The sequence below is a fragment of the Balaenoptera physalus genome, assembly GCF_965194825.1.
Source record: "Balaenoptera physalus genome assembly, chromosome: 13".
Classification (NCBI taxonomy): Eukaryota; Metazoa; Chordata; class Mammalia; order Artiodactyla; family Balaenopteridae; genus Balaenoptera; species Balaenoptera physalus.
Window position 1 is genome coordinate 42,995,158 of NC_138892.1, and position 72,089 is coordinate 43,067,246.

A 72,089-nucleotide genomic window follows, 5' to 3' on the forward strand; every position below is an offset into this window, starting at 1 on the left:
CACTTAAGCCATTCTGTTTTCTGCTGTAATAATTTATGATACAATGAGCACTCTTCTTGATACAGTTTTGAGTACAGCTCTTATTATTTCCTTAGAATAAAGTCTCAGAAGGGAGATTTCTGGGTCACAGAATACACAGATTTTTAGGTTTTTAATAGCACTACAAATTATCCTCCAGAGAGTTGTGCCCATTTATGCGCTCACTGGGAGGGCATAGGTGTTTGCCCACATCCATTTTAACAACTGGGTACGAACATGTTAAAAACTTTTTACACATTGAAAGAATATTGATGAATGAATATTTCATATTGGTGAATATTGATGTCTTGATTTTTAGCATATGTTTGATTATTATTTGTGAGGTTAGATATGCTTTGCCTTATTGGCCATTTGTATTGCTTTCTAAAAAACACTTTTTAAAAATTTCATAGACTTTTAATGTGTGAAGGACAAAAAGAGGTAATAAGCCTTAAATTAGAAGAGAATATTCAACATAAATTTCTTGTGCCTTTTTTATGTAGAAAAAAAGAAAGGAAGGAAGGAAGTAAAGGAGGAAGGGAGGAAGGAAGGAAAACTGATGGCCCAAGAATTGTCCTTCCATTGCAAAACTTACATTTCTTTAAGGATTTCTGCTTCCTCCTGAAACCATACCCTGGCGTGTGTGTGTGTGTGTGTGTGTGTGTGTGTGTGTGTGTGTGTGTGTGTGTACACTAGTTCCCTGACCAGGGATCGAACCTGGGCCCCCTGCATTGGGAATACAGAGTCTTAGCCCCTGGACCACCAGGGAAGTCCCCCGTGATGGTGTTTTTTTATCTCCATTCTTAATGATGATGGTGGACTAAAGCCTTCAAAGGCAGGAGATGCTGGTTTTCCTTAGTCATCTTTTGGGTATAACTTTCTGAAGTAAGAATTAATTATTTCACAAAGGCATGATCTTTGCTTGTTTCTAAGACATGATCTTTGCTTCTAAACAGAAGGTTAGGACTCTATTAGTCTCTGTCTTCTCCAAATTAATAATGCAGAGGTTAAAAGCAATGACATCATTTCAACTCAATTTCCATTTTTATTATAGTAAAATTGTTTTATATACTTTCCAAAAGAATTTTAAAAACTGGAGTTCTACTGAAAGAAAAATAAATGTGAGAATAATTATAAGGTACTTCCTGATAAGTAAAAGGGACATTTATGCCTCTTATTTATTTTTGTTTTTTCTAATGAATTGATTATCAAATTATGTACAATGAAATATCAGCATATAATAGAATTGCTGACTAATGATCACAAAGTTTACTGGCAGGAACTTTTCTTATTAACTGGCCCATGAAGCCAGGACTATTGCCTGGCCAGGTTATGCCATCATTTATTTACCTTTTGTGGCTCTAGTCACAATTATTAATTAATTATTTGTGTTATTCTTTATATAATCTCTTTTTTCCCTATTCAACTGTGGGCTGCCTGAGGAAATTTCTGTCATGTTCACCACCATATTTTGCATCCCAGCTGTGAATATAGCCCCCAGTACATAATAGGCCTCATAAATACTTTATATATATATATATATATTTACATAAATATAAATAATCATATGTTGAGTAAACAAATAATAACACTAAGCACGTGAGGTAGGGTCATTGTGACAGTTCAGCAATGAATTTGGCCAAGTTTCTTGGCAATTAAGACCCAAGTCAAAACATATTGGGCTTTTGTTCTAACGGAAAATAACACGTACATGAAGAGACACTTTTCTTTGAACTGAACTCAGAGGCACCAAGTAACAGAAATGACCACATCTGTGGTTTTGCAGAATAACCAAATGCTATTCTAATGTATTATCTTGCGGATGCTCCCTAAACATTTACATTTTACTAATAAGAATATTTTTGTAGATAACAGATTACATGGCCCAGGTACATTGATACCAGTTAATCAAGGCAGAATATAGTTTGGTGTTTAATTGCTCAGACTTTGGAGTCAGAAGGATCTGGGTATGCACACTGGCTGTACCCCATACAAGCTGTGTGATCTGGGCAATATACTCCCTCTGAGCCTTGGTTTCCATATTATATTAAAAGGTAACACTAATCCCTACTCATAAATTTGTTGTGTGAATTAAATGAGATAACTTATGTAATCCTTCTGACAAAGAGTAAATGCTCAATAAACGAGAGCAAGTATTATTATTAGCTAACAATACTGAAGCAAAACTAGGGGAATCTAAAAAAATTAATAGCAATCATAATGATAAAAGTTTCTTCCAATCTCAGGGGCTTAAGTAAGTATTATGAAGTGCATATCACAATCAATTATTGAGTGAATTTTTCTAGTAAGTGTGGAAAATGGAGCTATTTTATGTGGATAGTTAAAGGGAGTCATCTTTTAGATACCAGGTAGTAGAGAGCAAATTTGTTCTGCTGAGATTGAAAAGATCCCAAGCCTGGTATTCTGACCCAGACAGAATTTCCACTCAGTTGATCAGAAGTACAGATGGGAAGGGTGCTTGTAAATATAATCAAGCTCTTTTGTCAAAAATTTAATGAAGTACTTGATTGAGGTTCCCAAGTTCTATACCACATAATAAGAAAGGGCAGCAGAACACTATGTCATCCTGGACTGCAGGATGAGTCACGTAAAAGTGGCACCTCCCATGCTGCTGAATGAATTGAGGTACCTCTGGTGTCTGCCTACGGGTTCTGTTAAAATGTTGCAAACTGCCGCATTTTTATAGGTATAACTCTTTGAGTTTGGGGGTAAAGGCCACCAAGACCTTTAACATCAACTAGCCAATCGGTCTGATCGATTCTTAGCACAACTTTTTCTGCATGAAACATAGGAATGTGAACAACACAGAGGAGTACTCGCCCTCCTGTTTTCTATAGCAGGAAAGCATTTATTCCAATCACCTATTAATCATCCGAATGAAATGGGTCTATGACATAGCTTTTATTCCTAGCTGTGTTCCCAATATGGTAGAGTAAAGCATTATAGTGATAATACAAGAATAAATGTTTCTGAAATTTGTAAACAGATGATGCAAGAAAGCTGACATAGTTCAAAACACTAACTGATCCACGATTTAGGGATGAGAACAGACTGCACCGTCATTCCATCTAGGCTATTCCTGTATGGCTCATTAGAGTAAATAGTTAAGCAATTTTATTTCCTATCCGGCATTTAGGACAGGAAATTTAAAAATTATAATGCCTAGAGATTTTTCTGGGGTGTTTTCTTCAGATGTAAGTAATTGATTAGATCATCTAGAGCAGCGGTCCCCAACCTTTTTGGCACCAGGGACCGGTTTCATGGAAGACAGTTTTTCCACGGCAAGGGCGCGCGTGGCTGGGTGTGCGGGAGAAGGGCTCAGGCAATAATGCGATTGATGGGGTGCAGCAAATGAAGCTTCACTCGCTCGCCTGCCGCTCACCTCCTGCTGTGTGGCCCAGTTCCTAACAGGCCAAGGACCGGTGGGGGACCCCAGAGCTCTAGAGCTCTGCTGTCTAATTCGGTAGTCACCAGCCACATGTGGCTATCTAAATTAAAATTAATTAAAATCAAATAAAATATCAGTTCCTCAATCACAGCAGCCACATTTCAGGTGCTCAAGAGCCGTAATGTGGCTAGTGGCTACCATATTAAACAGTGCAGATACTGACTGCTTCAATCATTGCAGAAAGTTTTATTGGACAGTTCTGTTCTAGAATGACTAAAATCACTGGCTGACAATTTGGGATGGTTCCTAGGACCTTACAAAATACCAAGATCATTCTAAGCTGAATTGAGGGAAGTAATTTGTCCAACTATCAGTGGAAATCTGTACTTTTGTAATTCCTCTTGTAAATGTCATGCCCTAAGTAATTCTGTCCTGACAGCTGAGAACAGTTTCTCATTCCTACAATAATGCTATGTTACCAGGTCTCTACTAAGCACAGTCTCATTAAATCTACACAATATTTCTATGAGGAAGGTATTGTTATTTTCAAAATGCAGATGAGGAAAGTAAAGCTCAGAGTGATACATTTACTTGTCCCAAATCATTCAGCTGGTAAAGGGACAATAGGAATTTAAACCCTATACTGTCTTAAGTCCAGAGCCCTATGTACTATTCACCACACTCTCCAGTCTCTCTATCAGAGAAAATTGTAATTCCTGTATATGAGCCCCTTTAGATCTTTAGATTCTTGAGTCAGATTCTCACACTTAATAGTTGTGTTACCTTGAGCAAACAATTTAACTACTCTGTGCCTCAGTTTCCTCATCTGGAAAATGGGAATGATAACAGTAGCTACTTCAGAGGGTTGTGAAAGTTACGTAGGCATATGTGAAGCATTTGGAACAGTGCTTGGCACTGGGAAGAGCTCAATAAGTGCTATTATTATCTCATTCAGTGTTTTCTTTTTAAAAGAGATTGAGAAAGAGCTTTTGGTACTTTCAAGTGCTAATTATTTATAGGTCTGAAAAACTCTTTTCAAACAGTATGTTTGGGCTTCCCTGGTGGCGCAGTGGTTGAGAATCTGCCTGCCAATGCAGGGGACACAGGTTTGAGCCCTGGTCTGGGAAGATCCCACATGCTGTGGAGCAATTAGGCCCGTGAGCCACAACAACTGAGCCTGCGCGTCTGGAGCCTGTGCTCCGCAACAAGAGAGGCCGAGATAGTGAGAGGCCCACGCACCATGATGAAGAGTGGCCCCCACTTGCCGCAACTAGAGAAAGCCCTCACACAGAAACGAAGACCCAACACAGCAAAAAAAATAAAAAAATAAATTAAAAAAAGGGGGGAGGTTTACAGGGCTAACGAAAAAAAAAAACAGTATGTTTTTCAAGATATCAAACAAAGAGATTGGAAGACATACTTTTCCTCATCTCCACCCCCAAAAGTTGGCTGATTTCGGCCAATCTACTAAGGTATCAAGAAAAAGAGAAGCTTCTCCAGAAAGCCTGAGCACTACAGCAGAAAATCCTCAGAGTCCAGAAGGTTTAACCAAAGCCTAAACAGAGTCTATTTTCACTCAACTTTTTTTTTTTTTTTTTTTTTTTTTTTGAGAATGTAAGAAAGGGACACAGGATTCGGAACTTTGGGTGGAAAGAATATTATCAGAAAGGGGCCATGTAAGGATTGCCATCAAATGCAAACCTTACTTAGGATCTTTCATTTTGCAGTTCTGCATCTAGAAGACTCTAGGAGAGCCTTTTTTACTGGCACCTGGGAGGTAGGATTCAGAGTTCATAAACATGGAAAACCTGATGGGTTTCTGGGGCAATATTTTTCATGAACTGGGGCAGAAAAACAGAATGTCAAAGCTGAGCAGCGCTTTACTATCTGGGACAGAAGTCTGTGTGTTTTATGCCTAGAAAGAAGGTTGGAAGAAACTATGCCTGCTAGCGTAAGGTTATAACAGCGATGGCCATCTACTCCACATACACAGGCAATAGCCGTGGCCCCAGCCTCAGGGAAGAGGGTTCTGAGCCATTTAACTAGAAATAGGAAACAAATCAAGTTCCAACAGCAGGAAAACAGACACCAAAAAACCCCAAAACACACACAACAAAATAAATATCCAGGCCTCTTCCTTTCCTTCTCCTTAGAAGTTGTGTGGTCGTAACCTTCTGGAGTCAATTACATTGTCCAACTCTTAGGATAATTCTAGGGAAAGGGGGTGGTGGTGGATTTCAGGCCCCTGTAGAAATGGAATAGCCCCTCACAGTAGGCCAGAGAAGGAGAAGGAGAATTTCAGAAAGTGGGAATCTTTTGGCAAATCTAAAGCAGCATTTCATTTTCAAGTAGGGTTAGTTCTCATCATGTCATCCCTTCTGCAGACTTAGGCATTGCAAGCAGGAAGACAGGAAGACGAGTCAAAAGCACCAGCCAAAGGAACCAAAACCACAGCCTCATTTAATGGATTGTCAGACACAATTTAGAAACAAAAAACAAATTAGAATACATTTCCTCCTTATTGCTTTTCCAGCTTTCTCCAAAACGCCCATTATTTTTAAAAATTAAGATCATTTCTACTTCTTTCTCCCTAAAACAGTCAGTATTTTATAAAAGAAAACAATAATAAGCTTCTAAACGCCTGATATGTGCCAGGCACTGTGCAAGCCACTGAAGCATGATTTCATCTCATCATCACAAACCTTGAGCAGGATTGCTAGAAAGTGGCAGAACCAGGATCATGAACCCACACCTCTGCACCCTTTAACCAGGACACTGTTCTGTCCTATGTAGAATGTAGGACACCTCACAAATACATTAGCGAAGAGTGCATCTGCCACCCTGCCTTCCCCACCCCATTACCAGCCACATGGGGCCCTCGATTCTAAAGAATAGAAAGTTTGCTTTTGAAGGTTTCCCTTTTGAACTGTTTGTCAGCGTGGGGTCCCTCCCTATCATTTTCAGTTCAAAGGGGACTCACACCACTGTCTCACACACACACACACTTTGATGTTGGTCTCCACCTAAAATTCCTTGAAAGGGTACAGCTGCTCCTACATAAATGCCGGCAGAAGGACGAATGGGGGTGTGGGTGGGGCTGGTCTCACATTCTCTATTTTCCTCACTTTATTTTCCCCTACATCCCACTGAAGCCTATAGAGTTGTTTCAGGCTTTCCCTAAAGCTGGGGTTACTAAAAGAAATGATAGGGTTCACAGGAAAATAATTTTAAACTGAATGCTAAATATCACTTCTCCCATAGTCTAGACCAGAGGTTAGCACACTTTTCCTGTAAATGGTCATACAGTAAATAGTTCAGACTTTGAATAGTTTGTCTCTTTTGCAGCAGTTCAACTCTGCCATTATAGGGAAAACAGCCATAGACAATATGCAAACAAATATACTTGGCTGTGTTCCAACAAAATTTTATTTACAAAAATAGGCATTGGGTATGGCCAATGGGTTAAAGTTTTCTGACCCCTGGTCTAATCCAGTGATGTCAAAAGATATGTAATGCAAGTCACAAATGTGATTTAAAAAATTTTTATAGCCACATTTTAAAGAAGTAAAAAACAATGGGTGAAATTGATTTTAGTGATATATTTTATTTAACCCAATATATCCAAAATATTATCATTTCAACATGTAATTAATATTAAAAATCATTAGTGGGACTTCCCTGGTGGTCCAGTGGTTAAGAATCCGCCTTCCAATGCAAGGGACACGGGTTTGATCCCTGGTCGGGGAACTAAGATCCCACATGCCGCGGGGCAACTAAGACCGCGCGCTGCAACTAAAGAGCCTGCGCGCCTCAGTGAAAGATCCCGCACGCGGCAATGAAGATCCTGCATGCTGCAACTAAGACCAGACACAGCCAAATAAATAAATAAATAAATATTTTAAAAAATCATTAATGAAATATCTTAAATTCTTTCTTTGTTCTGTCTTTGGAATCTGATGTGTATTTTACGCTCAGAGCACATCTTAATTCAGACCAGCCACATTTCAGCACTCAATAGCTACACATGGGTAGTGACTATTGCATTGGGTGGGACCACTCTAGACTGTTTGCAGGTATCGCTAGTTCCTCATCTGGTTCCCCTCTTCTTAGGTTTACCTGTCTGCTTACTCATTCTCTACACACAGAACCTGTACCAGGATCCTCATTCTTTCATCTGAGTTTGAGTTGTTCAGCATAGAATAGCATTCTGGGATGCTGCCAGTGGTCACTCCAAGTCCCATAGCACAGTGTGTATGTCTCTGGAGTGGGGTTGGTGATGTCTTAGTTCATTCAGGCTGATATAACAAAAATACTATATACTGTGTGGATTAAACAGCAAACATTTATTTCTGACAGTTCTGGAGACTAAGGAGCCCAAGATAAGGGGTCAGAAGATTCAGTGTCTGGTGAGAAGCAGCTTCCTGATTCATGGATGGCCATCTTCTTGCTGTGTCCTCATGTGGCACAAGGGTTGAAGGAGCTCTCCAGGGTCTCCTTCATAAAGGCACCAATCCCATTCATGAGGGATCCACACTCATGACCTAATCACCTCACAAAGGCCCCACCTCCAAATACCATCACACTGGGGTTAGGTTTCAGCATATGAATTTTGGGGGGACATAAACATTCAGTCTATGGTGATGTCCCAGGAGAATCACCCAGCAATCCAAGTTCTGAAGGGCAGCCAAAATATGTATGCATACCCCTGTGGGATACCTTTTGAGGTTTGTCCACCAGAATGAGTTTTAGACCCTCCTCTTTATTTTTTTGTCCCATTATCCAGAGAGTAACTACTGGATCTGGAATCTCTCTGACTCTCCTGTCCCTCTCTCTGTCTCTCTCTATTTCTCTCTGTCTATCCTGGTCTCACAGTATCTCTGCCTCTGTGTCTCTGTCTCTCTCTGTCTCACACACACACGTAAATACTGCTAGCTTCCACCTCACCCTACACACACACACGTGAAGGGAAAATATTAGTGCTTGAAGAATATACCATGTAGTAAATTTGCAAGGCAGAAGAGAAACACATTTTTTTCCCCTACGTGTCCCGTAATTAGCAATGCTGCCTCACTTACTTTGGACTCAATGCTTCACCATAGCTTAAAAGAGTAGTATTCATTCCTTTCCTTCATCTTTTTATCTCCAGGTTTCCAGTTTTATCTGTTTAGGGCTGCCAGAAATAAGAAGCCAACTCATCACTGAGCCACTTACTTCTTATGGCCATACTCCTAGTTACACTAAGACACATCTGAAAGATTTAAGCCCAGCTGAATCCTTCGACCACAGCTGTATTGGCTTGGATGAGACCAAACCACTATAACAGAGACACAACAGTACAGAAGCTTAAAGAGTATAGAGTCTATTTCTCTGTCATGTAATTATTATGAAGAGGGTGATCCAGATCAGAGGTAGGTGTTAGGCTTCTCCATCGCCTCCTGGGGCATGTCCTCATCTGCATTGCTGAAGACCCTTAGCCACCAAGCCAGTCTCTATAGCTAGAAAGTCAATGAGAATATGGAGAAGGCAAATCAAATGTCTTAAAATCCATGCCATTTCTGCTCATCTTCTATTGGCAAGAACTTGGTAACACAGTCATAACTCAATGTGCAGGGGGCTGAGGAACTTAGTCTAGGACAGTAGCCATGTACCCTGGAAGGAAACGAGACTGGATTTTCGTGGGTAAGGAAAAGTCTCCACTAGGGGTATTCTCCTCCCCAGGCTGCCTGGGCTGTGAGTGTGGAAATCATTCTTCTAATTTCAACTTCATTATTTTATATAATGATTATAACAGTCCTATGGGATCAGAATTATCTCCATTTTACAGATAAGGAAATTGAGACATTGGGTTATGTAACTTTCATAGAATTTTATTCCTTATTATAGTACATTTTCCTTTTATTATGTTTATTTGGGATATGTCCGCAACTAGATCATAAAGTCGTATACCCAGTGTTACAAAATTCAACGTCTAAATATAGCAATTGCTTAGTAGAACTTTGTTAATTGAATGACTGAATTAATGATTAACGTATATTTATGTGCTGATGCTTGAAACTAAGAGAAGCAGACTTCTTGCTACATAAGTAAATTATTTTGACATTTAAAAAATTTTTTAAATTTTTTTGGTGGAGCCACGCAGCATGCGGGATCTTAGTTCCCTGACCAGGAATCAAACCCTCACCCCAATCCCTAGTCGGGGAACTAAGGTCGCACAAGCTGTGCGGCACAGCCCAAAGAAAAAACAGACAGACAAAAAAACAAATGACAGATTAACAAGAAAAAAAAAGGACAGAATTTTTATTTTATTTACATGCACAGGAGTTTACAGAAAATAAGTGAAACTCAAAGAAGCAATTATACTCTGGACCTTTTATACTCTTCTTAACTAAGGAAAGAGAACTTGAGATTAAAGGGATGATAAATTGTGGGGAAGTGACTAAGTAATATATGGGGGAAACTAATAGAAGATAAGGGCTATTTTAGTAAATTCTGTTTATGCAAACTCATCTTGGTGCTGACTCTCCATCTTTGATGATAGGAGTCACTCTTCTCTCCCTGGATGCATAGGGGAGGCAACCTTCCTCAAAGGGAAATTTATATCCTGCTTTCAGGCAATGAGGGGAGGGCAGAGAGCTCTCCCTGCATCTGCTGACTTTCAGTTGCCTCAGCTCAAAATAATCCTTTTGCCAAAGTGGCATATTTTGGGTGGCATAGTGTTCTGATCCTCTTCAATGTTCAGAGAGATTAAATTACTTGTCCAGGTTTACTCGGGTAGTGAGTGGAGGATTCTGGGATTTAAATCCACCTCTGTCAGCCTCTAGAGCATCTGCTTTTATAATGTAAACATTCAGAAAAAGTCTGCTTTTCCAATTTTATTTAAGATTATTTAAATAATAGTTTTGTTGCAAATAATTTGTCTTTTTTACTGTAGCATGATGCTGGTTCAAAGTGCTTTTATGAAATATCTCATTTGATGGTCTAGACAGTAGGATGGCAGGACTTGCTAAACTAGTTTCACAGATCAAAAAACTAAGTAACAAAGAGTTTAGTGACTTGACCATGGCCAAGCAACCATTTGGGAACATTGTTGCAATCATGATCTAGGTCTTCTGAGTCTCATTACAGTGCCTTTTTTGGGCTATATCATTACTGCCTCTTCCCTAACTGCCCATGCAATGAATTTAAATGGGATTATTCCATTTAACCACAGACCTCTGGGGCATAGCCTTCAGGGTAGTATGAAGGTCAGTGTTCTAAAGTCCCACAACCTGGGACTGAGTCCAGGTTTAGTCATTTACTGTTCTGTGGGGATAATGGAACCCGCCTTGTGGGATGAGCTTGGAAGGAGATAAGCCAGTAGGGAGTATTACAAAGGGGCCTTCATTTCCCTGGCCTCCGGTTTCCTTGTAGAAGAAACTCCACCAGAGAAACCTGCTTTATTCTTTCTGACTGGATCATTTATCCCCAGGGCAGAAGGCGTGATGTACCTGATTGGGGAGTTTGGGAGAAGGAACTGGGCAAACAAAGCCCAGTCCCTTCTTGGGTTCCCTTTAATTAAGAATTAATTGTCCAGGTCTGTCTTCTGCCTTGCTGGGGGTACAGGAGGGCCTGTGCTTGCAGGGAGGCGGGGGGGCCTGTGTTAGAGGTGAGGTCTGAGGAAATCCACTGCAAGTACAAAGCCATGTTCTCCAATTTACCCTATCCGTGCTATCTTGATCTCCCTTTGCTTGCCTCCTGCATCTGTCTTTCAGTTGGTTCTAAACTCAGGCAGGGAAAATGGGTTTTATTTACTGGCTCCCTGGAACTCAATTTGCTTTTCTTGTTATATGAGCAGTTGTCCTAAATTCATTGGGAAAAAATGTGTCTGAGCAAAGTTATACATAATTTTTGATGTGTGAACCAAGTTTTAACTTGTAGGTGTGAAATGTTTTTATGTAATTATAAATCTAAATGGGTATTGCTTTTCCACTAAAATCACAGTTTTTATTATTGGTGGTTCTGGTGCTAAGTATTTCAGAACTTTCAATGTGTCATAAGAGCAAACTGGTTACTAGAAAAGAACACCTGAAGAAATGAAATAATAATTATAATACTAATAAAATATCACTAAAGTTGGAAAAATGGAAGTGAAGTCCTTCTACCTTTTAAGTTAGAGCCATCAAAGTGATTAGCAGTAGGAATGTTCTGGGATCCTCTTCTGGTGCTAATTTTGATACCAGAAAGTCATAGCCCACTTGGGCTTTAAATAATAATTCTTTGAACTTGTCATATTTCTTACTGAGGTCTGGGATCTCTTTCACCGAAGGGAGTCAGTACATCAACTCTGAACAAGATTAGGCTGGTAGATACTGTCTGATTCACCTTCCTCCTTCGGCATCGCAGGTTCCGCTCTCCTCTCCCTTTCCTCCTGCTCTAGGTCTTCCTTGCTGGCTCTTCCTCTTCTGCCAGCTGTTCAAATGCTGGGGTTCCTGGTCCTCTTATTTTCTTTTTACCTTGTCTATGGGCATCCTCATCTACACTCCTTGCGTTGAGGATTTCTAAATCTGTACTTCCCACTCAGGAGTTATTCTCCTGAACTGCGTGCACATTTTCAGATTTCTAACTGCTGGAGGCATCACAGCTGTCTGAAACACGGCATGTCCAGAACTGAACTCATTTTGTGCACTCCTTCTCCTAATATTGGATGATTTCATATAAAAGTCAGCTTCTCTTGAAAAATTGGAAAATCTTATAATACCGAGTCCATGTGGCTACAGCTGGCTGGAGCTGAGGGGTTGTTCACAATCCCTCCCCCTCCCTTTGTCCGATACCTGGCTGACTTCACACAATATGTTCTTGGCCTGGCAACTGTAGATGTTTGAGTTTGTGACCATGGTCTAGGCCATACTATACCATATGCTGAATTAAGAAATAAATCAAAGAACCAAATAGCATCACTCTTTTCTATTTAGGCTGGAATTACCTGATTTTATTAAATCCTGGTTCCCCCAGGTACTAAACTAATTGCATCTTTGCATAAGTTACTCAACCTCTCTGTACCTTGGTGACCTCATCTATAAAATAGTGATATTTATAGTAGCTACCTCACAGGGTTGTTGTGAGGGTTAAATGAGATAAAATATGTAGGTAACTTAGAACAATGCCCAACACATAGTAAGCCACAGTGTTTGCTTCTCAGCCCCTGTTCTTTGTTATCTTTTCTGGATTTCTGTGACATATTTTTCAAAACTATTTGTAAAATTGATGGTTTCATACGATTTCAGAAAATAGATTTAATTTGGTTCATGACCTGTAAAGACTCCAACCTTAACTGTGTGGAAATATGTAAATGCATTTTCTATTACTAAGAAATCACATTTCCGGAGTTAAGTAGAGATTCAGTTTGACAACTGAAAGTTGGCCCAAATGGAACTGACAAATACCTGAAATGAACATATTTCATGACTATATGAGAGTTTTTCTGTTTGTGAAATCCATGCCCGGCCAAAGGCAGAAGTTCTTGTTTGAGCAGTTTTGTATCCACACTGTATTTCCTGTATGACCTTGAACAACTAGACCCAAACTTCTTCCATATGGCTGTTCTCTTGCCAGGAGTGATGTCCTGCTTTCATCACACAGCAAGTACTTCCCCTTCAAGATTGTTTTCAGTGTCACTTCTGATACTCTTTTCTCTTTTCTCTTACACTGAGTCGCAACTACTTGTTTACATGTCTGTTTCTCTTAGAGTGAATTGCTTGAATTCTGAGACATCCTAACGTGCTTCACTAGAAAGGACATGATGACTGGCTCAGGCTTTGGTGCCAGGCTGCCTGGATTCAAATCCTGGCTCTGCCACTTATGGGCTTTGTAGCCCAGGGACAGGTCCTGGATCCCTATGAACCTCAATTTCCTCATCTACAGTAACTCACAGGGTTGTTGTGAGGATTAAATGAGTTAATATTTGTAAAACTCTATAGAACAGTATCTGGCACATGGAAGACATTTAATAAATGTTAGTGATTATTATTGTTGTTGCTGTCGACTTGATTTTTCTTTATTTCCATATTTTGTCTCTAGTTGCCTCCAATTGCTCAAATTTACTCTGCTACAACTGATACAAATCTAACTTTACTGCTCTTTGCTTCTTCTAGTTTAAGAAATAAGCTTTCAAAATATGAATCACAATTTGATCCTGCAGAGACAGAATATTGAGAAATGAAAAATATTGAATGTCTAGTTTTGGCAAAAGGTGCATAGCCACATTCCACTCCTTTAAAAAACAAAAAAGAAAAAACAAAAAAACTTATCCTGTAACTCCTCCCTGCTCCCTGGTAAGACCTTTCTAGATTAATAAATTGATTCATTTTTATTTCTGTACTACACTCTCCTTCCCTTCTACCCCCATTGTAATGTGTTTAATATATATCTGTTTGCATTTAATTAGTACAGTGTACTAATTAAATGGATGTACTAATTCCTGCCCCACCACATCAGGGAGTACTTGACAGTAACATGACTTATGACTGATGGTGTTAACCTTGATCTGAAACCTGGTGCTGTTTGCCAGTTCTCTCCACTATAAAGTTAACTTTTTTCCCTTTCCATACTCTTCTTTGGAAGTGAGTCATTAAGTCCAGTCCACAACCAAGGGAGGGGGTGCGGAGAGAATTAATCTTTACCTCCTGGAAGGAGGAGTATCTACATCTATTATTTGGAATTCTTCTATAAAGAAAAGTTGTCACTTCTCCAATATTTATTTATTTATTAAATAATTTTTGTATCATTATGGACTCATGGATATTTATTTTATTCTTTGGGTTATAATCCAATGCCATAATTATTTTCTTGCTGAAATTTTTTCAGCTTTGGACATTGGGAGCTCTTTCAGATTGGCTCCTGTGTCCTTTTGACATGCTTCCATCACTTTTATTTTATCTTTTTTCAGACTTCCTTCCTTTTTGGCATTATAAGATATTCCAGACTCATATTTTCCCTCCCCAGTCCTAGAGTCAGCCATTTCTCCTTTTCTAGGAAAATGGTATTTAGAAATCAAAATCAGGTTGCTGGGCATGCTTATTGCTGCTGGAATGTCACTGCTTCTAGGCCCTCTCAATGGACAGAGCTAGGAAGTATATGTATGTATAGTAACCTATGAATACACACATCTATCTATTATCTATCTATCTCTCTACCTATCTTCTATTTATCTATCTATCTATAAACATGAATTTCTACTGATGTCTCTGGCCCTAATCCAGCACCCCAGGGCTCATTTTAGCCTTCTCTTCTTGCTTATTTATGACATTTTCTCTAATAATGAGAGACCTGGCTCCCATTATCTACAATTATTTACTTATTTGTTTGAGTCTACTATTATGAGTTAAACTGTGTTCTCCCAAAGTTTATATGTTGACGTCCTAGCCCCCAGTACCTCATAATGTGACCTTATTTGGAGAGAGTCTTTACAGAGGTAAGAGGTAAGCAAGTTAAAATGAGATCATTAGGGTGGCCTCTAATCCAATATGACTAGTGTCCTTAAAAATAGGGGAAATTTGGACACAGACACATGCATAGAGGAAGAAAGATGAGAAGACAGGGAGAAGATGAACATCTACAAGCCAAAGAGAAAGGCCTGGACCAGATCCTTTCCTCACAGCCCTCAGCAGGGACCAACTCTGTCAACACCTAGATTTCAAACTGTGAGTAACCAGAACTGTGAGACAATACATTTCTGTTGCTTAAGCCACCCAAAAAATTTGGTACTTTGTTATGGTAGCCTTAGCAAACTAATATAGATTTTCTGGTGTACAGGTAAATTAGTTTTGAAATTCCTAATACTTAGCCCTATGAGAAACAGATTTACCAAACAGAGTACAAAGTTTATGTGTAGCTCTTTTTGCCTTTAGCCTTATAATATCTAATCAAAACACTGTTTTCCAAAGTCAGTTCCTTTTCTACCTACCCCTTCAATGAGGTTATATATTTATAATATAGTTAGATTAATTTGTCACAGCCTGCATTCCATCCCAGGATTCCTCATCATCTTGGTTGATTTTTTTTTAATTTGAATACAGCAAATGGATTTTGACAAATGCATCAAGTCTATAGGTATCCACTACCTGTAGAGTATAGAAGAGTTCCTACCCTAAAACATCCCCTCCCTCTGCAGTGCCTTTGGAGTCAACCCTTCACTCCTGAATCCCTGGCAACCACTGGTATGTTTTCCATACCTATAATTTTGCCTTTTCCGTATGTCATATAAATGGAATTACATAATATATAGCCTTTTGAATCTGGCTCCTTTCACTTTAGCAAAAATGCATTTGAGATTCATACATGTTGTTGAGTAAATTAGTAACTGCTTCCTTTTTATTTCTGAGTAGTATTCGATTGTACCACTATTTATCCGTTCACTTGTGGAAAAATATCTTTGTTGCTTCTGGTTTTTGGCAATTACAAATAAAATTGCTATAAATATTCCCCTCTAGGTTTGTGTGTGTTTCAATTCACTTGGGTAAATACCCAGATATGAGATAGCTGGTTCATTATGGTAAGTGTATATTTAACTTTATAAGAAACTGCTAAACTGACTTAGTGACTGACCATCCTGCATTCATACCAGCAATGAATGAAGGTTCCTATTGTTCCACATATACACCAGCATTTTGTACCATCAGTTATTTTTTTTTTTAATTTGAGCAGTTGTAATAGGTGTGTAATGATATCTAATTGTGGTTTTATTTATTTAATCTTATTTTATTTTATTTTTGGCCACGACATGCGGCTTGTGGGATTTTAGATCCCCAACCAGGGATTGAACCCAGGCCCTCGGCAGTGAGGGTGTGGAGTCCTAACCACTGGACCGCCAGGGAATTCCCTGATTGTGGTTTTATTTTGCCAGCACTACATTTTACAGATTCATCCCTGTTGCCATATTACATCCCATGTTCTGCTGCATAATTCTCTATGATGTGCATCTACCACATTTCACTATCAATTCTCCCAATAACAGACACTCCCACTGTCTCCAAATAATACCATGAAATTTATTTTCTTTATTCATTATGATCTCAGAGATTTCAGTATTTCTTTAGTTTCTTTTCATCATCAAGTTATTTCATACATGAGGGAAAATAATATCCAGTCAAACAATATCCAAACCATATCTAAAAATCTTCTTGCATAGACTAGATTCTCAAATTTTCTCACATAGACTCTATGATAAATATAGAATTGATACAATTATCTTCAAAAAAGGATTATTTAATAAAGCATTATGACTTCTGGTTTGTTTTCAATAACATTTCTTTCCTTTCTCCCTCCCTCTCTTGCTTTCCTCCTTGCTTCTTTCCTTTCATTTCATCCCTCAAAAAAATATTATTGAAGGCCTTTGCCTGTAGTAGTCATTGTTCAAGCCAGGGATATACACAAACAAGAACCCGACCCTGTAGTAGCTGACAATCTGGTGTAGTGTGTGTTGGGGGAGAAGGAAACATGGGAACATACATACAGACATACAGGAAAGAGTTGTTTAAAAACAGGCAAGAGAGTGCAGCCAGCTCTGCCCTGGTGGGATAGGGAAGGTTCCCCAGAGGAGATAAAGATTTGAACTAGTTGTTGAAGGATTAATAGAAGGGGAGAGGGACTTCCCTGGTGGCGCAGTGGTTAAGAATCTGCCTGCCAATGCAGGAGACACGGGTTCGAGCCCTGGTCCAGGAAGATCCCACATGCCATGGAGCAACTAAGCCCGAGCGCCACAACTACTGAGCCTGAGCTCTAGAGCCCACGAGCCACAACTACTGGAGCCCGCGTGCTGCAACTACTGAAGCCTGCATGCCTAGAGCCCGTGCTCCACAATGAAGAGTAGCCCCTGCTCGCCGCAACTAGAGAAAGCCCACGTGCAGCAACGAAGACCCAACGCAGCCAAAAAAAAGAAAAAGAAAAAAAAAAAAAAGGGGAGAGCAGAGGGCATAAAAACATTTGTCATGTTGAGGGTCTGGTGAGTAGTTCAAAAATTATAAAATATGGGGCCCATGAAAGTGGGTAGAGGGAAGTATGGCTAGAAAAATAGGATGGATTCTGATTGGGATGGGCTTTGCAAGTCTTATTTTGTCATGTAGACATCAAAGAGCCATTGAAGGTTTTATAACAAAGTAGAGTTTATTAGACTTGTATTTTAGAACCATAACTTTGGCAATGAGATTGGTAATAGGGAGACCAATTGCAAGTCTATTACAAATAGTTCAGATAAGAAATATTGAACATAGAAATGGCTTGTTTTCTCCCTAAGTCGTCTATTTGTGAGAAACAAGGATAAAAAGTAAAATCTGGGAAAGTAGAACTTCATTTGGCATGTAAGTTAGAAAAGAAAAAAAAAAACTAACCATCAAAGAGCAACATAAGGGATCCTTGCAGTGAAGGAACTGTTCTGTATCCTGCCTGACATGATACAGAAACTTACACGTGATAACATTGTAGAGAATTAAACACACAAACACACACAAGAGGACTGAAGTAAAGGGGAAATCTGAATAAGATTGTGGATTGTTGTTATCATCGTGGTAAACTGAGTAAAGTTTACGCGGATCTCTGCGTTATTTTATACAATTGTGTGTGAATCTACAATCATTTTAATAAAAATTTCAACTCAAAATGATAGCAAAATTAAGATATTTTCAAACCAAATATATATATATATATATATATATATATATATATATATATATATATATATTAATCTCCTTTTGGATGTAGAGGAAGAGATTTAAGGCAACTTTTCCACAATTCCTCACTGGAATTTTGATTGATTTTATGTTGCAATTATATAATAATTTGGAAAAAAAATGGAAAAAAAAAAGAAGGGGAGAGCAGAGGGCATAAAAACACTTGTCATGTTGAGGGCATAAAAACACTTGTCATGAGGGCATAAAAACACTTGTCATGTTTGCCAGATTCAAAACTAAGATAAGGTATTTAAATGTGTAGTTTTTTAGATGATAATTATGATTGGTGCCATATTTTACATATTGATTAATTGTGAGGGGAGAAAATAAACATTTATTGGGTACTTAAATGCAATCACTGCTCTGGGGGCTTACGTATATTTTTCTATTTCATGCTGCTGAAGAGGCAAATTTTATTAGAATTATTAATGCACTTTTCAGATGGGGAAGCCTAAGTGTCAGAATGTGTAAGTACTTTTGCAAGGTCACAGTGTTAGGACTAAGCTAAGCCTGTCTGACTTTCAAGCCTATGTACTTTCCTACCACTTAGGGACAGTTACAGACACAAGCATATTTAAGACAGCATCTCTGTCCCTGACTTCTCTGGTTGAGCTCTACAGTGTCTGTACCCAATATTGAGAAATGTGGAATATAGTCCTTTTGTGGTTATCAGTGTGGATTACTTCAGCTCAGGAAAATATGTTTTCAAATTTGTGACAAGGTAGCTTTGATAAAATATTTCGCAAAAAATAGAGTCAGATGTGATTAGACTTCAGGGCAGTCCCTTCAACCTTTAAACAAAACAAAAACAAAAACAAAACCTCAGTAAGAGGGTTATAACGTTTAACTATTATGGAGTGTTTACTATCTGTCAGGTGCCAGGTTAAGCAACTTACGTGCTGTTTAACATTGCACAATGAAATAGGGATGAAACTTGGGCTATTTGACTTCAAAGCCACACTGCTAAACCACTGGGCTATAATGCTGTAAGCACCTACCAAATGAAATTAATGGGGAATGAAGAAAAAAGGAACTCTAACGAAAAGTTTAGCATGATCCACGATCAGTGACCAGAGCCACCATTTATTGTAAATTAATTACATGAGTTAACTACATTGTGTGATTTGGGGGCCTAAAGGGGTCTAAGCCATGAGAAAATCTCAAGGGTATGCTCAGATCGGTCACCTTCTACCCCTTTATGTGATTTTATTTTCTCCACAGCTCTTTCACTAATACCTAAGATTATTTCATTACTTGTCTATCACTTGCCCCACATCACCAGAACACAAGTTCAATAAAATTAAGAACCATGTCTTTCTTGTTCAATGCTGTATTTCCAGTGTGTCAAGTTGTTCCTGACATATAAATATTTGTTGAATTAATGCATAAATGATTGCCCTTCCTGGGTCTTAAATGGTAGAGGTTTAGATTTACAAACAGTGGTTCAAAAGATCACATTAAAAGGCATGACTTATTAGCAATTTATTCGTGTTTCATTCCTTAGATTGGCTAGGATAATTGAAAGAAAGGGAGGAGGAAGCTGGAGGAAGGAGCTGGAGTAAAGGGGAAAGAGAGAATATAAACTGGTAATGATGAAGCCTTTAAATATGGCAGTGGGGGTTGAAGAAATTAGGAGCCTTGAATCAGTGCCTGAAATTGGTGGGGCTCCCTGGAGTGGGATGGAAACCATCATGAAGGCTAACTTCTCAATTTGGTCTCAGACGTTCAAACCACCAAAGTGTATGGAAAGGAGGAGAACGTTATTTACCTTTGATTAGGCTGCGGTGCTCTTGAGGACTCCATTGAAATTAGTGCCAAGAGTACTGACATTTTGGGCACTGGTCTACCTAGTTTGTGTATTGTAGATTCTTCATGAGGAGTCATTATTGATGTGATTGTAATCCTTATTAGCCTTACATCATTGTCAAGTAGGATGTATATGAAGACAGAAGGTTGAGAAAAACAAAATAATCACATAAGAAAAACCAAAATGAATGGATAAACTCAGTCATCTGTAGCATAGAGTGGGAAAGGCAACTAATTTCAATGAGGTTGGGGAGTGCCGAGGAAAAAAACCATATACTCTAAAATGGAATAGGGGTTGTTGCTAAACATGAGAATTACAATAGATAACTCTAAGCAGTTAGAAGTTTCAAGGAATACAAGAGAGAATAGTTCTCAAACTTTTTAATCTCAGGACCCCTTTACATTCTTAAAAATTGAGGACTCCAAGAACTTTTATGTGTATTATAGATACCTATATTATCATATTTGAAATTAAAATTAAGAAATTTTAGGAGTAGTTATTATTTCATTTTTTTTTAAAGCTTGATGGTATTCACATTGCTTAATTTGTGTCATGCTTTATTTATTTATTTTATTTCTTTATTTATGGCTGTGTTGGGTCATCGTTTCTGTGCGAGGGCTTTCTCTAGCTGTGGCAAGCGGGGGCCACTCTTCATCGCGGTGCGCGGGCCTCTCGCTGTCGTGGCCTCTCTTGTCGCGGAGCACAGGCTCCAGCCGCGCATGCTCAGTAATTGTGGCTCACGGGCCCAGCTGCTCCGCGGCACGTGGGATCCTCCCAGACCAGGGCTCGAACCCGTGTCCCCTGCATTGGCAGGCAGAGTCTCAACCACTGCGCCACCAGGGAAGCCCCGTTATTTCATTTTAAACATTCGTTATTTCATTTCGTTTTAACAGAAAATAACCTTTATATGAAAAGTACTTTTCAAAACAAAAAAAAATTGAGTAGAGTGGCATCGTTTCATGTTTTTGCAAATCTCTTTAACGTCTGGTTGAACAGCAGATGACTGGATTCTAATATTTGCTTCTGTTTTCAGTGTTTCCATATCACATGTCATGTAGCCTCTGTAAAACTCCACTCTACACTTAGGAGAGAATGAGAGTGCCAAGGCAAATAACATTTTAGTATTATTATGGAAATACTTTTGACTGCCCCCTTGAAAGAGTCTGGGGACCCTCGGACCACACTTCGAGAACCACTGTTTTAAGAGTTAACATTAGTCAATCCAGCTTCAACTGAAAAATAGCCATGAGGTTTCACAGGCCCTGAGGCTTTACATGGGATTTACTTTTTCAAAAAGATGAAACAACACTGTCCTCATTATAAAGCATCCAGACAATACACAAACATGCTATTTTCATCCATCGAAAGTCCTAAAGGATCGCAAGTCTAGTAAAAGGATGGAGAGGTAGCAATGAAGAGCATCCCCGGAAGCCAGGGAGACCCACTGAGTTAGGAGAAGCAAAACCAGCAGAAGACGCCGCCGAGGTGGTCAGAAGGAAAGAACTGTTGTTCTGAGGGGGAAAAATGGGCGGGGAGAGAAAATGGTTACCGGGGACCGGAGACTTGCAGGAATTAGGCCGTGACAGCGTCGGGAACTAAGGAGCGCTCGCCGTCAGGATGCAGCAAGCCGGGACCCGGTGGCTGGCCCCCTGCCCTCACCCTTCCCAGTACCACGCAAGGGGGACGAGGTGAGCGGGGGACGAGGTGAGCGGGGGGCGAGGCTGGCGGGCCTGGGCCCTTCCCGGGAACAGAAGGGGTTGCGAGTTCCTTTCCAGCGAAGCGGGTAGAAAAGAGACGGCTGGAGGCTTAGTAAGGGGCGGAGGCGGGAACCCGAGGAACCCAAGCTTGGCGCGGGAGGTTTGGAGGTCGCCGGGGGAAGACGGACGGTTCTGTTGCTAGGCAACCTGTCCTGGACCCGCCTCCCTCTCGCGTTGCTAGGAGACGGCGAGGCCAGGGGGAGGGCGGTGGAGGGGGCCCTACGTGCTGACGCTAATTGTATATGAGCGCGAGCGGCGGGCTCTCGGGTCTTTTTTAGCGCCATCTGCTCGCCGCGCCGCCTTCTGCTCCTCCCGCCGCCGCCCTGAGTCACTGCCTGCGCAGCTCCGGCCGCCTGGCTCCCCGTGCTAGCCACCGGTAATGGACGGGAACTCGAAGGGGAAGGGGGGACGTAGAGGCGGCCTGCGCGGAGGGAAGGGGTGAAGGGACGGGGAACCGCGAGCGGGGGCCTCTGGCCGCCCGGGCCTCCGGGGCCGTCCTGTGAGGCCAGAGCCCGAGCCATTTGCGGAGTCTCGACCCCGCAGCCGGAGAGGGCCCGCGGGATCGGCCGGCGCTTCTCTGGGGAACCGATCAGGACACGCGCGGGGGTCGGTGCGGCCCGCGTGCTGGTCTGCGCCGAGGTTCTGAGCTCCACCAGCTTCTCAGCGCGGACGGGAGCGAGGCCGCGGCGACGCCCGGGCGCCCGGAGGAGGCGGCGGCCGCGCCGCTAGGGACCGGCAGGCGCCTGGGGTGCGGCCCGGGCCCAGGTCTGTAGCCCACCGCCGCCTCGACGCCCCCGCTCACTCAAAAATAATACTCGGAGGGAGGCCGCTGGGGGATGGAAAGAACCGCGGAGGCTGCGAATTCCGATGGGAGGGAGGGGCTGTGAGGGGACGAGGCCCCTGGGCGGGGAGGGGGGCGGGGAGGCAGCGAGGCTCCTGGGCTCCCCGCCCACTGTAGGCGGCGATGGGTCTGGGAGGGGAAACCCCCGGCGGCTTCCCTCCGCACGTGGTCGTCGGCGGGGCCTGATTGGAGACCCCTGTCTGGTTGTCCCTACTTTACTGAAAGTTGTGGAGATGGTGGGACGTGAAAATGAATAGTGAGCCAATATGGGTTTCCATCTCTTCCCTGCTTCTCTTTGGTCTTAATCTTTTTATTGGTACCGGAGGAAAGTGTGAACGTTAGGTGCTGAATGATGAAGCAGGGCCTCCACTGCTAGGATTTTAAAGAATTAACACGTGTAAAGCGCTTACGTTAGCTGTTATTAACAAGAGATTCTTTTGTGTATCTCAAGTACAAATTAGAATTAGGATGGATATCTTGACCAGGGTTTTTTATTTGGGGAGAATTGATCCTAATCAGTCTAAGCCTGAACAGTTCTAAGGTGGAAGTAAAGGATTTGGCCTGCAGTGTCTTTAATTTTTCTAGGACTTCTATTGCTTTCTTACAAATTAGTTCCTTTGTTCACGTTCCCACTCTAAGATAGTTAACCAGTTGTTTTGTTTTTAAGATGAGTGGGGTTATGGTGGAGGAGGTATTATGGGGTGGAATGCGGCGTAAATGCAAACGTACTGAGCGAAGTGTATAGTCTGCTGCCTTGTCAGTGCGCCCGCTTTGCCCTCAAAAAAAGAGGCAGGGCAGGGAGACGGGTAATGAGGTCCTATAGGGGAGGGCTGGGTTTTCCGAGTACAGGAAGAGCCAGGCACATGATGTCCTCAAGGAGCCCCAATTTTATTCTCTCACTGTCTGATGATTCTGTAAGGACTGCGTTTTAAAAGCTCACAACTTAAAACTGCTTGCCTGATTTCAGGAGAGCTGAGCTGGAAAACGAAATTTGCCATTTTTGAAAATACGTAGCATCAAAATACCTTTGCAAATTAGTATTTAGTTCCTATTTTCTTCTCGGCTTTAATTAATACTACTTCTATACGTACTTTACTTAGGAAGTAATACACCTTTGGATAAGGGAAAAACCTTATATTTAGAATGACTTATTTAAAGCTGACGGGAGGTAAATGAGGTTTACAGTGATCTTCTGGGGCTGAAGTCTCACGCTTCTTTCGAAGTTTTCTGAGTTCAAGTTAATGGCACAAATCTAAAATGTGCTATTTGCTTTTTAAGAAGACTGGTCCTTCCATACCAGTCTGAAAACTTTAATAAAATGTATATGTTGCAAAGTACCTATTTTTGATACAAGACTTATTGACAGGGAAAATTACTAAGCTAATACTAAATGTGACACCCTTGTCCTCTAGAGGTTAAAAAAAAAAAAAACCCAACACTTGTACCAGAACTAATTTAATCCAGGTGCTATTTTTTTTTTTTATTACTTACTCAACTTGCCCATATTGCCTCGAGATGACTGATTCTAAACTCCCCAAAATGTATTCAGTACAGCGTCCTTTTGTAGGAAAAGGGGCTAAAAAAGGTAGAATCTGATTGACTTGAAGGTATGAAGATGTCAACATACTGCTTTGCTTACTTTATTTTCTGCTTGATTGTAAATTTGAAATATTAATGAAAGGGGATGAATCCTGATCAATTTAGAAAACTAATGATCAATCTATTCATATCCTCAAGTCTAATCAATGTTGTAATTACTTGTGTTCTTAGTTGATTCTTTGAGTAAATATTTTAGCTCCTGTTTGGACATACACCTTATTTCATGAGCCAAACAGGCAAATTGCTTGTCTAGATAGAAAGTGTTGAGTTGTGATTAGTGCCCTGAAGAAAAAGAAAGTGGGGAAAGTGGGAGATAGTGTAGTATCTGTAACCTTCTTTACATGAAGGAATTTGTTAAAACGGTAACATTAAGACCCATTTCATACTAATTTCATCTGAGTAAGTTCTCTCCCTGTTGGGCAGAGTAGGGGTTAGAAGGTGAGCACGGTTGCTTTCACTCATCCTTGTAAGTTGCTTAGTACTCTGACTGCAGACCACTAGATCACATTACTGGGCTTGCCATGGAAAGTGGCCTCTACACTTCTGGTTAACAACTCTGCCTTTTACTGCTACATAGTTTGATGTATTTTTACTTGCTCAGAAGTTTTGTATATTGTGATTTTTATTGGGAAAGGAGGCTATAATTTTGAAGAGTTTATTAATTTGAATTATTTTCTCAGGTAAAGAGGGTACATAAGAAGAGCACAACAGGCAGAAAATATTCTTGAATGATTATTCAGGCAATGTTTTACTCTGCATGTATATTAACACATTTAATGCTCCTGGAGATAGCTAGTATCAACATTTTGATGAGGAAACTGAGGTAACAGAGCAGTTAAAGAACTTATCCAAGGTTACATAACTGAGCAGTGATGATTTATAATAAGGATTTTATATTGGTTTAAAGGGAGTTCCCTTGACTTAAACTGTTGCACTGTATGCACATCTGCTTGGAATTTAAAAGCACTCTGCTTGGGTTCCACTGGGCTTCAAGGGAAAGTTCAAGCACTTAACAATCCTGAAGATTTCTTCCACCATATGTCTGATATGTGAATAAGTTGTTTTAGTTTGTTAATGCTGAGTGAATTTTCACAAAATAATCAGTATGTTTCTCTGCTGTTGGGTCAGATGATACCTTGATCCCTTGAACAGAAGATAGTGTTCTCAAATAGGAGTTCATTTGGCTTGGGAGTGTAATACAAAAGTCAGTTCTAGGTTGACTTTTGATATCCCTGAAGTGAAAAAAGTGAACGTAAAGAATGAGATGTTCTAACTGTGAGGTTGTGCTGGAATCAAGTAAAGTACTGAGCCCCTGGACCACCGAAATTGTTAATAGAACAGCAATGTCCAAAATACAGATTAGTTTAAAATGCATTTGGAGTGAGATATGAGTTCTGAGGTAAAGGGAAATTTTTTCCTTGGGATGTTATTGGTTCCCTTGAACTCTTTTGCTTTAAAACATTTGTAGTTCTTTTTTTTTTTTAATTCTTTAAAAATTTTTATTTTTTAATTCTTATTTTCTTATTTTTTATTTTTGGCTGTGCCGCATGTCTTGTGGGATCTTAGTTCTCCAACCAAGGATTGAACCCACACCCTCGGCAGTAAAAGTGCGGAGTCGTAACCAACCACTGGACCGCCAGGGAATTCCTAAAACATTTGTAGTTTTTAATGATTGGCTGTTTCACCATGAAGTAGTCATTTTCTATAAAGGAATGTAACTATAGGTTACTATATAATCTATGTAGCAGTAGGCTGATAGGGGAGGCCCCTTGGCTTTTGGAATAGTGGAATTGGCATGGGTATTGGAAGTCAGATTTTAATTCCTAGTTTTTTCACTTGTGTGTTGCTGAGCAAGTTGCTTACTAATCTGCAAATAAGAGGAAAGCATGTAATAATCTTTTATAGAGTAAGCTCCATGAATATTAGCTTTCTTTCCTTCTCATTGAAAGTAAGGAGAACAGAATCAGGTATACTGGAATGGTAGGTCATTTGATGTCTGGACATCTAGCTATTATAAGACCACAGAATAATCAAATGATGATCTGATTGAATCACTTGTTTCCCCCTCTTTTTCCAATGGAAGATTTTCTTCGTGTTCAAGTTCTTGGGTTAAGATTTGCCTTCAGTCATGTTATGAACTGTGTCTTTCCATTGACATCTTCTATAACATATATTGATTGGGTAGTGGGTAGAACCTTTTATTGTAAACTTTAATCTCTTTAAACTTTAAAACAGTGATAACCACCTTTTGGTTAAGGATTGTATTCTACTTTGAAGCTTTTTGTATTCTTACGTTGTAGATGTGTTTTTTTTTTTTTTTTTTAATTCTTTATTTTATTTATTTATTTTTGGCTGTGTTGGGTCTTCGTTTCTGTGCGAGGGCTTTCTCCAGTTGTGGCCAGCGGGGGCCACTCTTCATCGCGGTGCGCGGGCCTCTCACTGTCGCAGCCTCTCTTGTTGTGGAGCACAGGCTCCAGACGCTCAGGCTCAGTAGTTGTGGCTCACGGGCCCAGTTGCTCCGCGGCATGTGTGATCTTCCCAGAACAGGGCTCGAACCCGTGTCCCCTGCATTGGCAGGCAGATTCTCAACCACTGCGCCACCAGGGAAGCCCCAGATGTGTTTCTTATGAGTGGGATGTAGTTGGATTTTTTTAAATCTAGTCTGACAGTTTTAAAAGGGAGCCTTTGGTTGACTTATGTAATCACTATGATTAGGTTTAAATCTGATTTTTGTGTGTGTGTACTTTTTATTTGTCCAAAACCTGTTTTTCTTTTAGGTTGATGTAAAAATAGGTATAATTTACTTGGTGTTCCTTGTACTTTGGAAGCTACGTGTTCTCTTTCTGAAATTTTGGAGTCACCCTAGAAATTATAACATGCTTACTTAAGAACATTAGAATAATCCATTTCCTCCCCCCTTATTCTCACCACTGACAATGTTATGGTAATTTAAATTTAACACTACACAGTGGAGATATTATGTCTTTTAAAATATTTGTTTAGGTATATGCTGATATCCTTATTTCCTCTCATTTCTTCTTGTATCTTTAGATCTTCTGTTTGGGATCACTTGCCTTTGGAGAATATACTTAATAGCATTTATTAATGAGAGTGCTGGAGATATTTTTGCCTGAAAGTACCTGTTACACTTGCATTCTTTTTTTTTTTTTTTAATTGAAGGAAACTTTTATTCTTCTTTTAAAATTTATTTATTTTTGGCTGCGTTGGGTCTTCGTTGCTGAGCGCAGGCTTTCTCTAGTTGCGGCGAGTGGGGGCAGTAGCTACTCTTCATTGTGGTGCATGGGCTTCTCATTGCAGTGGCTTCTCTTGTTGCAGAGTACGGGCTCTAGGCGTGTGGGCTTCAGTAGTTGTGGCACACGGGCTCAGTAGTTGTGGCTTGTGGGCTCTAGAGTGCAAGTTCAGTAATTTTGGCACGCGGTCTTGGTTGCTTCTCAGCATGCGGGATCTTCCCAGATCAGGGCTTGAACCCGTGTCTCCTGAAATGGCAGGCGGATCTGAACCACTCTGCCACCAGGAAAGTCCCTCACCTTCATTCTTAAAGGATGTTTTGGTAGGGTGTGATATTCTAAGATCCTTAGTTATTTTCAGCACATTGAGCACACAGTACGTTCTGTTGTCTTTTGGTGTCTGTTGAAGAGAAAACAGTCGCCAGTCTTCTGTGCCTTTGAAGTTAGTCTAAGTCTTTTCTCTGTGTGCTTTTTGAGGTGACTTCTGTCTCTATTGTCTTACATTTTCACTCATATATCTAAGTGTGGGTTTTTTATTTATCCTGATTGGAATTTGTAGCGCTTGTCTTTCATTAGTTCTGGAAAATTCTTAGCTATTTATTCTTCAAATATTCTGCCCATTCTGTCCTCTACTCCTAGAACTTCTATTGAATCTTTTTTAGACATTATTGTGTCCTAAAATGCTTTTTCAGTATTTTTTATCCTCTAGTCTCTGCCATACTGTGGAAGATTTCTTCTAAGCTCGCTTCCAGCTCACTTAATTCTCTCTCCAGCTGTGTTTGGTTTACTGTTAAACCTGCCCATTTAGTTTGATTTCTGTTATTTTTATTTCTAGAAGTTCTGTTTAGTTCCTTGTCAGATTTGCTCTATCACCTTTAGTAAATGACTGTTTCTTGTAGGTACTGCTACAGACACTGTATTTTCAAACTTAATAAGCATGATTGTTTTTTCTTTGTGGTCTTTTTGACAGTATTCAAGTCCATTCATAGGACGGGCCCCTATTGTTCTCGAAAATTGCTTTATGAATTATTTGAGGTCTAGGATGAAGGCACCTTTCATTTACATTTGGATATACAGGTGCCTAGGAATGCTGAGATGGCTTTAAGCTCATAGCTTAAGGTTTTGGGTGCAACGCAGATGAGGTGAATTTGGGCTTTTGAACAGGAGGACCTGTTTATTATCTCTGAGAATATAGCACTTTGATGTTCCTGCTTAATTTGGGAGGTTTGCTATAAAGATTTCCTACCTTGAATAAGTCCAGGGCTTTTGGTTTCACCAGACAGTAGTTCAAATTTGAGATTGGCAGTTGCCCTCAGGGCAAAGGTGGCTTCCTTCTACTTATCCTTTTGCTTCCTGTTTTGCCTTCAGTTTTGGGTTAGTAATTTCTTACTATCTTACTAACATTTTTCCATGCTTTTAAGATTTTAACAAATTTTTTATTCTGTACTTTTAATTAGTTTTCATTGGTAGAGTTGGTCTGCATAATCTAGCTTGTCACTACCAGGAGTGGAAATTCTTCAGAACTCTTAGAAAGCAATTTCATGTCTGATAAATAAAATTCTCATTCATTTTACTTAATGTTGTTGACTACAATAAAAAAAAAAAAATCAATGTAGGTGTTAACCTAAACTTGTGTTTCTCAATGTGATCTGAATGTCTGAGACCACCTGCCTCAGAAGCTGGGTTTCTTATTTCGAATGCAGATTTTTGCGTCCACTCCTTGGTTTTGAATCTGGGTATGGGAATAGCTCCTTTATTTTTAGTTTTTTGATTTATTTGTAATTCTAGATTTACAGAAAAGTTGTAGTTCGGAGATCCCATATGCCCGTTACCCAGTTTCCCCTAGTGTTAACATCTTATACTACCATGGTGCATTTACTGGTCAGTCTGTGCATTTGTCAAAACTGAAAGAAGCTGTTTTTAACCATCATCCTAGGTAATTATTTTGCAGAAACACTGACCCCATGTAAAGGATAATTCAAAATGGACAGAATGAAAAACATTGTGTGTGTTTATTGAGTGTTAACTAGGTGTCAAACACGAATCTTTTACATGAATTTGCTTCTTAATAAGAGAAATCCAATGAGGGAAAAATTTTCTCCTGCTTTTTGAAGATGATGAAATAAGGCCAGAAGTTGTTCGCCTGAGCTAGATTGCTGCAAAGCTGGCGTCAACCCAAATGATCTGACTGCAAAATTAGGCATACTTTTCTTTAAAAAACAAAAGTGTATACAACCAAGAAACCTGATTTAGCCAGAATGAGCAGATTGGAGAAGGCTTCTCTGAAGAAGTGAATGCCATCCTGTTCTATCTGGAATCCTCTGTAATAAAGAATCAAAAGAATTTCATTATAAGAGTTTGAATTCTAAATGTAATGCCACAAGGTGGACACTGAGGGTAGAAGTGTAGCCGTTTTTCTGTGAACATGTTAAAATGTTATAAAAATTTGAATTTAGAAGTTTTGGGCGTTTTTTGTTTCATACTTTTGATAATTGTTGAATTTACTACACTGTATATTCAACCCAGCAAATTCTAAAATGTTATTAAATAAGTATCTGTATAGGAAAACCAAATAATGCAGAATGAAACGTAAGTTCTCATTTACTTCCAGTCTTTTCTCTCTTATAGGTAGCTCCTGTTAGGTTTCTGGTGTATCTTTCCAGAAATTTCTTATTCATAAGAAAGTATGTACATGTATGAGTATGCACATTCATATGTATCCAGATTGGATTTTGCCATACATCCTTTACCCCTGCTTTGGTGCTGTTTCCATATCAACTCAGATCTGCTTCATTTTTTTATTGCAAAGCATTCCATTGTATGCACATTAATACTAAGTTTTTTTTTGTATACTACTTTGTATACTACTCTGAAGGATATGATGCAGTGATTGGAAAAAGCAGATATAATCCCTGTAATCATGAATTTTATGGCCTGGTCAGTTGGGGGAGACAGACATTAGTCAGATAATCACGATAATTTATAATTACAAATTTGAGACATCCTATGAGGGAAAGAAATGCAGCTTTATAGGAGTGTGTACAACCAAGAAATCTTACTTAGCCAGGATGTACAAGTTGGAGAAGGCATCTCTGAAGAAGTAAATGCCAGCCTGTTCTGTCTTGAAGAAGTAAATCTTTGAGCTGAGAGCCAAAGAATGTATAGGACTGGGAAGAACCTATTAGGCGAGCATGAAACATTTACAGACCCTTAGATCCTTTAATTTTTTTCATGGTAGGTTCTCATAAGTGAATAACCAAGGCTGGAGATGGACATATTTAAGGCTTTTGTTATTCCCATGGCCAAAGTGCTCTCCAGAAAGGTAATGGTTTATAGGAACACTAGCCATATTTAAGAATGCATATTCACCATAATTTTCCCTGCATTAAAAGAAAATCCTTACTCTGATTTCATAGACAAATCTGAATCCCGCTTGTGTTTCTTTGACTGATTGAATATTTTTCTTATTTTTAAATTAGTATCTTCATAATTTTTTGCTAAATGTTTTGTTAATGCTGGCTAATTAACCAGCATCACTAGAGAAATTTATCAATGCTGTTAGAAATTATTTACAGCAAACAGAAAGTGTATAAAATAGAGTAGGATACATTAGGAAGAAATATTCCTAAATTGTCTAAAGGGTGGGTATTGGATCAGCAATATTATTCCAAATGATAGCACTTCACTGCTAAAATCAGTAACTTAATTCTTTAAGTGAAAAGCATATTAAGTATGTTCGTATGAGGAATCACATCTTGTAGCATCTTGTGAGTTAAAGACTAAGGTTTTAATTTTTAAAAGATTAAAAATTGATTTTAATGTGGAATTCTAACCTTAACTTTTAAGAAAGTAATCTGTGCATTACCTATGGCATTCAGCCATTTTTCTGGCTCAGTGTAACACATTTTGTCTTAAGTTTTGGTTTTCCATTTTTTTAAAAATTTAACTTAATTTATTTTTTGTACAGCAGGTTCTTATTAGTTATCTATTTTATAAGGTTTTGGTTTTCTAAAAGCAGTATTCTCTAAGTTAATACTAATTTTATAGTGCGAAAGAACTTAGGATATGTTCTGATCAGTCCTAACAGTATTCAGGTTTGATAAGCAAGAACATTATGGACAATGTGCCAGCATATCCGGGGTAGGCTGGGGGTATGGTGGTATTCAGTGATGTGACGTGAGGTACATTCACGGAGATGAGGAAGGTTTACTTGACATAGATTGGGACCAGAGCTTTTTAAAACTGCCATTAAATAGTTTAAAGGGCTGACATTCGATAACAAGAATTATTAAACTAAAAAAAAAAAAAAGATCTTCAGGGGGAGCATAATGAGTACAGTACAGCATGTGGCAGATTTTGACTTTCTAACATGAATTTGATAAAAATTAATACTGTTAAAAATCAAGTGGGTTTGAGAGAAGTAAAGCAGTTGTCCACACAAAGACTTATACACAAATGCTCATAGCAGCTCTATTTATAATAGCCCCCTGCCAAAAGAAAACCCAAATGTCCATCAACAGCTGAATATTTAAACGTACAATAGAATATATGTTTTCAATGGAATACCACTATACAATAAAAAGTAATGAACTATTTGATAAGTACTACAACATAGATGAATCTCAGAATAGTTTTTCTGAATGAAAGAAGCCGGAATCGGGGGAAAAAAAGTACATACTGTATGATGGCATTTCTATAAAATTCTAGAAAGTATGAACTAGAGTGACAGCAGAGCAACAGTTGCCTGGGGTGGGAAGCAGGAAGGGGAGAAGGGAGGTGTTCTAACAGGGCAGGGGAAAAACTTTGAGAGTGATGGATATGTTCATTATCTTGACTTTGATGATGGTTTCATGGGTGTATATATACGTGAAAACTTGTCAAAGTTAAAAAAAAAAAAAAAATCAAGTGTTAGGTACTAAGCAGCCCAGAAATTTAAGCAAAAATTGACCATTCATGGTTGTTAAAGGAATTTGAATAAAGACTCTTTGTATTGTTCCTTTCCTGTGATTCTAGCATACATTAGATTTTCACCAACAGTGCTATTGTAGAAATCCTTGCCCGATAGATTCTGAATGCCAAGTAGTAACTTGTAAGCAGCATCCTCTGAAAAATTACTTCAGTGACTAGTGTCTATGTTCCATGTTTTTTCTTGGAATAGTTTTAACGTGGTATTCATTTAAAGGGTTTTGGTTTCATATATTTTTATTGGTTATAAATAAGTCGTATGCTCTTTTTTTTTTTTTTTAACATTGATGTTTTTCTCCATAGATATTTGGCGCTCATACAACATGGCAGACATCGACAAGTAAGTGGCAGATAGTTGGTTCCTTTTTCAGATTTGGCATCACTTTGTACCGTGTGATGTAGTTAACAGTGGTACAAATTATGTACTATGAAAATGTATGGTAATGACATGCTTTAGTGCCTGCTATTTTAAAAGTTGGGTACAATGTATTCAAGACAAAATATAGTATACATAATCACTGTCATAAATATAGTAAACCGTTTGTCAGTATTTATTCTTAGGGAAGTGCTGAGCACGATAATGAGTCATAAATATTTGGAGAATTCATTTTTACCATTTCTCAAAGATTTTACTACTTGCATTGTAAAGTATCATACATACAAGATAAAAAGTGTATGAAACGTATGTGTAGAGTTTAAAGAATAACAGTACACTTGTGTACAAGTTTTTAAAAGTGGATCATTACTTTTAGAAGCCCTGTGTGCCCCTTTTCAATTGCATCCTTCTTTTCTCTCCAGAGGTGTCAGTACTATCTTGGCTTTTGTCTAATTCACTTCTTTGTTTTTCTTTAGAGTTTTACCACCTACAAATTCTTAATCAGTGTTTACTTTTGAAAATCTGAATAGCAGTTACAAACTTAGCTGTGTAAAGAAAAAAGCAGTGTTAGTTGAAGGGTCCAAGGTAGGAAAGTAAAAGAGACTATCTGGGTCATGGACTGGCTTCAGCTTTCCTGAGTCTTTACAAGGGCTTATTTTGGAGAAGTCATTGGGCAAGGTCATACATCCTGGAAACCTAGGTTTATTGAAGTTGGCATCTGTCAGGGTTCTAGTGTGGATGGATGTCTTGCAGAAGTATGGTGAAGGAGAATGAGGTGACCTGCACTGTTTGTTGCTATTTGTAATTTCACAATAGTCTGCCAACTCAGGAATAGGTAAAACAGAACATTTCAGGATGAAGGGGTTATGATATGATTATCCACAGCTGTTGTAGGCAGCAGAACATGGAGGTGGGAGGGCAGGAAACTTTTATCATAAAGGCAACACATTCAGGTATTTATAAGAATCTGGCCAGTCCTCCCATGTATACTGTCTTCAGCATAAAAAGAAGAGTGGCAGTAGACATTTTAGTGATAATGGCTGTCAAAGTGATTGTCTCCTGAATCACACTGCTCCAGTGTGGATTGCTTGACCTTGGTTGCACAATTGTCGTTGTGGATTTATTTTATCGTCCTGGGGTTTCCTTTTGTCTCTCCTCTCTTGGATTTGCTGTTTGCTATATCCCATGTTTTCGTTTTTTGGTTCTTTGGTTTAGTACCTTCTTGGAAGAGTACAAGGGAAGTAAATTATTTTGAGATGGCATGACTGAAGATGACTATTTTACCCTTCTGCTTGATATTTGGGGTGTAGAATTGTAATTTGGGAATCACTTTTCTTTAGAATTTTGAAGGCATTGCTCCATTGTCACCTTACTTCTAGTGTTGCTGTGTTGAAGTTCAAAGTCGTCATAATTCTTGATCATTTGTATGTAACACTTTTTTAAAAACGTAGACATATATATCTATTTCTAGAAGCTACTCTGGCTTTGGAGTTCAGAAATTTTTACATTGTTAGGTCTTTTTTTTTTTTTTTTTTTTTTTTTTAAATCTCTTGTTAGGCATTCAGTGGAGGACCCTCTCAGTCTGGCAACTTGATAGCTGTCAGTTCTAGGGAATATTCTTGACTTATTTTGTTGATTGTCTTGTTCCCATTTTCTATTTCTGGAGCTTCTGTTATATGTTGGACTGGTTCTTGTGATTACCTTTTGTCCTAGTTTCCATCTTTGTCTCTTTGCTCTTCTTTCTGGGCAAAGCTGAAGAAACTTCATCTTTTAACTCTTGTATTGAGTTTCTAACTTTCTGTTGTTTTAGTTTTCAAGCGTTCCTTTGCTCTCTGTTCCTATTTTTGTAGCATCTTGTTCTTATTTCACGGATTGTAATATCTTTTCTCTGGATGTTCTTTCCCCTGTATAGTCTGTTGGGTCTTAAATTTTTCTTTACTGTTTTGGTCTCCATGTAGGAGGCTTTCCTCAAATAGGAGGTAATACTTGTTTGCTCCTTAAGACTGGGTGGGGAAAATGCATAGTTGAAGGATGTTTTTTAAAAGTTAATTGGAGAATTTGAGTGTTGGGAGGGAGGGAGTGCTTTCAATTTAGAATTTTAATGTGGGCTCACCAGGGCAGACATTTGTTGTGAGACTCCCCACTGTCAGAATGGCATTTTTTTCTGGGCTGGTCACATACCCCAGTAAAGAGTGTTTGGGTAAAGATCTGGCTTCCATACATTTGGGAACTAACTTGGGAGAAGGCAGCTGGGGAGGGGTCTCTGCATTCAGCATTCTGTCAGTAGTATGTATGTATCTGTGATCCTCTAGTCTGAGCTTCCAGTTCCCTTTCCAGAGGAGAAACTGTTCTGCTGGAGGGAGAAAGAGGATCGAAGGATTTAACTGTTTATTAGTTTTTGCTTAGTTCTCCCTATTTTATCCACCCTCACACCCAAGCCCTAGTTCTAGAAGTGGCCTTTTTAAGATTCTGCATTTAGGCTGGTTCTCAGCTCTACCACTGCTGACTTTGATTTCAGTTCTCAGTGAATTTGCTGCTTTTTGTCTCCTTGTCCTTCAGTATTTGTTTAAAAACCCCTTTGTCATAATTTTAGTGGAGATTTTGGAAGGATTAAGATCAGATGAGTATGTGCAGTCTGCCATCTAACCTTCATTTTGTCTTAAACTTTGAAAAAAGAGTAAATTGGTTGTGATAGCTTGATTCTGCCCTACCCTTCCCACCCCATTATTTACTATTGGATGCCTGTGAGCTCTTAGGAGGGTAGGAGGAAGAGGAAGATCCTTGTTCTTTAAAGCAGGAGTCCGCAGACTTTTTCTTTAAAGGACCTGATCGTAAGTATTTTAGGCATTTTGGCTATGAGGTCTCTGTTGCAGCTATTCAGCTCTGCCGTTGTAGTGTGAAAGAAGCCAGAGACAATACATAAATTAATGTGGCTGTATTCCAATAAAACTTTATTTATAAAAATAAGACTGGGCTGGATTTGGCCATATGACACAGTTTGTGGACTTCTGTTTTAAAGCTTTAAGTTTTAGGTGTTCAATAAATGATTGAATAAGATGGTACTGGAGGAAGAGCTGTTCCATGTTATCTTTATGCTTAACTTTATAGTGAGTAAAAGATATTCCCAAAATAATCTGTATTGTTTCTGATGGGAAGGCTGTTTTTTTTCCCCTTCGTTGACAGAAACAGATTTTTCTAGCAGAATACAGTTGAACTTTTCTATAGTTGTTCCTATATGAAAATTAATTTTTCAAATGCTATTTCTAGACATGAAAGCAACTAATTTTCTAAACCAAATACCATACTAAAATGTAAAATAACACAAGGAATTGTATGATGATCTGTATGTTGAGTTAGATATCCTAATTCCCCATTTTAATGCTGATTGTAATCTCATGTTCAAAAACTAGATTTTTAAGATGAAATGGAAAGAATGTTATTACTTTTTACCTTCTCTTTCAATGTCCATCCTCCTGGCTTTACTCTAAGCATGAAGTAGACTCAGGTCTTCTTAACTTTTACTGTTCTTCCCCATCTCCCCTATGAAGTGAAGAAAAAGGAAAGTCCAAAGATAGTAAGTACAGGCTGATGCAGTTGTTCCACAGCCACCAGGGATCCAGGATCCTTCTGTTTTTCCAGACTCCTTAATTTATTCTTAGCTGGTGAGTTCCATTCTCTAGGATGCCTCATGGTCCAACATGGCTGCTGGAGCTATAGCCATCATATCCCTGTTCTAGGGAGGGTGCAATATTGAAAAGGCTTCCAGCTGTTTACCATTCTATTAAGGAGGCTTTATATATATATAAAATTCTACATTCCTTCTCTTTTTTTACCTTACTGCCAAAATATGGTTATATAGCCACATCTAGCTGAAAGGTAGGCTGGGATATGTAGACTTTTTAGCTTGGTGTATTACCATCTCATATAAAATCAGAGTGCTGTTACTAGGAAGAATGAAACCAATAGATTTGGGTAGAAAGCACATACTTTCTGACATTACATCCTCTGAATCACAACCTATCAAACCACATTTTTAAAGCTTAAAGTATAAACTTTATATTAGACCATATGCTTTTAAATGAAATTTTAAGTATTTCTAATTTGTCCTTGTTTACATATGAAGTTAGAAAACTGAATCACCCTTTGGATTTCCTACTTCATATTTTTGAAAGAGGAATATTAACCTAGAAAATGAACTGAAGTTTTCTATAATTTTTTTTTTTTTTTGGGTAATTGGTACATTTGAACCTTGGTGTGATATTATAATATTATAGCAAAGAACAGTCTGAACTTGATCAAGATTTGGATGATGTTGAAGAAGTAGAAGAAGAAGAAACTGGTGAAGAAACAAAAATCAAAGGTATTATTTTAAATTCCTTCAGGAGCCAGTGATTGCTGGCACATGTCTTCTAGAGGGTAGTAGTAAATACCATTCTCTTTTTGGATACTTGTCCATTTTACTGACTAGCCAAACCTGCAGTAACAGTTTTGTGTGTAAATGTATGTTTGGGGTGGGGGGCGGTGAGGGAGGAAGGGAGGGGCAGAGGGAGCTGGAGATGGAGAGGAGTGGTAGTAAGGGAGGAGGGAATGGATGTAGTGACCCAGCAGAAGTCACTGTGTGTACCCTCTACTACTGAGGTGATGTCATAGCTTGTCAAACAGTTGCCTGTGAGATTTGTCTCAATTTAGGTATGTTATAGGTGGTGGTAGGAGTTGTTTCTAGTGGTGCTTCTAAATAACACTAGCTTAGACTTATTTGAAAATGTTTAGTATTTAATATGTAGAAAATATGTAGTGTATGTCTGTGTTTTTTAATCCATTCCAACCAATCAAAAAGAGACATTTATTAAATGTAGACAAAATCATTCAAAATTTTCTTTAGCAAATTATTTTTAAAGGGGGTAATAATGGTAGTGGGGAATTATACTGCTTTAGGATATGCCCTGTAGCTTAGGAGCCAAGAATATCAATGTACCAGATGACTCAACTTCTCATTTTTAAGCCAGAGTGAGGTTTATTCTGAAAAGACTGCTGAACTTCTAGCTTCAGCTTTCATTGTGCAGCGTTTTTTTAAAAGATACAGGACTGTATCTTTAGTGGCCAATATTGGTATTTCTGAAAGCATGTTGGTTATCACAACTGTACATCATCCAATAATAAAATCAGTATTAGAAGTAAATTGATGTTTAAAAACATAAATTGGGAAAATTAATGGTAATTTTTTGGTAAAGTCTGTATTGATGAAGAAAATAAGATAGCAAAATAATTTGTTTTGCATAAATCTAGGTTATTTTTGGATTTAATATAATTTTTAGATGCCATTAATAACCAAATTTTATTCGGCTTTAGTTACAACTTTTGACTATCTCAGTTGTTAACTTTCTCTGTTCAGATACCCACAAGGACATTATACAGGCATCAATGAAACGTTCAGATTTATTTGACCATCTTTGTCCCAGGCTTGAAACTGTCACTATATTTGCAGTTTTCTTGTATGTGTTGTTTGACTTCAAAGGGTTATCAAGGATCATAGATAGGCATCTGGATGAATCTTTGAGCTTCCCCAAACACAAGGTGGGTAAAACACAAGATAGTAGGAAAAGAAAGGATAATGTTCATAGTAGTTGTGGCAGCGGCCTTGAGAAATGGTGTACGTTAGACATCATTAGAATCTGAACTTTTCCTGTACACTGGGTTTTCCTAGAGTGAATTTTCTTTAGCTTGCTGCTCGTCTCTACTCATACCAGCAATTTATGCGCTAGTCAGGAAAGCTTCATGATTGGATTGTCCTATTCAAATAGCATGATACATTTTCATAAAATCCTTCTTTCAATGCCCTTTTTTTTTAAAGCGCGTCAGCTGACTGTTCAGATGATGCAAAATCCTCAGATTCTTGCAGCCCTTCAAGAAAGACTTGATGGTCTGGTAGAAACACCAACAGGATACATTGAAAGGTACAAGTTCTTCTTTTTCATAGTCCTTATTTATCTTTCTATAATCAACGTTGCAAGTGTATATTTTTAAGGCCATCTGGGACTTATGTATGTCACAGTGGAAAGCTAATGTTCTTTAGTATCTAGTTTAGGATTATTGGGAGTTTAAAATTTTGCTGAATACAGATTTAGAGTTGGTCTTTTAAAGTTTATTTTGGTTCATCTCTGTAGGAAGTATACTGATCTTAAATCATTTCTGAGATTTGTTAGAAATGCACAGAATTAGAAGAAATACAGATTTCTTATTTATTTCATTGGCGATATAAATCACTAATAATAGCCCAAATATCTTATTCTGCTTATAATTTTTTACATAACTTTATAATTCTAAGATCTATCCACATTGCTGTTTATATGTATCTCTCGTCATTAGTTTCTAGCTTCTAAATGTTTCCTGGTTCTCTGTGATGTGTGTCCACCATGCTTTATTATATGCTTTTTCCTTGATGGTCATCCAGTTTGTCTCCAAGCTTCATCAACACGAATTCAGTTGTGATGTTGTTTACCCTTGTGTATGTCCTCTTAAGGAGCTGTGTAGGAATTTCTTTGGGATATGTACTTATCGGTGGAATTGTTAATTACGGGATATGCAGGCCTTCAGTACTTCCAGGTGCTTTCTGCAATGCCTATATCCAGTATGTGAAGGTTGCTTTACCCTTGTGTCATTGCCAACAATTGACATCATTCAGCTTTATAGTTTTTCTGTTTTTACCAATCTAAGAGGTGCAGGCTCATTTTGTTTTACTTGTATTTTCTGATTTCTAATGAGTTGAGCTTCCTTTCATAATGATTGCGAATGAGCCTTTTAGGTTGCTCATTTTGTACCCTTTTGCCCATTCACATTTTGGGGTTTACTATCTTTTTTTTTTAATTAATTAATTTTTTTTTGGCTGCGTTGGGTCTTTGTTGCTGCACATGGGGTTACTTTAGTTGTGGTGAGCGGGGGCTGCTCCTCATTGCAGAGCACGAGCTTCTCATTGTGGTGGCTTCTCGTTGCGGAGCACAGGCTCTAGGCACGTGGGCTTCAGTAGTTGTGGCACGTGTGCTCAGTACTTGTGACTCACACGCTCAGTACTTGTGGCTCGTGGGCTCTAGAGTGCAGGCTCAGTAGTTGTGGCGCACAGCTTAGTTGCTCCACGGCATGTGGGATCTTCCTGGACCTGGGTTCGAACCTGTGTCCCCTGCATTGGCAGGTGGATTCTTAACCACTGTGCCACCAGGGAAGCCCTGGTTTACTGTCTTTTTCTTGTTTTGTATGGGTTCTTATGTATTCTAGGTTTTAATCCCTTATCGGTTTTAGACTTTGTAAATAATCTATTGTGTCATTTCTATTAATTTTGTCCGTGGTGTCCTCTATTAAACAAATCCTTAATTTTTATGTTTGTTAAATTTTTTGACCTATGGCTTGTTCTTTTGAAGATAAGTCTTTCCTTACTCCTTCTACATTTCCTATTGACTAGTTTTACCTTTTACCTTTAGGTCTTTAATCCCTTTAGAGATCACCTTTGTATTTCATATTAAATAGGCATCTTTCTTTCCTTTCTTTTTTGGTGAGCTAGTTTTTATAATGCTTCACTAAACAGTTCATTCTTCCCCCATTTATTTGTGTTACCACCTTTATTATATATCAAATTCTTATAAACACCTTTGTTTGTCTCTGAGCAGCACTCTTCTTCATTGGTTTTTTTGCCTGTTCTTTTGTCATTGTCCCACTTAACTACTCTGGCTTTATAGTATGTCTTAATATCTGGCAGGGTGAGTTGCTTTCTTCTACCACCCCTCACCCACCATGGAACATACTTTTAAGGTTGATCTTACCATCTGTAGCCCTTTATCCCATGTATGGTTGAGAGTAAGTTTATCAGGGTTCTCTTAAAAAAACAAAAACAAAAACCCTCAAAATAACAAACAAAAAACTAGAATTTTCATAAGAATTCCAATATCTTTTTAGTATTAAATTGTCTCATTCATATCCTTGTATTTATTCAGATCATATTCTGTATCGTTTATTACAAAGTTTTCTTCTTGGTTAATTCCTCTATATTTGTGTTGCTGTTATGAATAGTATTTTTTATTGTATTTTCTGGTTGGCTGTTCTTGATAAAGGAGTACTACTGATTATTATTTTTTTAAAGTTGATCTTGTGTCCAGAAACCTTGCTACTCTTACTCTATAGTAATTTGTTCTGTTATTTCTCCCATAGCCCAAAGGATCTTATCTGCAAGTGGCAGTTTTAACTCTAATCTTCCACATTACACCACACTGCATGTTTATTTTTCTTTCTCTGTAACATTGGGCAGGACTTTCAATACTGTGTTAAACATTAGCATTAAAAATGGGCATCCTTGTCTTATTTCTTATCTTAACCAGGAATGAGTATGTAATCTCTTCATTAATGTGTCTATTTGTGATTTAATATGACCTTTTTTCCTTTATCAATTCAGATGGTCTTTTGACTTTTTCTTTGAATCTACTAATTGTATATTAAATATGTTTTTGGAAATCTGAGCTGGATAGTAATATTTTATTTGGGGTCCTTATTTATTAGTGAAAAGAGCTTGTGTGTGCCTGTACACACACACACACACACACACACACACACACACACACACACACACACACACACACACACACACACACACACACACTATCCCTGGTTTTAGAGTCAAGATTTCAATTGCCTAGAAATGAACAAGATTGCTTTTACTTTTTTCTTTATTTTCTGGAACAACTTGTATAAGGTAGGAATTCCTTGAACAGTTGGTAGAACTCTTCTAAAAATTGACTTGGGCCTTTGAGATTTGGGAACTAGAGGTCCTGGAGAATTTATCCTTTTTTTTGTTTGTTTGTTTCTTTTTTTATAACATACTAACTGACCTCTTCAATTTCTCTTGTGCCAGTTGTGGAGTTTTATGTTCTTCTAAAGCTGTATGCGTTTTATCTAGGTTTCTAATTGATTAGTGTATAATTCATATTTTTAAAAATCTGATTTTTCCCTTTCATATTCTGTATTTTGTATCTGCATTAGTTTTGCCAGTTGTCTCAATCTTAATGTTTTGATTTTCCATTTGCATATTTTTTTGTTATTGCTTTTTTTTTCTGGCTTCAATGTTATTTCCTTATGTGGGTTTGCTCTATTCCCTTCCCAGTTTCTTAATTGCCTGCTTAGTTCATTTAATTAAAAAAAATTAATGTGTCTCTTTTACGGCCATAAAACTGTTTTTATAAATATTATGTGAATAAGTATGAAAATTTATATGCCGAAATCAATAGCTTAGGCATATTAGTTGTATTGTTCAGATTCTCTTTATTTTTGCGTATTGATTGCTTGATCTAAGAGTTTTTGGGATGAATGTATAAAAAATCTTCTTAGTTTATCTTTCTTGTCCTATAATTCTGTCAGTTGTGGATTGTGTCATAGATTTTGTTTTGTCTGATACTAAGATAGCTGCTCCAGCTTTGTTTTGGTTTTTATTTAGCTGCTCCAGCTTTGTTTTGGTTTTTATTTAGCTGCTCCAGCTTTGTTTTGGTTTTTATTTATCTGGCATGTCTTTTTCCATCCTTGTATCTTACTCTAGTATGATTGTTTTCTTCTTTATTAGTAATTTCAAACTCTTTACATTTCTTAGAAGTGGTATTGTTTTTGGAGTTAATTGCTCTTCTCTTTTATTATCTAATTTATGGTACTTTTTTCTCCTTTTCTGTTTTGCATTGAAAAGATCAAGTTGTCTTCTGCTGGTTTCAAAGTTAATGCATTCTGTTTTTTGTTATTATGGTAAAATGGATCATAACCTAATACCTCAGTTTATTTGCCCCTATTGATCTGTTAAATTTACCAATAATATACTTCCTCTAGGCCTCTTTTTTTTTCTTTCAAGGCAACAGTGAAATTTATCAAGATATTTTTGATTCACCCATATGTTATATAGCATCTCCTGGGTTTTTTTTTTACTTCCTCAAAATATTTTTCATGAATATAATATCTGTGGCATACTTCCTAAAGCCTCATATACCTTATACAGTTTTTATTTGGCTTTCATATCTGAAAATTTTAAGTTCAAAGTTCTTAAATATCTTAAAAATTCACTTCATTTTTTTCTTGTCTACAGTGTTCTCTTTGAAACCCAATATCCCTCTGATTCCTTTTCCTTTGTAGGTTGTTTGCTTTTTTCTTTGGATATCTTTAGAATTTTCTTTTTTCTTTGATAGTCATCAATCTCATTAACGTGTCTAGTGGTTCGAATAAGGGCTTTCACGTTTCTGTAACTGAGAAATTCATTACCCTCATTTCCTCAGATATCCACCTCCCTTCTCTTTTTCAGCTATTGTTTCATTTGGCACCAGTGCCTCCATGTCTCATAGCTTTTCTGTCTGTCTTTCCTGCTGCCTTTCTGAAGAGGTTTTAAACCTCATGGATTTTTTTCTTCAGTTGAACATATCTTGTTTGTCCTATTTGTTGGTTATTTTAGTTAACTATATTTTTCATACCTAATATTCCCACCTTGTTTTAGCTTTCTTGGTCTTGTTTCAGAGTTAAGATCTATCTTTCTTCAACTCTTTAAATATATTTACATTCTTGTTTAAATCCTTTGTTTAATAATGCTTCAGATGCTAAATATTTCATTCTTTCATAGTACTCTTCAAGTGTCTACTTATTTTGGCCTTATAGCTCCAGCACACTGGGCGATATCAGTTACTCTAGTAATGAGTATTGAGGGAGGAATGAAGATTAGACTTCAGTTTGTGACAGTCTCATGGAGAAAGAAAGAGAAAGGCGACTGGATGAGCCTAAGGAGAGCTCCAGTCACCTCAGACTCAGAGTTGACTGACAATTACAGGCAGTTTTCTTGGCTGCTTTGGGAGGAGCCAGTCTCCTTTGGTTGTAATCCGTTGTTTCTGGATTGGAGGGGGTGGAAGAGTGAGTGCTTATGGGCTCTGAGCCAGTCCAGCTTTCATCAGCTCTTCATGTTATCCTAGGAGCAATGGCACTGGGCTCTGTGAAGGGTGAAGGGTACAGGCAGTGAGTGTTGAAGGCAAGTGTAGAACTTTAAAGCTTTTCTGCAAAAAGCTTTCTTCCACCTTGTCCTCACTGCTACCCACTCTGGTCACCACCACCCACCCACCCCCATCCCTGCTTTCCAAGTTGCAGCTCACCCTGTCTGTACCAGTTAAAGACAACCTTCAGTCTTACTCAGAAATTGCTCATGGTGTGATGGTGTGTGTGTGGGGGGTGTGTGTGTGTGTGTGAGAAATAGTTGTTTGCTTCATGGTTCTAAAGTTTCCAGGGTTGATTTTTTTTGAGATGTGGAGTTGCAGGGAGGCTAGCTGACCAAGCTATTTCACCACCTTGACAGAACATTTTAATTTTAATTGTAAGAAATAAAAGTTGGTATTTTAGGTTTTTGTTTTTGTTGTTTATTTTTACTTCTGATTACCTTAACTAAAGTGGTTAAGTAGAGAATTAATTTGCTTTACACCAATCTGTGTATGGCAGGAAATTCTAACCTGGATCTTGGATCTGTTGTACAGATTCCATGAACTTATGGAACTTTTGGGTGTGAACATTTTTTGGGTGGTAGAGGGATTCATAATTTTAATCATTTTTCGAGGGGCTCATAAACTAGGTGTGTATAACCTTTAAAAAAAATCTATGCCCTATAGTGAATTGTATAGGAATTATATCTTAGAAAAGCTGTTATTTTAAAAATCTACCTCCCCTCTTCATAAAATGTTACATACTTATTTAATGTAATTTCAAATTCCAAATTAAATACTAAGACTAAAAAGAAAATAATGGTGTAGGATACCATTCTTTTTCCAAAAACACATATGCTCCCCTTCTTTCCCCTAATAATTGATACAGGTGAGATATGCAGTTGACCCTTGAATAACACAGGAGTTAATCAATAGTAAGCCCCCTGTGTCTGCGATTCCTCCATCCATGGATTCAGCCAAGCACAGACTGTGTAGTACTCTAGTATTTACTATTGAAAAATACCTGCAGATAGGTGGACCCATGCAGTTCAAACTTGTGTTGAAGTGTCAGCTGTACATATTTTATTTTATTTATTTATTTATTTAGTTTGGCCGTGCTGTGCTACTTGTGGGATTTTAGTTCTCTGACCAGGGATTGAAGCTGTGTCCCCTGTAGTGGGAGCTCGGAGTCCTAACAGCTGGCCCTCCAGGGAATTCCCTCAATTGTACATATTTTTAAAAAATAATTCAGGTTATCATTGTTAGGATGGTCAGTCCGTGACTTTTTAACTTTTAGACTGCATTTTACACCTGAGATGCCAGCACTGACAAGCCCAGTGCTGAACTTGATTACAATGAAAGATTTAGGGTTGGTGATACGATTTACATTTTCTTATCAATTTACTGTACCTGGTTAAATTTCCTCTTTTGAAATGTTTTATGGTCAAGAGGTCTGGGTATTTATATCTCTTGAATTTTAATTACTTTGAATGTACCTTTTGCTTCAAATAGGAAACCTGTTATTCACTAACTTTCATGCTTCAATTTCAGTATGCTAAAAGAAGTGTTACTTGGGTTTTACTGTGATGCTATATAACTGGTGCTTTCTAACCTTTCAGCTTGCCTAGGGTAGTTAAAAGACGCGTGAATGCTCTCAAAAACCTTCAAGTTAAATGTGCACAGATAGAAGCCAAGTTCTATGAGGAAGTTCATGATCTTGAAAGAAAGTATGCTGTTCTCTATCAACCTCTATTTGATAAGGTAATGCTTTCTAATACTTTGTTTTTTAAATGTAAAATTCAAGAAGATAATAAAGCTCTGGAAATATAAATAAACTTCTGTTAGAACTGTCAGCAAAATGGTTATTAGAGGAATTTGGGAGAACTATCAATAACAGCAATTCAAGTTGTATGAATTAATTAAATATTTAAGCATTCTTAATGAGGGACATCTAGTTTTTAGCTTCGATGCCAGTGTTTTTATGCAAGTTTTTTTTTTTAATCATTTTAGCGATTTGAGATCATTAATGCCATTTATGAACCTACAGAAGAAGAATGTGAATGGAAACCAGATGAGGAAGATGAAATTTCGGTTGGTATTAACTTTAATTTAGTGTTTTTTTTGTTATTTATTTATTTATTTATTTTTGGCTGTGTTGGGTCTTCGTTTCTGTGCGAGGGCTTTCTCTAGTTGCGGCAAGTGGGGGCCACTCTTCATCGCGGTGCGCGGGCCTCTCACTGTCGCGGCCTCTCTTGCTGCGGAGCACAGGCTCCAGACGCGCATGCTCAGTAATTGTGGCTCACGGGCCTAGTCGCTCCGCGGCATGTGGGATCTTCCCAGACCAGGGCTCGAACCCGTGTCCCCTGCCTTGGCAGGCAGATTCTCAACCACTGCGCCGCCGCCAGGGAAGCCCTAATTTAGTGTGTTTTTATACCTTGGAAATAATTATCTTTATTGTGAGATGGATAGTGAGTGCAGATGAGCCACTGTTAGGCCAGCTCCATCTGTACCCAAATTCACCTTTTCCTTGCATTTTTATAAAGGATTGTTCCCATTTTTAAAGTGCAAATGGAGGTCTCTAAATGTCCTGCCCACAACTTATAGACGGCAGAGCTGTGATAAAAATCCATTGCTCTGTTACATGACCCTGTTTCTCCAGCATTGATGTTTTAATGTTGGTGATGAAGAGAATATATTTTGATGAAGAACGCCAATGGGTGAGGCAGTGGACAAGGTTTATATTTCTTTTGCTTTTCCTCTTTACTGTGCTTAAGTCTTACTTTTTTTCTCTTCTCTCCCATGAAGCTGAAAGTTTTTTCCTACAGTTCATGGTCCTAGTGGCTTTCTTTTTGGAAGGGGTATGGTAGTAGAAATATTATGGAAGTAAGGTCTGATATGGGTGACAGCAGTGTTTACACAATTAGATTAGAACTTCTTTGGCTAAATGTTAAAATTAGTCATTGAGGGTTTATTGGGTTCTCTGCCACTGCATGTAAGTTAAGGGGATGTAAAAAATTTTATCAAGATGTCTAATCTAGGTATCCAGTAATGATGAATGCTGTCTTTTATTAAGGAGGAGCTAAAAGAAAAGGCCAAGATTGAAGATGAGAAAAAGGATGAAGAAAAAGAAGACCCCAAAGGAATTCCTGAATTTTGGTTGACCGTTTTTAAGAATGTTGACTTGCTCAGTGATATGGTTCAGGTAATTTTATTCATAAAAACACCAGTTTACCTCAGAGGGTAAACCTTTGAAGTTTAAATGGCTCTGATGACTAGTCTCTTTATTATTGATTTTTATAGAATGATTGCTTTCTTTTTTTTTTTTTTTTTTTTTGGAGGAGGCCTACACCGTGCCATGCGGCTTGTGGGATCTTAGTTCCCTGATCAGGGATCGAACCTGGGCCCTTGGTAGTGAAAGCGAGGAGTCCTAACCACTGGACCACAAGGGAATTCCCATGATTGCTTTGTATTGAAAGAACTGTTATTGGTAGAAGGAAAATTGCAGCTTTGATTAATGTAATCAAATAAATTATAATTTGTTTTCAAAAATTAGATAATGAAATAGTCCCTTTGGTAATTGCTCATCTCACTGTATGATGCTTTCTCATATATCCCTGTGCCTTCTGTTTTTAGATGTGGAGTGTGGTGGTAGGATGGGGGAGTTTCAGTTGTCCTACTCCAGTGACCTTTGCAGTTTGAAACAACTATTCCAAGGGACATTTGCATTTTAAAAGAATACTGTAAAAATATTTACCTATTTTTTTAAAATTAATTAATTAATTAATTTATTTTTGGCTGTGTTGGATCTTCGTTTCTGTGCGAGGGCTTTCTCTAGTTGCGGCGAGCGGGGGCCACTCTTCATCGCGGTGCGCGGGCCTCTCACTATCGTGGCCTCTCTTGTTGCGGAGCACAGGCTCCAGACACGCAGACTCAGTAGTTGTGGCTCACGGGCCCAGCTGCTCCGCGGCATGTGGGATCCTCCCAGACCAGGGCTCGAACCCGTGTCCCCTGCATTGGCAGGCGGATTCTCAACCACTGCGCCACCAGGGAAGCCCAATATTTACCTATTTTAACAATTGTCATTTTCCCTGGGAAACTGACACAGATGTCACCTTCTCTGGGAAACTTTGCCTCTCCTAATCTGAATCATTTCTTGATCCCCTGTCATCTGGATTGTAGTACTTGTTACCTTGTATTGTGATTGTTGGATGTTAATGTCAAGAAAAAGAAACTGTCTCAAAACAATGACTGCTTACTGCATTTCTACTTTTTAGCGAAGTAGAAAAGGAACAAGCATCTGGAAAAGGCAGCAATTATGATCGGGGAAACTTTTTTTTTTTTTTTTTTAATATTTTTGGCTGCACCACATGACATGCATGGTATATGCATATTTAGTTCCCCGACCAGGGATCGAACCCTTGCCCCCTCCAGTGGAAGCACAGAGCCTTAGCCACTGGACCGCCAGGGAAGTCCAGATCTGGAAACATTCTTAAAGCAAACATGAATTATTTAGACTTGGTTTTGAACTTTTCAGCCCATTCAGTCTATATAATGATGTAGTTCTCTATTTAGTCACCTTTTTTCAGCCAGTGGCGATAGAAGGTAGAACTAAGTAAACTAGCTTCAGTATAAGGCATAATCTGGAGAATTAAGTCTTTATGGTTCATAATCGTACATAAAACTGAACAATAAAATGTCTGTCAGTTAAGTGCTTAGTCCAATAACAAAACACTAGTCTTAATGCCATTCAGATACTCATTTTAATTTTTTTTTTTAATTTGAAGGAACATGATGAACCTATTCTGAAGCACTTGAAAGATATTAAAGTGAAATTCTCAGATGCTGGTCAGCCTATGGTAAAAGAATTTTGAAATATTTTCAATTTTGTAACAACTGTTTACAAGTAGATAAATGGAACTTTCTAAAGAAAGGTGACATTCAACGGTTAGACATGGGAGTGGGAAGAAATTAAAACTGATACTTAATTGATGGTAGGAAATAAATGTTTGGACGTTGACAGTTGTGATGCAGTATTTATTCCTTTTCCTCCCTCTGAATGTAAACTATTTTTGAAATATAGTCAATTTTTGATCCTAGATTAAGAATGTATATAAAAATAATAGCAAAGGAACATGAATAAGAAAATGCTTATTCTGTATTAAAAGACATGCGTCTGGGAATTAAATAAAACAGAAGATGTTAGAGGGCTCCCACTTTCCCATTATGAAAGATCAGCCAACGGCTTCTCTCCAAAACCCCATCAGTATTATGTAAAGCATGGGCAAAGGCTCTGTAGGCTATTAGTTCTTATATTACATGTGATAAGGTTGGGCTTTTTCTCTGTCAAGCTAGGTTCTAGTCTAAGGTTTAAAGCCCTCTCTGTGGAGATGGCGGGGTGGGGGGTTGGTCAGTTTATTCAACTGTACCTAACCTATGTCATAAACATGTTACTAAATAGTAGTGTTAGCTGAGCTAAGTTTTATTCAGTTTATTTTGTGCCACATTTTGCTTTTAAGATACTTTGGGATTTATATGACCCTTTCTTTCCCAGAGTAGGACTTTGTCACTTAAGATTTTATATGTTTATAGAAATCATAGATTAAGCTTTATTTACTGAAGCATTGAAATTTATCATGTAGGAATTTAATTACTTTTTATGCTTTTTCTTTTTTTTTAAGAGTTTTGTCTTAGAATTTCACTTTGAACCCAATGAATATTTCACAAATGAAGTGTTGACAAAGACATATAGGATGAGGTCAGAACCAGATGATTCTGATCCTTTTTCTTTTGATGGACCAGAAATTATGGGTTGTACAGGGTAAGTTTAATTTTATTACTTTAACAGAATGTTATATCTGTTTTTGCTTTACTTATGATTTGTGATATTTGGTATTTTCTAGTGTGTCTGCTTAGTACATACATACATATTTATCTCCAAACATTTCAGTAAAATGTTTTCTGAGAAAGGCTTATTCATTTTCCTAGAATTCTCCATAGACTATTACAGATATTTTTCCAAAGGAGTGTACATTTAAATTTATTATATTGTGAGTTTGTGGTAATTGTAAATATATTTATTGAAAAAGTTTGTTTAGAAATAAAAATTTTCTCTTTGTACTGCTACAAAAAGCAGCACAAATTTCCCCTCTAAATTTGAAATTAAATAGAACATTTAATTAGAAAAATCTCAGCTTTCCTAGCAATTGAAAGTAATGTGTTAATTGTGATAGACCATCTCTCCCCTTTGTTTTGGAAGGTGCCAGATAGATTGGAAAAAAGGGAAGAATGTCACTTTGAAAACCATTAAGAAGAAGCAGAAACACAAGGGACGTGGGACAGTTCGTACTGTGACCAAAACAGTTTCTAATGACTCTTTCTTTAATTTTTTTGCCCCTCCTGAAGGTAAATAGTGTTTTACTTTGGGTATTTATGGTGGTTTTATTGTAAGCTTTGTTTACTTTTTATTCATTTGAATTTCTTTTCTCAATTTTGCAGTTCCTGAGAGTGGAGATCTGGTAAGCTGAATTGTTATTTATTTGTTGAATTGTTTACTAAATATGAAATTAAAGGACTGGTTCTTAAATGTATGGAGTAGAATAGTTGCTACTAGTATTTTGTTCTGAGGCTTGCAATGCATAGAGGAAGACCTTTACGCGTGTGAAAAATTACTCCATTTAAAATGCTTTTGGTGCCTCTACTGAGAAATGGTGAAAGGCTAAAGATAGTCCTTTCTTCTGAGACTTGCAAATACTTCTGTGAGGGATTCAAGTTTTCAAAACTAGTTCTCTTCCTTATTGAAAATAGAATGTATTAAATCATTTATACTGTTTACTAAACACTAACCACATTCTGCTTAGAGTTCTTTGTGTGGTTTTTATTCCGATGGAAATTTGGTTTTATATATGTGGTCATATAGCCGAAAACTGTGAAATATGCCTGGCACACAGCCAGGAATGAGGAACTGCCTTAAAGAAATCTACACAGGCAAGGTAGGCTAGGTCTGTTTTGAATTTGGCTTAAGTCTGTTACGAAATATTGGTGGTAGCAAAACAATCTTGAGTTACGGATAGAACACCTCTGCCTGTGATTAGAATTCTTTCCTTCAGAGTCTTCCCCCACGACCCTTTGGTGTTTTATTGTTGTTGTTGTTAGAGTGGATTATGTTGATGAGTCAAAATAAACATTCAGGAATTCGCAGAATAGTTACTCAGTGTTTAGTATCACAGAACTAGAACTTTAGTATCATGGAATAATTTTAATTTTGAATAATATCAGCAGCATTTCTGTGCTGTACTTTGCCATTAAGTAGAAATCTTAGATTGACTTAGTCTTTATCAAGTAGGACAACATCTCATTTGGCATTACACAGAGGCTTGGATACTGTCTTTTAGGAAGTGTGAAATGATCTTCTCTGGTCTTATGTGCCATATACATAATGTTACTTAGAAAAGTGTGAGATTCTTACTGTTATTCCAGTTGGTGTTTTCAGTAATTAATATTTTAAAAAGAAAGTTGTCATATAGCAAAGTTGCTTTTGTAACTTTTAAGCTAGAGAAAGCTTAAGCAATAACCAGTATGTATACTGGCCTGCTAACTTATTTTCTTTTTATTAAAAACCTGTAAACCTAGGGCATATGTAGAGACTATTTGATCATGCACATGTAAGATAATTTTAAAAGTTTAAAGTTAAAAGTGAAGTTGAGAGTTTCTGCATATTATTTAAATCCAAGTCTCACATATGCCAAATTAAATAAGTTATTAAATTATGTGCTTTTATTTTTCTTTAACAGGATGATGATGCTGAAGCTATCCTTGCTGCGGACTTTGAAATTGGTCACTTTTTACGTGAGCGCATAATCCCAAGATCAGTGTTATACTTTACTGGAGAAGCTATTGAAGATGATGATGATGATGTGAGTGAATTTGAATCCAGCAGTGAAATCGTTTGGTGAGGGTGTGATAGTCAGAATCGGTGAGAGGTTTAATGAATAGGTGCAATTGTTAAAAAGCAAGACAGAATAATTCAAATTAGGCTGATTACTTATGTCCTTTTAGATAACTTCCTTGAATTAAGTAGGTCCTTTTAGGATCTTTGGGTTCATTTATTGTAGTTTTTATTTTCCTGCTATTAGGAAGGCTACTTTCTCTGAAGTAGTAAAACTTTACTATGTTGGGTTAGTGTTGTAAATCCATTACATGTCTTTGACCAAACAAAACGTAACCCTGTACATTTTCTACTACTGATAAAAATCTTTATTAGAAAGCATGGAATTTTTATCCATAGGAATATTAAGTAACGATTAAGGTAAAATTAGGCTGCTCTCAAATATTTTGGATATCTTTCTTGTTAAATGGCAATCATTCACATAGCCTTTAGGTCCTTTTTGTACAGGCAAGTAATATTTACAGTCATAGTTATCTGATCATACTTCATCCATGATTGTACTGTGTTCTTTATTTTAATTTTTTAAAGTGTCAGGTTTAGATAATGGCACTGAGCTGGGTGATTCCTGAAGCTATTGTCCTTGTTTTAATTTATAATCCGTCACTGTAGGGAATGTATTTTTTCCTCTCTTTAGATATTAGGGGATACAATGGTGGATATTAACTAAATGCTACTTTCAGATGTTTGTTAGCTTCATTCAAATGTCATCCTTTTTTCCCTTTTTTAGTATGATGAAGAAGGTGAAGAAGCGGATGAGGTAATGTTTACCAAATGAGCAAATAATTCTGTTTAACACATTGAGAAGCAAATTGAGTGACTTATGTATTCCTTTGCTATAAATCATTACTCTGTGATATGGGATAAAAATGTTTTTGGAAAAAAATATGGTTTTAGAATTCTACAGCCAAACAATGTATGTATGAGGTTTCAATAAATAAATTGCAAAACTCAGAACATTTTTTTTATTTCAAATAATTCTGTTCTGCTGCAGGGTTATCAGCTCTTTGAAGAAGTCAAAAGCTGCAGTAAACTTTTTCAACGTTGGCTGCAGTAAATCTTTTCAATAAAACCTGTCTGGATGTCTCAAGTTGTGTTGGGAAATTTTTCATATTAGAAGCTTTCAAATTAAATTGCATTGTCACCAAACTCTGTAATCATGAAAATCTGTTGACTTATAGAGTAACTTGTATTAAATTCTCCCTACATTATGAGCCGTTTCTTCCTATTATGTACCTACTTCATGGATGCATTTTGAACTTTAATATAGGAAGGGGAAGAAGAAGGAGATGAGGAAAATGATCCAGACTATGACCCAAAGGTGAGCAAAATTAGTGCTGCTTTCTGTTAAATTTAAGGCAGGTTAAATATGAGTTAGTGTTTCTGAATGTAAAGTTTATTTTAGTCTATTAAAGTCTTTAATAAATCTCTCCTCACTGGCATTTCAATAGTACATGTAATTTCAATGCACCTTTCCTAAGAAACGTTTATTTTTGGTTCTGACCTTTATTTTTCCTAGTTTCAGGCTAAATAACCCTAGGTTCTATTTTAATGGCACATTATCTTGGGCATTTCTTTTTAAATTGTTTTTTAGAAGCACTTGAAATTACTTATTGCTTGTGTTCTTTAGGTTGTTTTCTCCCCAAAGGAAAGCTTATAAACATAGGTCAGTTTTTGAATCATCTGAATGCAGGAGTGCACAGGAATAGGGGAGCAATACTCTTAGGTTCTCCCAGTCATCTCTTTGCTCCATATCTGAGAGTCCCAGTTTCTTATTCCTGGGAAGTTGTCATATCACGGTTAGTAAAGGACTTTATCTCCCACAGAATGCTTAGTATGTTATCAGAATTCATTTGGAACTTCTGGTTTCTCTTTAATGTATTTATTCATTTGCTTATGCTTTAAAAATATCCAGAAGATACTTTAACCTAGTGAGCAGGTAAGAGAGGGTAATTAAAAAAATCAAATATTCTAATAGGTATGAATTGGTGTTAACAGCTAAATATGAATGGAGTTAGTATTTTAGAATAACTGACCTATTAAAAGGCAAAAATAATTGGTAATATGACTTAACAAATTGCTTGGCTATTTTCAGATTATAGCTTAATGTGTTTCACTTTATGGAGTTCATTCTACAATGTAAAATTGGGGCTTTTATTTTTTAGCATTTTTGTGACTTGGTAATATTTGAATAAATAATTTGCCATCATTTATTTTTTTTAATTTGGCAGAAATTTTGACAGAACAGTGAGATAATGTGATAATTAAGATAGTTAACTACTATTGAAAAATAAACTGAAGCAGGTAGAAAAAGATAGATTGACTTGTTGTTTTCCTTTAACAGAAGGATCAAAACCCAGCAGAGTGCAAGCAGCAGTGAAGCAGGATGTATGTGGCCTTGAGGATAACCTGCACTGTAATAGCCTAAACACAACTATTATTTACTTACAGCCTTATGTTTTTGTATTTTCTTGGTAGACTCAAGTTTTTTTTTAAAGGAAAGGAACTGATATTTTAAAGACCAAATTTGTTCTACTTAGCATTTTAACTAGTTTTTCTGCCAGATACATTAAATGCACAAATTCTCTCACGCATGTTTGTTCATTGCTACATATTTGGTTCTTCCTGGAGTATTTTTATCTTGTAACTATTAGATTACAGTTATGAAAATGAACAGAACTATGAAATGAACCAGATTTTTTGTCTTGCTAATTTTTTTCCTGAAGAACCAAAGTATTTTTTCAGCGGGTAGTTGAATGGGTTTAAGTTCGCTTGCACTAGCTGTGCCTTTCATTACTTTGTTACAGAAATACAGTGACTTATACTAAGACAATTCATCATTTAAAAAACAACACTTGTCAAGACAAGTATATGGTTAAGAATTTCCAGTAAGACCACACCTGATAACTTAGATTGTTAATGGATTTTTGTATTTCAGGTGACAGTTACTATAAAGAAATCTTATTAACTAATAGTATGGTTATTGGTTACCACAGGGAGGTGAATAAAACCTAGTATTTTCAGAAGTTAAGTCTCATTATTTTTATTTTAACTGTACTTTTTAAATTTAACCTCCATTAACTAAGCATCTTTTCTTTGTGGTAGGGTCTACCTTCTGCTTCCCTGGAAAGGATGAATTTACATCATTTGACAAGCCTATTTCAAGTTTTTTGTTGTTTGTTTGCTCGTTTTTGTTTTTGCAGCCTAAAATAAAAATGTCAAATATAATTTTAGTTCTCCAGAGATAATGTCTTAATTTTGTACTAATTCAGGTAGAAGCAGAGGCCTAGCTTAAATTATGTACCCAGTTTACCGCATTATTGAAGAAAAGGGTGCCAACTTTGGAAGAGGTACTACATCTACTAATGAGAGAGGATTAAAAAAAGAAAACAAAATCTTAAATGATTTAATGTTTTTAATAGAAAGATTAAAAGGGTAAATTTTATTTCCTTTCGTCAGAACTAGACAAAAGGCCCCAAGCCTCTACAGTTAATTCCAGTTCTTATTCCTTAAAGTATGTGTGTCATTTACCCACGCCTTTTGTTTTACTATGTATTAAAATGGGTAGTACTGTTTACTTAACTACCTCACAGATGTGTTAAGGCATATTAAGTTAAATTTTATGAAATGTTTCTCAGTCTCATCAAAAACTCAGAAGTTTGGACCTATTTGTACCACAAGTATGTGATATTCAGCATTTTATTTATACCAAGGTGTGATAGTTAAACTGGAAAACAAAGATTAAGGACCTTTATTCTGGATCCGGTCAGGCAACCCTTGCAGATCTTTGTGTGCCTCCTATTTTAATAGAAGTGGATGGACGAGCAACTGTTTGAAAAGGTCCAAGAATTTTTTTTCCAGCTCTTTTAATTATGACCATATTGTAGTAAATACTGCAGATATCATGGGACTAAAGTAGAAATAAGACCATTTTTAGAGGGGGGAAATGCCATTAAATTAGAGACTGTAGAGCCACGTTTAAAATACCTCAGGCTAATTACTGTTACTTTTGGGGATGAACTTTAAAGCTTTGACAGTGAGGATGGACTAATTGGGTTGTAATTATAGGAAGGCCTTAGAGTTCCTGCTATATTAATAAAATTACACTGCATTCCTTTTTAGAGGTGATAGAGCTTCTGTTTTAAAAATTTAGTATTAAGGTCTTGGAATGTAGACACATTGTGTTCTTTGTATAGTACTATCCATTCCTCTCCTGAGATTTTAATTAACTACTGGAAATCCTTAACCAATTGCAGTAGCTTATGGGGGGAAAAATGCCATGAAAACACCTGTTTTTCCTCTTTATTTTCAAAATGATTTTGGTTGTTTTGATTAGACATTCTGTGACTTTTTTTTTCCTTTTGTACCCATAGGTCATCTGAACACAGCTTTTTCTGAACTTAAAATTTTTAACCTAAAGATAGAATCCCATTTTTAATGAGCTTAAAAAAGTAGCAAAATCACTACTTTTTTTTTTTTCATTTCTTTAGGAAATAGCTGTTGCCAAAGTGAAGAGGTAGATACTATTTCGTCTTGTTATATAAGGGGGAATATGGTTTGCAGAGGAATTGTTTTTTTAAATAAAGTTGGAGTTTCAAGGGATATCAGTGTTCATCTATGCCATCTCTCCAGTTTCAAAATGGTTCTATTCCATTCTAGAAATTTGACATGTAATTTGAAATCCTTAATAAAATTGCATTTAATTTTATAAAATGTACTGGTGATATTTTGGGTGGTTTTTAAAAAAGAATGAGTATATACTTTTTTTTTTTTTTTGGAAGAGTGGAGAGGAGAGATGTTTTGAGTAGGCTATTCAATGCTTAGGCCATGATGGCCTGTAAAATGTGTCATTTTAAGAGCCACCTCCCAAGCCCCACTAAATTGTGTTTGTTATTGGAAGACTAGACAGAAAGGGATTCCCTAGTTCTACAGATTATACTCTGAGTTAACTATAGATGTTTTTGAGGCCCTTCGAATTTCGTCTTTACATTTTCAGTTTATAGTATTCTCTAGCCCAGGCAGTGACTACCAAGAAGTTCTCTGTTTCTCTCTAGAAATGGTAAAATCTCATATGATCACCTGTAAAGTAATACTTAAATTTTTTTCTATCTTTTTATTCAAATATGGTTATAAGCAGAGAACAACAGTTCCATAAATTGATTGGTTTTTAGTTTAACATGGATCTCACCGTTATTTTATGTAGTTCACTGAAGCTGTATTAGTATTTATGTGACATAAAAATGTCTTAATTGTGTGGAATTGGCTTACAGAGTAGTGCTTTAAAACGTGGGATTCTACCTCTGTTTCCTTTTTAACACATTTAATAACAACACATAAACCTTAAAAGGACACATTAGCTTTGATAGAAACATTTTAATTATTCTGTGAACGGGTTAATGGTATTGATTGGTGTATGATAAGGCCCTTAAGATAACTGAATTAACTGTATATTACTGCTGCTTGTAAGACAGTATGAATTTGTGGGTTATCTGAGTTGTGGGCCATTCCCATCATTGAAAATAAAAATAAAACTGAATCATTGTGAAAACCTCATTGTACCATGCAGAAATATTAAACTATTTAATATTCAAATATTCTTTTCTTGGTTTTAGGGCTTGGTTTAGAATTTGAGTCCTTTTTTATGAGTCTTATAAAAATTATAGCCTTTATATTTTTGACTATTTAAATCAAGCCAAATGTTATTTAAATGTACAGAATTAATGGATAGTTTAGAAGAAACATACATTCTTTATAGGAACCTTAGGAAAGAGAAATCATATGCTAACGTAGATTTTAATCTTCTGCACTGTATATATACTTGGTAATTGTGAACTGGATTTTGTTTTGAAAATCCGTGTTTATAATTTAGGTAGTTTGCTACTTAAAGCACTAAGTCTCTAATAGCTGAAAAGTAAATGTAAATGATAATGGTGAAATTAACTGAGATTAACTTATATAGTGGTGATTTTTGTATACTGGTTTAAAAAGACAGATGCTAAAAATATAACTTGGAGAAAAAGCCAAGTTTTTGGATTAATTAAGGATTACTTCAGAGAAATGGGAACATCTTTGTTGGAGTGTGGAATTACTTTATTTAAGGATAAATGTTTATTAGAAAACTTGTATTCAGTTAATTATATTTTCAAAAAATACAATATACGCTGTATCTTGTGTTTCTTCCATTTGACGTTATATACCATACTTTGTTTTTCAGTTTTTTAAAAAATTGAGGTATTGACTAATTTTCATAAGTGTGAAGTAAATGAGAAACGGAGCATAACAATTTAGAAATAATAAATTGCCAGCAGGAAATAAGTTAATCAAATTGCTTAATTTTCATATTGAGAAATGAGAGTTTATAGCTTTTGTAGATCTCTTATTTTGAGTTTTATTATTTTGAAACTCGGGGATGTGTTAGTTAAAAGCAGTACTTTTTAGTTCTTCATCTGTGTGGGTGTTTTTTGTTTTTAAAGAGAAGTCTGTGTCTTCACTGGCCGGCAGGCTATTTGAGGCGGATGGAGCGGGAGGGGTGGGTGGCCCCCTGCTGTGCCGGCCGTGCTTCACGGGCTGGCTATTAGGTGACTGAGAACTCGCCTCGGTAGTGCCCGATCATCGCAGGCGTGATTTACACCTGGTTGAAGGTCTTGCCGTTGTAGACTAGACGCCCACCATGCTGCGCGTCATGTCGGGCAGGATGATCATGTTGCGCAGGTGCGTTGACCACCTCGGGCTTCTCCTTGGGCGGTGCCGCGTACCTGACCTTGCGTACCTGACCTTGCGCAGGCGCTTCGGCAGCCAGTGCGGCTTCCTTCGCAGGCGGCGGTGCGGCCTCCGCCACTGCCTTGCGCGCCACTGCCTCGCGCGCCGTGAAGCTGCCTTAGCTGCTCCTGGGATATGTGCAGCGGTGGGTCGAGGTCCAAGCCACAGTAGGTGAGCTCGTGGAAGGTCTGCTGCTGCTGCTGCTTTCCACTTCTGCTATTTCGTCGGTTCTTAAGAAAGGCTAGGTCTTCATGTATTTTACGTTTGAAAATAAGAAGGAACTGGGGATGTGTTGAAAAATGAAAGTGCCAGAAGTGGACAGATTTCATATCAAGAGTTAGTAGTATTAATACTCATCATTTTTTCATTCATAATGAAGTTAAGCAGTTGTTGCTCAGAAACTTTCATGGAGTGGTAAAAGTTTCTGCCAGAATACTCAAATCTCATATAAGAGCTTTTAGCTGGGAATTCACGGATGAGTAGGAATTTGTGTAGTGAGGGATGGAGCCTCCGAGCAGAGAGCAGTTCAGGTGAAGGTATTATAGGAAACACACCATGAGGGTCCTAAAGTAGGACAATCCATGGCACTTTCAAGGCAGTGAAAGAATGGATGACATAAGGGGCAAAGCCATGGAAGGCTTAGCTGTAGAAGTCCTTTTAAAGGGGTTTTCAAGTGACGATGACCTTTCCATGAAGATAACTTTAAAGTAAGACATGATTAAGACTAAGTCAACCATTCGTAGGTAAGAACATTGCGGCTGGTTAGAGGCTGAGTCTAAAAGTAGGGTAGAGTGTCAAAGTAATGGATGAAGGTTTCTGGGTTCTTTTGTTTTTTAAATAATAGATTCAAGGTTATCTGCAATGAATCCTCTTAAGTTCCAGGTTGCTTTTTTCAAGGAAGCCCTTATGGATATTGCAGCTTTTCTCTAACTCTAAAATTACAGTAGTTGGAAGAATTCCTGTACATTCTTTGCTCAAAATCACCATTTATTGTTTTTGCTACATAATTCTATATTCACGCATATATCTTTTTTCTAAACTACTTGACAGAGTTGGAGACATTGTGCCCTTTTAGCCTCTAAATGCTGTATTTTTTCAGTAGGAAGACGTTCTTATAGAATCACAGTATGATTAATCAAAATCAGGAAGTTTTACTGTGTAATCATAGTTCATTTTGATGCTTCAGTCATCTCAGATTTGATCAGTGGTATCCTTTTAAAATTGGTTCCTGTGTGCTTTTGGTGTGTCCTGCATCATTTGAGCTCTTGCATACTTTATAGCTCAGAAAGATTTTCTGGGATCATCTTAGGCTTTTTTGTACCAGCTCTGAAACTGACTTATTTCCCCAAGGATCCCTGGTTCCCTTTAATGGGGAGTGGTACTTAGAAATCAAGTCTAGGTGATGGGTTTGCTTGTTTCTGGGATGTTATTATTTCTAGGTCTTTTCAGGTGACAGACTTAGGAAATATATTAAAAACTGAGTACACACTGAATATTTCAAAGTTAATCCAACACAATAGGATTTTCTTTTCTAGCCTAACCCCAGTACATATTTGTAACTACCTTCAAACAGGTGGGGTTAGTAGTAGCTGATCCAACTGGGAATTGTAGGTGAGGTTGCTCTATAGGAATAAGAAACCACGAATAAAAGTGGAAAAGATTTTAGACTGAAACTTTGGCAGCCCTAAACAAACGACCCTTACCATCTGTTTTTAATGAATATGGAAATAAAATAGTTGATACATTGGATAGTAGAATGGTTAAATATAAGCTTTGGAGTTCATCTACCACTTGTTCTTTTAGCTTCATTATTTTGATGTTTTGTGAAAGATGGTAGTGGGCACTGATGAGAGAACACATTAGTTCTTGAAGTAGTTCAGGAGTACTTAGAGCCTGATATATGTAATGAGCAATTAGTAAACATGCTTCCTAAACATAAGAAAACCTAGAATTTGTGGTTGGGATCACCTTTTATAATAGATTCTGGCAGTTAATTTCAGAATTAGTTGGGGTTTTTTTGTTCTGTTTTTGTTGTTGATTCTAAAGGCAAAATGGCTCCTGGCTAAGAGGTGTCCCTACTTGGTGTACAAAAGAACCCTGAGACTAAAACTGGGTAATAAATATAAACCTATGCCCCCATTTTGAAGGTTTTTGATGTTTTTTATAAAGAGAGAAGAAAAATAGAAGAAAAGAATAATTTATCCCCCTTACCTAAAATCAGTCTTTAAAATCTGATTTCATTTAAAAAAAAATGCTGATTTATTTTCTTTTGTGAAGTCCGGAAATCATCTAGGGTAAAACTAAATGAAGTTTGACTGTATTTAGATACCTCATGCTCCAAAACTTCCAAGTTGTCATTACTTAGCCCATCCCTTTCCATCCCAAACATTTATTAACCTGGATCCCTGGACATTGTGGGTGGACCGTCTAGGGGTGGACAGTGAGACGTGTCAGTGTTCAGGCCAGAGGTGGTTTTAGACCTGGATTAGGCTGGTTGTCTTTTTGCTGTTGAGTTGGCTTGGTGAGTGGACCTAGAACCTTTAGAGCAACTTGCACATCAGCAACCTGCCCTGTTTAACCTACATTTGTACTGTTTCAGTTATGTTTGGCTGTCTTTTCTTTCACTTCCTTCTCCTGGGTCTTTTGTGCACATACCTTATTAGCTCAACACAGTCTCTTTTTCTTTGAACTAACACGTACTTTTTTTTGGTTCTTTAGTTCTGAACTGGTTTTGCCAGTTCAAGAAGGACTCTCGGAATGCTTGTTCACTGCTGGATTCTCTAGTTTCCATTGCGGGGACAGGAAGATGGTAGCTGTACAGGAAATTTTATACAGCCAATGCGTAGATGGAGTAGGGTTTATCTGGACTCCTTCCAATTTACCAGCCATGATACTGTATGGGGCCATGTAACAAGTGACTGATTCTCATTAGTTCAATCTCCTGAGTCAACCAAGATGCTCCAAGTTCCTTTGTAGTTGTCACATTTCTGCATACTGAGTTGCTTATTTTGAGAAAACCAATAAAACCACAAAACTGGACTGTGTATATTGTTCTGTAATGTGGAGAGTTGAATCAGTTGTCGTTGCAGTTACCTAGTATTGCATAAAAAAGCTACTCCCCAAACTTAAAGCATCAACAAGATTTATTTTTGCTAACTGTGCTTGGGTAGTTCATTTCTGCTCTACTGAGCGTTGTTAGGGGCAACTTTGAAGGATGGGGACGAGACTCACCTGAAGGCTCTTCATACACAGGTGGTCAGTGCTGGCTGAGACTTCAGCTGGGTTGGGGCTAGAACGCTACCTAGACTTTGCTTCACAGCATGGTGGCTGGGTTCCAAGAATTATGCAAAGGTTTATCCTACCCTGGGAAGTCATCACTTCTGTACTCTATTGGTTATAGTCAAACCCACCAAGGTTTAATGGGAGAGGACTCTATATCCTGCTGGAGGAATTATAAAGTTTGGGGAAGGGGAGAGGACCTGGAATCTTGTAGTGGCCACAGTTTGTCTTTGGAAAATACAGTTGGCTATAACAGTATTGATAAAACAAAAGCTACAGTAGTTTCCCAAAATGAAACATCAGGAAAGGTTAAATTATATATTGTATGCCTGTTTATGGAGAAAGAATGTTTTACTTTATCATACTGGAATCTTATCATTTGAATTTATCTGGACAATTGAGATTACCAAATGTACACATAATTAGCTCACTCTGAGTCATTAAAATGTCAAGCTTGATTAGTAAAAGAACCTTAAATGGTAAGTATATGATGACCATTAAGTACATATTTCTTTTCAAAGGTTGGGTATATTACATAGTTTGGGGTTCAGAAGAAAGCTTCATTGCTCTACTATTTGTATTTCAGACTAGGTGGGACTTTGCATTATAAATCTAAATCAGCATTAAAAAAAAAAACCCCAAATGTGTATTCAGCCATTTAAGGTAATGAAATAATGTTTTATTTAATCTTAATACTTGTTTGAAAATGGTAATTATTCCCTCTCGACATGTAAGGGTAAAAGGTAAATAACAGGGCCGCCCAGCTGATCTTTGTTGGAGTCAGTGTTTGATGGCAGCTGTTTTGGCCTCTGCCGGTGCTCCCACCTGCTCTGAGAGCTTCATCCTCTGCTTTGTTTTCCTTGACGTATGGCTTCCACCTTTAAAGTTGCTTTATCGTCTGAAATGGCTGCTGCCACTCTGACCCATTATTTGCAGGTTTTAGGCAGCAGGTGGGGCTGAAGGAGGCAAAAGACTCCTGGCATCCAGCCATCTTCAGAGATGAGCTTATGATTTGTGCTTTCAGCACAAAAGGGGGGCTGCTTAATATAGTAGACCCTGGGTAGAGCAAAGGCTGGATCACAGCCACATCAGCCACGCATGCTGAAGAGCTTCAGGGTTAGAAAAGGATTGAAGATATCCTGGAAAACAGGAGGCAAACAGCTGCATTTCAGAAATACGTAAACCAGTTCCAGAAAGGTGATTTAGGAATACAACCTGAAGATGAGTTCTGACTGGAGTCTTATCCATCTTCCGGGTTTTTCGCTTTGTCTTACATGATAATCTTGATAATCTTTCCCAGAACCCCTGCATACACAAGTGAAGTTGAGACAATGACTTAAGCAAAAGTGTAAATAGAATCTCATTAGAAACAAGAACTGCTAAATGTTCCAGTTTCTGATCTGTTAAAGGATGCTGATTGTTAAATAGTTTGTAGTCATGAGTTGTGTGGCGATTTTGTTGTTGCCTGTAACCTGGGGCCTTGCTTTTCCTGATAGGTTTAGTGGCAGTGTGGAAGCTTGCCATAAAAAGGTTTCCTGGGTTCTATCTTTGGTAAAAAGTGTTCCTCCATCTTTCTGGGCCTGGCCACCCCACAGAATTCTTTTATTCCATCTCTCTTGCTCCTTGGTTCTATGTCAGCTGTCATCTGTGAGGCACCCTCCACTCTCCAATCCTTGGTCTTCGAAACCTGAGTTCCTCTAAAGTAACCTTGCCATTTACAGCAGCACCCAAGCAAGTTTATCATACCACCTGTTCTCCTTTATCCTTGAATTTTTGGAAGGAATTCTCTATACTCACTGCTTTTACTTTTCCTCCTCTACCACCTAAAAAAGGCCTTTGCTCATTTACTGATTTATTCATTTTTTTGCAGGTATCAATAATGATCAAACTGAAGTCTGTCCTCGGACTGTGTGCTATGTTGTAAAAGAAGACTGCAAAAGAGGGAGTTTCCCCATGTATTCTAGTCCCTTAAAAGGAGAGATTTGCCCACTGGCTATCCGTCAGATATTTGAGTTGCAAGCAACAGGAGCATTTACCTAGTCTGAGTAGAAGTAGATTTAGGATATTAGGTGTATATGGGCTCTTACTGGAAGGCAGAGGCTTGAATGCTAATCTGTCAGGGCAATGCTCAAAGTAAACCTGCAAACAAGTTTACCAGTGCTTCCACTGTCAAGTCACTGAAGTACTTGGTGCTTCTCTACTGCCATCCCTGAAGACCCAGAAGTCAGAGTATCAGTACAGTGTTGCCTGCTCAAATGTTACTGAGGATTAGGAAAAGCAAAAACACAAAGTAGATAAGTGACGAGCTCACTTAGGGTTGAGTGGAAGGAGAGTCTAAATTGTAAGGGCAGGTAGGGCTTTACAATTCTGTGGAGGGCTTTTCATGCTAGAGTAAGGAGTTGGGATGTTCTCTTATATGAATGGGGGGAGACTGAAAATTTTCTACCATAATTTAGGAATGGAAGTGGTAGCAGTGCAGTGTATTAGTGTGGATTCAAGTGGTTGGGCTATTACAAGAGCATGAATGAGAGAAATGAGAACCTAAAATTAGGCTGTTGGCACAATAGAAAGGACAGAGACAGCTGAATGACAGAGCTTGATCTGTAAATGGGTTGTAACAGCCGTTTTTTGAACACTTCACTATTCTCAATTGCTCTAAGCTGTGTTATACAAATTGGTCACTAGGAGGCATAGTTCATCAACTTTAGGCGAAAAGGAAGGCAGCTAGAGGGATGCATCTGTGAAGAAAAATAGTTCTGTATTCAATTGAAGAGTTGTTAACCTTTTCAACTCAGCGTTTTGGAAATAAGAATCTTTATAAAATATTTTTACTGAATAGAATTTTTAAAAATGAAGAGATGAATGGCTAAGAAGTCTAAATTGCAGTCTGAACGCAGGCCTTTATGCACTAATGAAGGTGACTTGTATTTTCATGATTACTTGGCTTTTAACTATTTCTTAAAAGACATTTGAACTTTATCCAAATCTTTAATAATGATATTTTTCATGAGTTTCTACTTTATGTTGCAAATTAGGAAGTTTATAGATTAAAAGTTTTATAATCTTGTAATCAACTTGTAAATGAAAGTAAACACTTTATAACTTTCTAACTTCTGTTAAATGTCTTTAAGCCAGTATTAATGAACTTCTAAGCAGGTATCTGCCAACTAAGAGAAAATGCTATCAATTCAGTCCATTACTGTGTTGTTTCTTATTTTTTTTGATTACTCTTACTAACAAGCAATAGGATGATGTATAAATACCTCTCAATATTAAGCTGCATGCTGCTCAGGAAAAGAAAGGTTTGTAGGATGTATTTTAGATAGCATTTATAGACTATAGTAGCATTTAAAGTTCAGAGAGGCCTAGCATGTACAGTAGTTAATTCAGTTTTTTAAAACTATCACCAGGGCTTCCCTGGTGGCGCAGTGGTTGGGAATCCGCCTGTCAATGCAGGGGACACGGGTTCGATCCCTGGTCTGGGAAAATCCCACGTGCCTCAGAGCAGCTGGGCCCGTGTGCCACAGCTGCTGAGCTTGCACTCTAGAGCCTGCAAGCCACAACTACTGAGCCCTAGTGCCACGGCTGCTGAAACCCGTGCGCCTAGAGTCCATGCTCGCAACGGGAGAAGCCACCTCAGTGGGAGGCCCGCGCACCGTGGCAACAAGGACCCAACGCAGCCAAAAATAAAGTAAATAAACTTAGTTTAAAAAAAAACTATTACCAAATACATGTATTGGTATGGCAAGTTTTAGAAGTCTTTTCATAAATTCTTGTTACAGTTTGAAAACTTTAAAAAGTAGGATGCATTATGAAAAATCTGTCAAGCATTTGAAGACATTGATTATCTTTTTATGACAGGTGTGGGCTTGTGAGTCAACCTAAAATTTCTACATATGTTGAGCTTCTGTGTGCCAAGAAATGTATTAGGTGATTGGGACACATCAAAACAATGATCTTTGACCTCTTGGAAGAACTGACATTCTCTAGGAATGGGAACAGAAATAAACAATAGGCATTATAAATTACTCAGTTGTGTTAGGAGGTAATACATGCTATGGGAAAAATTAAGGGAAATTGGGTGGTTGCAGTTTTAGAGTGATTATGAAAGGCCTCACAGAGATGACATTTGAGCAAAGACTTGAAGACAGTGATTGGGATGTCTTAAATAGATTATAATATAGATGGTAAGACAACAAGAGTAGAATCAGGGAGGCAAAGTTAGGAGGCCATGGCAGTATTTCAGGGGAGAGATGATCAAGGTGGTGATGAAGTGGAGAGAAATGGACAGAATATAGATGTGGTTTGAAGGCATAACCGATGGGATTTCTTGACTCAGTTTGTGGATTGGGTACTGGAAAGAGAGTAAAGGATTTTTGCAATGCAGGCATGCTTCTAAACATTTGCCGTCCTGGGGTAAGAGTGCAATGGAGACGCCAGTGATTAAATATTTTAAAGTTTTGTTCTATGAAAATATGTCCCACACTACTATCCTGCCATATACAGCTTCACAAGTACCTGGAGGTCCAGGTTTGAAATTCAGATCCTTAAAACTCCTGTGCCAGAAGCTTCCTTGTGAGGAAGCTGATCCTCTGCCTGTGTCCCACTTTCCTTCTCTTCCCATCCCTGCTTCTGAATTGTATGGCAAGCGGTCCCCTGCACGTTTGTGTGGACATCCTAGCCTGCATGTTCAAAATCTGTCCACCTACCTTAAACACCAGTGCACACAATGGTCATGTAATACTCTGAAATAGCTGAGGTCATTTGGGCAGGGTATTTGGAATGAGTACCTGGAGTATAGTCTAGAACAAGTATGAGTTCCAGATAGACATGTAGTACTGGCTCTTCAAAGCACAGGGCTCCTTTTGGCTTGTTTTAAGGGCAGTACTACTCCAAGGGTTTTGGCCTGAGCAACTGTACAGATAGAATTGCCATCAGCTGAGAGGGGGACTGCAGGTAAGTAGAACAGGTCAGGGTGAGGAGATAAGTTTGGGAGTGCATATATTCTAGTTCTCTATTAGATACCCAAATAGTACTGAAGAGAAAGGGAAAAGGAAAAAATTCAATTTACAGTAACAGTGGCCTGGAATATATAAAAACTGAAGGCTATTTTTCATTACAGCCATTCTAACCAGCTAAGGCTCTTTAAAAAACCATGAACTTTGACTTCAGACCCTTACTGAACCAGTTCTACCCAGGAATTTGTTTTAACCAGTCATATATAAGCCTATGGACTCCATCCTATCCAGCATGCTATTTTTTATTTGCAAAAGCTCTGAATCCTGCTTTCTATGATCGAAAATCCCCTCAGACTTTTCCCTCTAGTGAACTACTCAGTGCATATCTTCACCAGTATGTGTTCCCTTGCCTGAAGGTGTTATTATTTTTTAACTTTGGTAGTCTTTGTTTTATTCTTTGGCAACAAGCAGCTGGATATAAGTTTGGGAGTCTTGGGCATATAGATCTTATTGAAAATGATAAGACTGGATGAGATCAAGGGAGTGAGTGTAGATAAAAGAACCAAGGGCTGAGCTTTGGGGCACTCAAAAGATTGGAAAGAGGAGGAACCTGTAGAGGAGACAGACAATGACCAGGGAGGTGGAAGGAAAGCTAAGCCATGTCCTCGAAGCCAGTGAAGAACTATCCTAGAGCAGAAGATGATCAACTCTCAGATGCTGCTGATAGGCAACTTGATGCAGCCGGCCATAATATCCACTTTGACTTAAGCCTTTTCAGACTTGTTTACCAAAGCAATGACTTGTTAGCTAGCTTTCTAAACTTTAGTAATTTTTAAGTGACATTTGTAGGTTTTCATTATCTACAACTGAAGTTGTGGGGTTTTTTGGAGGGGGCAGTTATTTCCTGTAATTCATTTTCTGCGAATTTATTTAATTGTCTTAAAAATGGTAATATGGCCATTTTGTGAGTTGGTGGTGACTGGTGAAATTAAGAGTAAAGTTGTCACCTATCTACAAGATTCCTATATTATACTACTGAGATTTCCAATAATCAGTTGCACTATGGTTGGAGAAGGCAAACTGTATACTTACTTCTGAGCTGTTCACAAAGTCACTAAGTCATGAAATACCCAACTGGAAATTCTGAGTTTTAAAGTCTCTAATTATAACAAGTGCTTTTGAAAATCGTGCTGCTGGTTGTTCAAACATTGTGAAGTAGCTTAGATAGAATGCATTTGTTGCATCCTGATAAACTGCAGAAGGATAGAAACACCAAATGTTGTGTTTCTCAAGAAAATGGCTTGGGCTTCCAGAATACATCTTAATGTTTTACCTACTTCAGTTTGTATAGTATCAATTTTCCATATGAAATGTCTTTCCCAACTACACCTGCCCTCAGAGACTCTGAATTACACATTTAAAGGAAGTATCCTTTCTAAATGAGCTCAAGAATGGCATTCTGTTAAAAAGATGAACAGCTGGTCATGTGGAAATTCTCTGGAATGCTCACTTGTCCTGCAAAGGCAGGGGAAAAACTGAGATGTTAGGTGCAGTGTTTGTCATTCATTGGTATACAGAATTTTTTAAAATGTAACCTTTTAAAAATGTAATCATGTAAAGAAATCTTTACATGACTTTGCCTTTCTCCTTAAAAGACTAATCCATCAACAATGTGAAGGCCCCGAGAGCCCACTAAGTGCAGTTCAATGGGTCTCAGGATTGTGCTGGAATTGTCCCATTTGCTGAAACATTGTTCCTTAGATTAAGATTCAGGACCCTCCCGTGTTTAAAAGTTATCCTTTGTTCTTGATTACCTTGGGATAAACCTGGAATTTCTTAAGTGTGACGCACAAAGAATTTGAATCTTGCTCTGCTCTCCAAGCTCATCTCTCACTTCTTCCCCTTTGAATTCTTTGTTCCAGCCTGATGAAACTACAGATGAGCTAAGCTCTCCCTTCTTCCTTCTTGAGTTCAAATAGCAGCCTTTCCTCTTACCTTGGCCAACTCTGACTTATCCACACCTGATTTATTTCTTCTTTGTGTAATTCTTCGTATATTCAGGGTCGGTACATAGTTGGGGTTCTCTGTTTACTTAATACATTTCCCCCAAGAGATTTGGTCTCGGCTTAGGCTCTTTATTCTGCCTTGTTTCCCAGAATTTCTATAGAAATTGTTTAAATGGAGTAGGAGGGAGCTAGGGGCGAGTACCGCATTACTTTCCCCACGTTACAGATAAATGAGATTACAAGAGATCTGACCCGTTAGGCGTTTGCAAAGAGAGGGACCCGCGGAGGCTAGCCTGCCGTTTGGAAGGCTAAACTGCCTTAACGTGTTGGGACCGGGCATTACCTGAATTTGTCGTTAGAGTTGAATTACTGTTGTGAGATATTGCGGGCTGTACGGATGGGTCAAGAAGGAAGCTAGAGCGCTTGTGTCACGGGTAAAGATAGGCAGTGCCTGCGCTCCTGGCTCGAGAAGAGGAAGGCGAGATGCCATCCGAAGTAGTCCCCTTCCTCTACCCCTTCCAAACGGGACAGACGGTAGCGCTGTTGCTTTAACAATCGCCCCTTCGGCTCCAAGAAGAGCTAGTTAGTGACCGTAAGCGAATGTGAGTGTAAAGACACCGTGTCCTCTCGGCCTTTGTGCACTAAGATGTTCACGTAGGGTCCGGGGAAGGCACGCTTCCACGGGACTCCGCGGCTCGCGAGCCTCACCCCCAGGCTCCTTGCTCGCCCAGGCAGCGCGAATCCCCAGGGCTGGGTTCCCGAGGGCAGAGGGTCAGCTTGGCGTACCAGGCACTGTCTGGTAGCTGTACCCGTCCTCGCAGCCCCATCTTCATTTTCTGAGGCTGTTAGCAGAGAGCCCCACCGGGCGGAGAGGCGGGACGGCTGGGGATGGCCTCTCAGCGCCCTCTGCGCCTCGGCATCCTTCGCTGGCCAGCTCGGGCGCCCTCGGCTCTGGCCCCGGGCGGAGGAGAGGAGTTTCCGGGGCTCGGGTCCCTGCAGCCATCCCGGGGAAGGAGCGCGGAAGCGAGTGGGCGGCGAGAGGCGGAGCAAGGGACGCGGGGGGCGTGGACGCGGCCGGCTTTGGAAAGGCCCCAAGTTAATGAGGCGTGCGCTGGCGGCGGAGTGCCTTTCGGAGCTGGGCTTTCCCCCGCGGCGCGGGCGCCAGGAGCCGCCTTTTCCGCTGGGTGTCACTCGGGGGTGGGAGGGATGGCCCATTCAAAAGCGCCGCGAGGGGGCCCAGCCAGAGCCCTTCCGTGAGCGCTCGCAAGAGGACGGCAGAGGCCCGGCGGCTCGCAGCTCCCGGACCTTGTGGCGCATCAGGACGCGGCTGCCCTGCTGCCCGGACCCCGAGGAGCCGCCGCCGCCTCCGCCGCTCTGCTTCCTGCGCGTTAGCCTCTTCTGCGCGCTCCGGGCGGGCGGCCGCGGGAGCCGTTGGGGCGAGGACGGCGCGCGCCTGCTGCTGCCGCCCCCGGCCCGGGCGGCTGGAAGAGGAGAGGCCGAGCCCAGCGGCGGCCCCCCCTATGCCGGGAGGATGTTGGAGAGCAGCGGCTGCAAGGCGCTGAAGGAGGGTGTGTTGGAGAAGCGCAGCGACGGGTTGCTGCAGCTCTGGAAGAAAAAGTGCTGTATCCTCACTGAGGAGGGGCTGCTGCTCATCCCGCCCAAACAACTGCAACACCAGCAGCAGCAGCCCGGGCAGGGGCCGGTCGAGCCATCCCAGCCCGGAGGCCCCGCTGTGGGCAGCCTCGAGCCGCCCGTCAAGCTGAAGGAATTGCACTTTTCCAACATGAAGACCGTGGACTGCGTGGAGCGCAAAGGCAAGTATATGTACTTCACTGTGGTGATGGCCGAGGGCAAGGAAATCGACTTTCGGTGCCCGCAGGACCAGGGCTGGAACGCGGAGATCACGCTGCAGATGGTGCAGTACAAGAATCGTCAGGCCATCCTGGCGGTCAAGTCCACGCGGCAGAAGCAGCAGCACCTGGTCCAGCAGCAGCCGCCGCAGCCGCAGCTTCAGCCCCAGTCCCACCCCCAAGCCCCGCCGCAGCCACAGCCGCAGCCGCAACCCCAACCCAAGCCCCAGCCGCAGCCGCAGCCGCAGCCGCTCCATCCGTATCCGCATCCGCACTTGCGTTCGCACCCACATCCGCACCCGCACCCGCACCCACTACCGCTCTCGCAGCCGCACGGCCAGCGGCTTCTCCGTAGCACCTCCAACTCTGCCTGAAGAGGGCAGCACCCGGGGCCGACGAGGTAAGGTCCCGGCAGCTCGGCTCCCGAGGGAGGTTCCGAGGAGTGGGGCTGGGGGTGGTAGGAGTAGGAAGCCTTTTCCCCGGTTCGGATCTTGGGTGGAAAAATGAGAAATTAATGCAGGTTTCTGGGAGGCGGAAAGAAGGGAACAGGCTGGAGCCGGGAGAGGCCGGGCAGTGAGGGGAGGGTGCGGGGTTCGGGCCGGGCAGGAAGGTCTCCTGATCGCCCGCCCGCCCACGCTGACCCACGCGTGTTCACTGGTGCGCACCCCAGCGACGCCGCAGCTTCTCTCCTTGTCACCAGCGCCACTTGAGTGTGTCTGGGGACTCGAGGGAGCGACCCCGATGGCTTTCTGAGCTCGCTTTGTCCACGGGACAGGCCCGAAGAGAACTGGGTCTTGTAGGAGTCCGAGCTACTTCAATCCGTGTCATTTCTTTCCAGGTTGTGAGGACTTGAGGAAGTGGGACGATCACCTTTCTATTGTCTTCACTTGGATCGAAAACAAAACAGTCGCCCCGCCCGCACCAGACCAAGTAGTTTGGACAGAATCCGACCGATAGCTTGCGATTCCTCTTAGTTTTTCTGCATACTCTTCATCACAGTGCAGGAAATGATTTCGAGTCCAGAAGGCTTTATTTATGAACCTTTGAGAGGATCTTCCAGTATGGTGGACCTTTTAGGAGCGATGATGTACTGTAATGTTATTTTAATGTATTTTGATTTATGATTATTTATTAGTTTTTTTTAAAATGCTTGTTCTGAGACATTTCTGAATGTAGGCCATTTTCCAAAAAAGAAACTTTATTTTCAAAAACCTATTCCCTAGTAAGTTCTAATCTTGGGAAAGAAGAAAGTAAAAGGGCGGTGAGGAGGAACACATCAAGAATTCACTTTCAGAAGGTCTGACACTTAAATGTTATACCAGGTGATTGAAATTAAACTCTGTGATACTACGTGGAGTTTTCTTTTTTTTTTCTTTTGAGTTTTTTTTTCCTTCGACATATATTTTGTGTAGAATGGAAGTTTAAAGAAGCTAAATGTTCAGAATTGTGTAATTATAAAAATCGAATTGCTTTTTCTAAAAGGAAATCAGTAGTAATGATAGCTGATTGAAAATATTTCAAACATAACCCAACTGATGGCAAGATGATCATATCCTGAATATACAAGGAGGGCTGGGTCTGCTGTAGGAAAAGCCTTTCTTAGATT

General features: G+C 38.8%; 2 protein-coding genes across 9 annotated transcripts; both read left to right on the forward strand.

Annotated features, from left to right (window-relative positions):
* Positions 1-21,912: 21,912 nt before the first annotated feature.
* Positions 21,913-54,864, forward strand: NAP1L1 (nucleosome assembly protein 1 like 1). Of its 8 annotated transcripts, none has more exons than XM_082419039.1 (16): positions 21,913-22,069; positions 32,650-32,686; positions 36,997-37,082; positions 38,574-38,676; positions 45,309-45,450; positions 45,700-45,780; positions 46,763-46,891; positions 48,474-48,545; positions 49,368-49,507; positions 49,946-50,091; positions 50,185-50,204; positions 51,480-51,602; positions 52,362-52,391; positions 52,902-52,952; positions 53,976-54,047; positions 54,737-54,864. In XM_082419039.1, the coding sequence occupies exons 2-15, from the start codon at positions 32,670-32,672 to the stop codon at positions 54,009-54,011; spliced, it is 1,176 nt and encodes a 391-aa protein (XP_082275165.1). In that variant the 5' UTR covers positions 21,913-22,069; positions 32,650-32,669; the 3' UTR covers positions 54,012-54,047; positions 54,737-54,864. The 8 variants fall into 8 exon arrangements, 7 of the variants coding, with proteins under 7 accessions (XP_082275165.1, XP_082275166.1, XP_082275164.1 ...); XM_082419040.1 differs by having other exon boundaries at positions 53,976-54,019; XM_082419038.1 differs by lacking the exon at positions 54,737-54,864 and having other exon boundaries at positions 53,976-54,657.
* A 13,452-nt stretch (positions 54,865-68,316) lies between these two features.
* PHLDA1 (pleckstrin homology like domain family A member 1) lies at positions 68,317-71,850 on the forward strand. Its single transcript, XM_082419049.1, has 2 exons — positions 68,317-70,883; positions 71,322-71,850. Exon 1 carries the CDS (start codon positions 69,733-69,735, stop codon positions 70,855-70,857), a length of 1,125 nt encoding a protein of 374 aa, XP_082275175.1. The 5' UTR covers positions 68,317-69,732; the 3' UTR covers positions 70,858-70,883; positions 71,322-71,850.
* The last annotated feature ends 239 nt before the right edge of the window (positions 71,851-72,089 follow it).

Coding starts and splice junctions, on each gene's coding strand:
- NAP1L1 (XM_082419039.1), top strand. Junction 38,677..45,308: donor CCAACAGGATACATTGAAAG/GTACAAGTTCTT, acceptor CTAACCTTTCAG/CTTGCCTAGGGTAGTTAAAA. Junction 52,392..52,901: donor AAGGTGAAGAAGCGGATGAG/GTAATGTTTACC, acceptor ACTTTAATATAG/GAAGGGGAAGAAGAAGGAGA.
- PHLDA1 (XM_082419049.1), top strand. CDS start 69,733: ATGAGGCGTGCGCTGGCGGCGGAGTGCCTTTCGGAGCTGGGCTTTCCC.